Source organism: Balaenoptera ricei, chromosome 13 (assembly GCF_028023285.1).
Source record: "Balaenoptera ricei isolate mBalRic1 chromosome 13, mBalRic1.hap2, whole genome shotgun sequence".
NCBI classification, from domain to species: Eukaryota; Metazoa; Chordata; class Mammalia; order Artiodactyla; family Balaenopteridae; genus Balaenoptera; species Balaenoptera ricei.
This window is the reverse complement of record NC_082651.1, coordinates 54,608,824-54,680,912: the sequence shown is the minus strand read 5'-3', so window position 1 is coordinate 54,680,912 and position 72,089 is coordinate 54,608,824.

Below are 72,089 nucleotides of genomic sequence, written 5' to 3'. Positions count from 1 at the left end.
CACAAGTACTGAAATTGAAATTGTGATTTAAAAACTCCCTACAAACGAAGGTCCAGGAACAGACGGCTTCACAGCCAAATTCTATCAAACATTTAGAGAAAAGTTAACACCTATACTTCTGAAACTATTGCAAAAAATTGCAGAGGAAAGAACACTCCCAAATTAATTCTATGAGGCCACCATCACCCTGATAACAAAACGAGACAAAGATATCACAAAAAAAGCAAATTACAGGCCAATATCACTGATGAACATCGGCACAAAAATCCTCAACAAAGTACTAGCAAACAGAATCTAACAATACATTAAAAGGATCATATTCCATGATCAAGCAGGATTTATCCCCAGGATGCAAGGATTTTTCAATAGCTACAAATCAGTCAGTGTGATACACCACAATAACAAATTAAAGAATAAAAACCATATGATCATCTCAATAAAGGCAGAAAAAGCTTTTGACAAAATTCAACACCCATTTATGATAAAAACTCTCCAGAGAACAGGCATAGAGGGAACCCACCTCAACATAATAAAGCCCATATATGACAAACCTACAGCTAATATCATGCTCAATGGTGAAAAGCTGAAAGCATTTCATCTAAGATCAAGAACAAGACAAGGATGTCCACTTTTGCCACTTTTTATCAACACAGTTTTGGAAGTCCTAGCCACAGCAATCCGAGAAGAAAAAGAAATAAAAGGAATCCAAATCGGAAAAGAAGCAGCAAAACTGTCACAGTTTGCAGATGACATGATACTATACATAGAAAATCCTAAAGATGTTGCCAGAAAACTACTAGACTTCATCCATGAATTCAGTAAAGTTGCAGGATACAAAATTAAAACACAGAAATATGTTGCATTTCCATAAACTAACAACAAAAGATCAGAAAGAGAAATTAACAATCAATCCCATTTACCATCACATCAAAAAGAATAAAGTTCCTAGGAATAAACCTACCTAAGGAGGCAAAAGACCTGTACTCTGAAAACTTTAAGATGCTGATGAAAGAAATCAAAGATGCCACAAACAGATGGAAACATATACCATGTTCTTGGATTGGAAGAATCAATATTTTTAAAATGACTATACTACCCAAGGCAGTCTACAGATTCAATGTAATCCCTAGCAAATTACCAATGACATTTTTCACAGAAATTGAATAAAAAGTTTTAAAATTTGTATGGAGACACATAAGATCCTAAACAGCCAAAGCAATCTTGAGAGAGAAAAACAGAGCTGGAGGGGCCAGGCTCCCTGACTTCAGACTATACTACAAAGCTACAGCAATCAAAACAGTATGGTACTGGTACAAGGACAGAAATATCAATCAATGGAACAGGACAGAAAGCCCAGAAATAAACCCACCCACCTATGGTCAATTAATCTATGACAAAGGAGGCAAGAATATACAATGGAGAAAAGACAGTCTTTTCAACAAGTGGGGCTGGTAAAACTGGACAGCTACATGTAAAAAAAAAAAGAAATTAGAACATTCTTTAACATCATATACAAAACTAAACTCAAAATGGATTAAAGACCTAAATGTAAGACCAGATATTATAAAACTCTTAGAGGAAAACATAGGCAGAACTCTTTGACATAAATCGCAGCAATACCTTTTTTGATCCACTTCCTAGAGTAATAAAAATAAAAATAAATTAACAATGGGACCCAATGAAAATTAAAAGCTTTTGCACAGCAAAGGAAACCATAAATAAAATGAAAAGAAAGCCCAAAGGATGGGAGAATATATTTGCAAAGGATGGGACTGACAAGGGATTAATCTCCAAAATATACAAACAGCTCATGCAGCTCAGTATCAAAAAAACACACAGCCCAATCAAAACATGGGCAGAAGACCTAAACAGACATTTCTCTAAAGAAGAAATAGAGATAGCCAAGAGGCACATGAAAAGATGCTCAACATCACTAATTATTATGAGAAATGCAAATCAAAACTGCAATGAGATGTCACCTCACACTAGTTAGAATGGCCATCATCAAAAAGTCTACAAACAAAAAACACTGGCGAGGGTGTGGAGAAAAGGGAACCTTCCTACACTGTTGGCAGGAATGTGAATTGGTACAGCCACTATGGAGAACAGTATGGAGGTTCCTTAAAAAACTAAAATAGAGCTACTATATGATCCAACAATCCCACTCCTGGGCATATATCTGGAGAAAATGATAATTCAAAAAGATACATGCACCGCAATGTTCATTGCATCTCTATTTACAATAGCCAAGACATGGAAACAACCTAAATGTCCATCGACAGATGAATGGATAAAAATAAGTGGTCAATTTTACAATGGAATATTACTTAGCCATAAAAAAGAACTGAAATAATGCCAGTTGCAACAACATGGATGGACCTAGAGATTATCATAGTAAGTGAAGTAAGTCACACAGAGAAAGACAAATATCATATGATATCACTTGTATGTGGAATCAAAAAAAATGATAGAAATGAACTTATTTACAAAACAGAAACAGACTCACAGAATTAGAAAACAAACTTATGGTTACCAAAGGGGAAGGGTGCAGGGGAGGGATAAAGTAAGAGTTTGGGATTAACATACACACCCTGCTATATTTAAAATAGATAACCAACAAGGACCTAATGTATAGCACAGGGAACTCTACTCAATATTCTGTAATAAGCTAAATGGGAAAAGAATTTGAAGAAGAATAGATATATATATGTATAACTGAATCATTTTGCTGTACACCTGAAACTAACACAACACTGTAAATCAATTATATTCCAATATTAAATAAAATTTTTTAAAAAACCAGATAAAGCTCAAAACCTCATGGGGCTTACATTCTAGTTGAGAAAAGCAAGTAAGTGAGAGAATAAACAGTTATATAAAATAATTTAATATGGTGATAAAGTGAAAATAAAATAAAATTAGAAACTCCTACTAAAACGTTCATTTGTAAATAAGAGAAAATTGTTACCTCTGGGAGATTTTCAAGTCTACCTTACATGGTCCCAAGATGACTAGAAATATCATGGTCAAAATAGAAAAAATAAAAGGGAAACTCCACTCAAAAGAATACAGAAGAATATGAGATCAGGGACCTTGGAAATTCATATATCCATGACAATGAGGAGAGGATGTGTGTGGTTCTGCAGTCCCAAAAATCTGTGGCTGTGAACTTTCTCCTTGCTAGTGCTGCTTGTATTTTTGGCAGTTTCCTCAGGATCTATGGCCTTAAATGATGCATGGAGAAGGGGGAAAATGGGATTACTCCTTTGTGCCATACCTGAATTTAATGTCTCGCAGCAATGCCCCAGATTGTTACTTTGGGCCTTGCAAAAGTAATATCTCTCTATGAGGGGTGGGCAAAAATGGAGGCAAGAAAGACCTGGGTGCCTGAAAATAGAGCCATCATATTTAGCCTAAGAAAAAGAAGTGGCAGCCAGAAGTAATTATGACCATTACAGCATGTATCATTTGTTGAGTACCCACTATGTCTTACGTATTGAAGACGTGTTTGTATATTTTACCCAATTAAATTCAACAATGTAGTGTAACCTGATTTCCAAGAAAAGTCACATTCAAACTAATAAAATCCAGTAGTCAAAAGTAGTTTTAAAATAGTTCTGTTCATTACTTGCATTTGAAATAAACTCCTTAAAATTAAAAAAAAAAGTATGCTTTATATTTTTCCTACCAATAAACTATAGTCTTCAGAAGACTTCTTTAAATAAAATATTTAAATCAATACCCCCCCAAGCAAAAAAAAAAAAAAAAAAAAAAGAAAAAAGAAAGAAAGAAACAAAAAGCCAGCTACCTGGCCTGTCTCAAAAAAGTGAAAGAGGATGCAGGCTTGGACTGAGCCATTACTAAGAAACAACTAGGACTGATTGGAAGTACACCTGAATTCAGTTGAAATGAACACTACTATTATTAGAGTTATTGCCTAACACTGTGACTCAAATGAATCCAGGAGATTTGAAGCCTTCTAAATTAGTCTTTTGCTTTTCTATGTTCAAATAAGCTTTCTCCCTCCTTCAGGGTATTTTTATTTTACCTTTATATTATTTTGATCTTTCATTGCTAGAAAATTTTATAACACTGTGACTGGTATATTGAGGTCATCTTGTTTCTGAAGTTGCAGTCAATCATAAATGTTCCTCAAATGAAGTTCTCTCTACTATGGATGAATCTTTCCTACGTGATCAGTCTCACTAACTTGCAGGAAACAGATGAATGACAGACCGTTCTGAGGGATGGAGACTGGAACTGAGATAAACGGAAGCAGATATGAAAACATTTAAAAAATAAATAAATAATGTAAAACATTATCCAACTGCAGCTTCCAGTCACTGTATGTAGCGATCCAACCCATTCATTTCAATGATATTCCCAAGGGAAGTTATACGATGTAAAAGCACAGATTTGTTTCAGAATGAGAAAAATCAGTATAACAATTCTCTCTACTTTCATATTTACAGTCAATTACATGAAATATTCAAGCAGGAAATTACCCCAGTATCTAAATCATCCATAAATAATTCAAACTGTCATCTTTTGGCCGATCCACTAAAAGCACTGTTTTTATTTGTGAAACAATTGAGAATTTTAATATAGTAGCATGTATGTATATGGGGACTACACCCACAGTGTTTTATTATAAAGCCTGTCATGCTTCCATGTTCCCGAATGATGTTCCTGATCTACAGTTTCAGAAACTGACATTCTATTAAGAGCTAGTAATTAGTAGGCCAGAGGGGATGCCTTACTTTGCATAAAGATGTCTAATAGAGTTTCAAATGTTAGATGGCATTTACAGTAATAATTTTATGATACTGTTCAAAAGACAGAAAACAGTTTATTTTGAACATTAGGCTAACTGATTAATGACTACTTATGAAAATGACTCGAGTGCCTAATATCCACCTGTCACTCTATTTGGTGCTTTAGATGAGAAAAGTGAGATAAAATACAGTCCTTACCACAAGGTAGCTGCACTACACTTAAAGAGAGATGTATACATATTTTTTAAATGAGCTTTACATAAAACCATATGATGTTCAGCAGCTTCCTTGTAAATTATATTATAATTAAATGTCATATTTCAAAAATTCATTTCTTTTATTAAACTACTTGTGATCAAACCTTCCATTTTATAATTTTTCGATCTTTTTGACTATCACCTAAAGTGGGAGAAAGAACAAGAACATAAATTCAGTTGTCCTCATGTCAAATATCTGGCAGAACCTAAAGAAGCTATCTATATAGTTATAAGGTTCTAGTTGGAAGGAATATAGATAGCCAGGTAAGTGAAGCTTCCTCATGCCATATTAGGTTATGGTTAATTGGACCAAAAATCATGGATATGCTGGTTTTGTAACCATGGAGAGACATACAAAAATAAGCTTTGTAATTTGTAATGATAAATTTATCTATTAAATATTTACTGAGAGTGTACTATGTACTGGCCTGTGTTCTAAATACTTAGAATACAGAGATGAATTAAATATACAGCTCACAATGAAAGATACAAACATGTATGTTAGTAAAAAAAATAAGTATTAGAGTAAATATATTCTAATATTTTGGATGATATTTTGGGAGTCACATGAAAGTACAACTAATCCTTTAAGGGTGCAGATGGGCAGGAAATTAGAGGAGATTTCATTGAGGTAGTGATATTTGAGGTGGGTTCTAAAGGTTAATTTAGAAACTGCATTCTAGGATAAGTCCCCTCTCACTACTCCTATTCTTCCCATTGTGCTGAAAGTCCTGGCCAATGATTTAAGACCAAAAAAAAGTATATTGGGAAGGAAGAAATAAAATTATCTTTTTGCTATATGTAGAAAATCCCAAAGAATCAACAACAACAAAAATTATTGGAACTAATAAGCAATTATAGCAAGGTTGCAGAATATAAGGTTAATATACAAAAGTCAATTGTGTTCCCTTATACTGGCAGTGAACAACTGAAATTTGACATCAAAAAATATCATATACATTAGTACCAAAAAAATGAATAAATACTTGGGTATAAAGCTAACAAAATATGTACAAGATACATATGAGGAAAACTATAAAACTCTAATGAAAAAAATCAAAGAAAAAAGATCTAACTACATGGACAGGTATTCAGATATTCTATGTTCATGGATAGGAAGACTCAATATTGTTAAATATCATTTCTCCCCATCTTAATCTATAAATTCAATGCAATCTAAATCAAATTTCAGCAAGTGACTTATTCTAAAGTTTATACGGAAAGGCAAAAGACCCAGATTAGCCAATATAATATTGAAGAAGAATAAAGTCAGAGGACTGACACTATATGACTTCAACACTTACTATAAAGCTACAGTGATCAAAACAGTGTGGTATTGACAAAAAAAACAGACAAATAGAGCAATGGAACAGAATAAATAGGCCAGAAATATACCCACATAAATATAGACAATTGATCTTTGATAAAGGAGCACAGGCTATTCAACACAGAAAGAATAAGTCTTTTCAAAAAATGGTGCTGGAGGGACCTTCAAGACGGTGGAGGAGTAAGACGTGGAGATCACCTTCCTCCCCACAAATACATCAAAAATACATCTACACGTGGAACAGCTCCTACAGAACACCTACTGAATGCTGGCAGAAGACCTCAGACTTCCCAAAAGGTAAGAAAATCCCCACATACCTGGGTAGGGCAAAAGAAAAAAGAAAAACAGAGACAAAAGAATAGGGATGGGGCCTGCACCCTTGGGAGGGAGCTGTGAAGGAGGAAAAGTTTCCACACACTAGGAAGCCCCATCACCGACAGAGAAGGTGGTGGTGGGGGAGAAGCTTCGGAGCCACAGAGGAGAGTGCAGCAACAGAAGTACAGAGGTGCAGAGGGCAAAGCAGAGAGATTCTTGCACAGAGGATTGGTGCCAACCAGCACTCACCAGCCTGAGAGGCTTGTCTGCTCACCTGCTGGGGTGGGTGGGGGCTGGGAGCTGAGGCTCGGGCTTCGGAAGTCAGATCCCAGGGAGAGGACTGGGGGTGGCTGCATGAACACAGCCTGAAGGGGGCTAGTGCGCCACAGCTAGCCGGGAGGGAGTCCGGGAAAAAGTGTGAACCTTCCTAAGAGGCAAGAGACCATTGTTTCGGGGGGCACAAGGAGAGGAGATTCAGAGAACCGCCTAAACGAGATCCAAAGACGGGCACAAGCCGCAGCTATCAGCGTGGACACCAGAGATGGGCATGAAAAGCTAAGGCGGCTGCTGCAGCCACCAAGAATCCTGTGTGGAAGCACAGGTCACTATCCAAACCTCCCCTCCGGGGAGCCTGTGCATCCTGCCACTGCCACGGTACAGTGATCCAGCGACAACTTCCCCAGGAGAACACACACTGCGCCTCAGGCTGTTGCAACGTCATGCCAGCCTCTGCGGCCTCAGGCTCGCCCCACATACCATACCCCTCCCTTCCACTGGCCTGAGTGAGCCAGAGCCCCCTAATCAGCTGCTCCTTTAACCCCTGCCTGTCTGGGTAAAGAACAGATGCGAGAGGGCGACCTACATGCAGAGACGGGGCCAAATGCAAAGCTAAACCCCAGGAGCTGTGCTAATGAAGAAGAGAACGGGAAATTTCTCCAGGCAGCCTCAGGAGAAGAAGATTAAATCTCAACAGTAAACTTGAGGTATCCTGAATCTGTGGAATACTTGAATAGACAACGAATCATCCCAAAATTGAGGCAGTGGACTTTGGGAGCAACTGTAGACTTGGGGTTTGCTATATGCGACTGATTAGTTTCTGATTTATATGCTTATCTTAGTTTACTTTACAGCACTTGTTATAATTGGTGGAAGTGTTCATTGGTTCAGTTGCTCTCTTTTTTTTTTAAATAACTTAAAAAAATTTTATTTTAATAATATTTTTTAAAAATTTTAATTTAATAACTTTCATTTTATTTTATTCTTTTTCTTTTCTCCCTTTTCTTCTGAGCTGTGTGGCTGACAGGGTCTTGGTGCTCTGGCTTGGTGTCAGGCCTGAGCCTTGGAGGTGGGAGAGCAGAGTTGAGGCACTGGACCACCAGAGACCTCCCAACCCCATGTAATATCAATTGGCAAGAGCTCTCCCAGAGATCTCCATCGCAACGCTAAGACCCAGTTCCACTCAACGACCAGAAAGCTCCACTGCTGGACACCCCATGCCAAACAACTAGCAAGACAGGAACACAACTCCATCCATTAGCACAGAGGCTGCCTAAAATCATAGTAAGTTCACAGACACCCCAAAACACACAACCGGCCATGGCCCTGCCCATCAGAAAGATCCAGCCTTATCCACCAGAACACAGGCACCAGTCCCCTCCACCGGGAAGCCTACATAATACACTAGACCAACCTTACCCACTGAGGGCAGACACCAAAAACAACGGGAACTAGGAACCTGCAGCTTGTAAAAAGGAGACCCCAAACACAGTAAGTTAAGCAAAATGAGAAGATAGAGAAACACACAGCAGATGAAGGTGCAAGGTAAAAGCCCACCAGACCAAACAAATGAAGAGGAAATAGGCAGTCTGCCTGAAAAAGAATTCAGAGTAATGATAGTAAAGAATATCCAAAATGTTGGAAACAGAATGGAGAAAATACAAGAAACTTTTAACAAGGACCTAGAAAAACTAAAGAGCAAACAAACAATGATGAACAACACAATAAATGGATTTTTAAAATCTCTACAATGAATCAATAGCAGAATAACTGAGGCAGAAGAAAGGATAAGTGCCCTGGAAGATAAAACAGTGGAAATAACTACTGCAGAACAGAATAAAGAAAAAAGAATGAAAAGAATGGAGGATAGTCTCAGAGACCTCTGGGACACATAAAACGCACCAACATTCGAATTATAGGGTCCCAGAAGAAGAAGAGAAAAAGAAAGGGACTGAGAAAATATTTGAAGATATTATAGTTGAAAACTTCCCTAATATGGGAAAGGAAATAGTCAATCAATACGAGGAAGCCAGAGACTCCCATACAGGATAAATCTAAGGAGGAACACGTCAAGACACATACTAATCAAACAATCAAAAATTAAATACAAAGAAAATATATTAAAAGCAGCAAGGGAAAAGCAACAAATAACATACAAGCCAATCCCCATAAGGTTAACAGCTGATCTTTCAGCAGAAACTCTGCAAGCCAGAAGGGAGTGGCAGGACATATTTAAAGTGATGAAAGGGAAAAACCTTCAACCAAGATTACTCTACCCAGCAAGGATCGCATTCAGATTCGACGGAGAAATTAAAAACTTTACAGACAAGCAAAAGCTAGGAGAATTCAGCACCCCCAAACCATCTTTACAGCAAATGCTAAAGGAACTTCTCTAGGCAGGAAACGCAAGAGAAGGAAAAGACCTACAATAACAAACCAAAAACAATTCAGAAAATGGTAATAGGAACATACATATTGATAATTACCTTAAATGTAAATAGATTAAATGCTCCAACCAACAGACATAGACTGGCTGAATGGATACAAAAACAAGACCTGTATATATGCTGCATACAAGAGACGCACTTCAGACCTAGGGACACAGACTGAAAGTGAGGGGATGGAAAAAGATATTCCATGTAAATGGAAATCAAAAGAAAACTGGAGTAGCAATTCTTATATAAGAAAAAATAGACTTTAAAATAAAGACTATTACAAGAGATAAAGAAGGACACTACATAATGATCTAGGGATCAATCCAAAAAAGAAGATATAACAATTGTAAATATTTATGCACCCAACATAGCAACACCTCAATACATAAGGCAAATGCTAACAGACACAAACGGTGAAATCGACAGTAAGTCAATAATAGTAGGGCACTTTAACACCCCACTTTCACCAATGGACAGATCATTCAAAATGAAAATAAGTAACAAAAAAGAAGCTTTAAATGATACATTAAACAAGATGGACTTAATTGATATTTATAGGACATTCCATCCAAAAACAACAGATTATACTTTCTTCTCAAGTGCTCATGGAACATTCTCCAGGATAGATCATATCTTGGGTCACAAATTAAGCCTTGGTAAAGTTAAGAAAATTGAAATCATATCAAGTATCTTTTCCAACCACAACACTATGAGACTAGATATCAATTACAGGAAAAAAATCTGTAAAAAATACAAACACATGGAGGCTAAACAATACACTATTTAATAACGAAGAGATCACTGAAGAAATCAAAGAGGAAATCAAAAAATACCTAGAAACAAATGACAATGAAAACACGATGACCCAAAACCTATGGGATGCAGCAAAAGCAGTTCTAAGAGGGAAGTTTATAGCAATACAATCCTACCTAAAGAAACAAGTAAAATCTCAAATAAACAACCTAACCTTACACCTAGGGCAATTAGAGAAAGAAGAATAAAAAACCCTCAAAGTTAGCAGAAGGAAAGAAATCATAACGATCAGAAATAAATGAAAAAGAAATGAAGGAAATGATAGCATAGATCAATAAAACTAAAAGCTGGTTCTTTGAGAAGATAAACAAAATTGATAAACCATTAGCCACATTCATCAAGAAAAACAGGGAGAAGACTGAAATCAACAGAATTAGAAATGAAAAAGGAGAAATAACAACTGGCACTGCAGAAATACAAAGGATCATGAGAGATTACTACAAGCAACTATATGCCAATAAAATGGACAACCTGGAAGAAATGGACAAATTCTTACAAAAGCACAACCTTCAAAAGACTGAACCAGGAAGAAAGAGAAAATATAAACAGACCAATCACCAGCACTGAAATTGAAACTGTGATTAAAAATTTTCCAACAAACAAAAGCCCAGGACCACATGGATTTCCTGGCGAATTCTATCAAACAATTAGAGAAGAGCTAACAGCTATACTTCTCAAACTCTTCCAAAATATAGCAGAGGGAGGAACACTCCCAAACTCATTCTACAAGGCCACCATCACCCTGATACCAAAACCATACAAAGATGTCACAGAAAACGAAAACTACAGGCCAATATCACTGATGAATATAGATGCCAAAATCCTCAACAAAATACTAGCAAACAGAATCCAACAGCACATTAAAAGGATCATACACCATGATCAAGTGGGATTTATCCCAGGAATGCAAGGATTCGTCAATATACACAAATCAATGTGATACACCATATTAACAAATTGAAGGATAAAGACCATATGATAATCTCAATAGATGCAAAAAAAGTTTTCGACAGAATTCAACACCCATTTATGATACAAGCTCTCCAGAAAGTAGGCATAGAGGGAACTCACCTCAACATAATAAAGGCCATATATGACAAACCCACAGGCAACATTGCTCTCAATGGTGAAAAATTGAAAGCATTTCCACTAAGATCAGGAACAAGATAAGGTTGCCCACTCTCACCACTATTATTTAACATAATTTTGGAAGTTTTAGCACAGCAATCAGAGAAGTAAAAGAAAAAAAAGGCATCCAACTAGGAAACGAAGAAGTAAAACTGTCACCATCTGCAGATGACATAATATTATACATAGAGAATTCTAAAGATGCTACCAGAAGAATACTAGAGCTAATCAATGAATTTGGTAAAGTTGCAGGATACAAAATTAATGCACAGAAATCTCTTGCATTCCTGTACACTAATGATGAAAAATCTGAAAGAGAAATTAAGGAAAAACTCCCATTTATCACTGCAAAAAAAAGAATAAAATACCTCGTAATAAACCTACCTAAGGAGACAAAAGACCTGTATGCAGAAGACTATAAGACACTGATGAAAGAAATTAAACATGATATAACCAGATGGAGAGACATACCATGCTCTTGCATTGGAAGAATCAACATTGTGAAAATGACTATACTACCCAAAGCAATCTACAGATTCAATGCAATCCCTATCAAACTACCAATGGCCATTTTTACAGAACGAGAAAAAAAAAAATTCACAATTTGTATGGAAACACAAAAGACCCTGAATAGCCAAAGCAATCTTGAGAAAGAAAAACGGAGCTGGAGGAATCAGGCTCCCGGACTTCGGATTATACTACAAAGCTACAGTACTCAAGACAGTATGGTACTGGCACAAAAACAGTAATATAGATCAATGGAACAGGATAGAAAGCCCAGAGATAAACCCACGCACATATGGTCACCTTATCTTTGACAAAGGAGGGAAGAATATACAATGGAGAAAGGACAGTCTCTTCAATAAGTGGTGCTGGGAAAACTGGACAGCTATATGTAAAAGAATGAAATTAGAACACTCCCTAACACCATACACAAAAATAAACTCACAATGGATTAAAGACCTAAATGTTAGGCCGGATACTATAAAACTCCTAGAGGAAAACATAGGCAGAACACTCTATGACATAATTCACAGCAAGATCCATTTTGACCCACCTCCTAGAAAAATGGAAATAAAAACAAAAATAAACAAATGGGACCTAATGAAACTTAAAAGCTTTTGCACAGTAAAGGAAACCATAAACATGACAAAAAGACTACCCTCAGAATGGGAGAAATTATCTGCAAATGAAGAAACTGACATAGAATTAATCTCCAAAACATATAAACAGCTCATGCAGCTCAATGTCAAAAAAGCAAACTCAATCCAAAAATGGGCCAAAGAGCCCTGAACCAAGTTGGCAGAGTAGAAGGACGTGCTCTCACTCCCTCTTGTGAGAACACCAGAATCACAAGTAGCTGCTGGACAATCATCGATAGGAAGACACTGGAACTCACCAAAAAAGATACCCCACATCCAAGGACAAAGGAGAAGCCACATGAGATGGTAGGAGGGGCACAATCACAGTAAAATCAAGTCCCATAACTGCTGGGTGGGTGATTCACAGACTGGAGAACACTTATACAGCAGAAGTCCACCCACTGGAGTGAAGGTTTTGAGCCCCACGTCAGGCTCAAAACCTGGGTCCAGCAACGGGAGGAGGAATTCCTAGAGAATCAGACTTTGAAGGCTAGTGGGATTTGATTGCAGGACTTGGACAGGACTGGGGGAAACAGAGACCCCACTCTTGCAGGGAACACACAAAGTAGTGTGCGCATCATGACCCACTGGAAGGAGCAGTGACCCCACAGGAGACTGAACACCTACCTGCTAGTGTTGGAGGGTCTCCTGCAGAGGCAGGAGGTAGCTGTGCCTCACCGTGGGGACAAGGACACTGGCAGCAGAAGTTCTGGGAAGTACTCCTTGGCGTGAGCCCTCCCAGAGTCTGCCATTAGCCCCACCAAAGAGCCCAGGTAGGCTCCAGTGTTGGGTTGCCTCAGGCCAAACAACCAACAGGGAGGGAACCCAGCCCCACCCATCAGCAGACAAGTGGATTAAAGGTTTACTGAGCTCTGCCGAGCAGAGAAACAGTCAGCTCTACCCACCACCAGTTCCTCCCATCAGGAAACTTGCACAAGCCTCTTAGATAGCCTCATCCACCAGAGGGCAGACAGCAGAAGCAAGAACTACAATCCTGCAGCCTGTGGACCAAAAACCACAGTCACAGAAAGATAGACAAGATGAAAAGGCAGAGGGCTATGTACCAGATGAAGGAACAAGATAAAACCCCAGAAAAACAACTACATGAAGTGGAGATAGGCAACCTTCCAGAAAAAGAATTCAGAATAATGATAGTGAAGATGATCCAGGACCTCAGAAAAAGAATGGAGGCAAAGATCGAGAAGACACAAGAAATGTTTAACAAAGACCTGGAAGAATTAAAGAACAAACAAACAGAGATGAACAATACAATAACTGAAATGAAAACTACACTAGAAGGAATCAATAGCAGAATAACTGAGGCAGAAGAATGGATAAGTGACCTGGAAGACAGAAAGGTGGAATTCACTGCTGTGGAATAGAATAAAGAAAAAAGAATGAATGGAAATGAAGACAGCCTAAGAGACCTCTGGGACAACATTAAACGCAACAACATTCACATTATAGGGGTCCCAGAAGGAGAAGAGAGAGAGAAAGGACCCGAGAAATTATTTGAAGAAATTATAGTCGAAAACTTCCCTAACGTGGGAAAGGAAATAGCCACTCAAGTCCAGGAAATGCAGACAGTTCCATACAGGATAAACCCAAGGAGAAACACGCCAAGACACACAGTAATCAAACTGGCAAAAATTAAAGACAAAGAAAAATTATTGAAAGCAGTAAGGGAAAAATGACAAATAACATACAAGGGAACTCCCATAAGGTTAACAGCTGATTTCTCAGCAGAAACTCTACAAGCCAGAAGGGAGTGGCATGATATACTTAAAGTGATGAAAGGGAAGAACCTACAACCAAGATTACTCTATCCGGCAAGGATCTCATTCAGATTTGATGGAGAAATCAAAAGCTTTACAGACAAGCAAAAGCTAAGCGAATTCAGCACCACCAAACCAGCTCTACAACAAATGCTAAAGGAACTTCTCTAAGTGGGAAACACAAGAGAAGAAAAGAACCTACAAAAACAAACCCAAAGGGCTTCCCTGGTGGCGCAGTGGTTGAGAATCTGCCTGCCAATGCAGGGGACACGGGTTCGAGCCCTGGTCTGGGAAGATCCCACATGCCGCGGAGCAACTAGGCCCGTGAGCCACAATTGCTGAGCCTGCGCGTCTGGAGCCTGTGCTCCGCAACAAGAGAGGCCAATAGTGAAAGGTCCGCGCACCGCGATGAAGAGTGGCCCCCACTTGCCACAACTAGAGAAAGCCCTCGCACAGAAATGAAGACCCAACACAGCCATAAATAAATAAATAAAAATTTAAAAAAAAAAAAAAAAAAAAAACAAACCCAAAAGAAAAATGGGCCAAAGACCTAAATAGACATTTCTCCAAAGAAGATATACAGATTGCCAACGAACACATGAAAAGATGCCCAACATCACTAATCATTTGAGAAATGTAAGTCAAAACCACAATGAGGTATCACCTCACACCAGTCAGAATGGCCATCATCAAAAAATCTACAAACAATAAATGCTGGAGATGGTGTGGAGAAAAGGGAACCCTCTTGCACTGTCGGTGGGAATGTAAACTGATACAGCCACTATGGAGAACAGTATGGACGTTCCTTAAAAAACTAAAAATAGAACTACCATACGACCCAGCAATCCCACTACTGGGCATATACCCTGAGAAAACCATAATTCAAAAAGAGTCATGTACCACAATGTTCACTGCAGCACTATTTACAATAGCCAGGACATGGAAGCAACCTAAGTGTCCATCGACAGATGAATGGATAAAGAAGATGTGGCATATATATACAGTGGAATATTACTCAGCCATAAAAAGAAATGAAATTGAGTTATTTGTAGTGAGGTGGATGGACTTAGAGTGTGTCATACAGAGGGAAGTAAGTCAGAAAGAGAAAAACAAATACCGTATGCTCACACATATATATGGAATATAAAAAAATAATGGTTCTGAAGAACCTAGGGGTAGGACAGGACTAAAGACACAGAAGCAGAGAATGGACTTGAGGACACGGGAAGGGGGAAGGGTAAACTGGGAAGAAGTGAGAGAGTGGCATTGACATATACACACTACCAAATGTAATATAGATAGCTAGTGGGAAGCAGCCGCATAGCCCAGGGAGATCAGGTCGGTGCTTTGAGACCACCTAGAGGGGTGGGATGGGGAGGGTGGGAGGGAGATGCCAGACAGAGTGGATATGGGGATATATGTATACGTATAGCAGATTCACTTTGTTATACAGCAGAAACTAACACAACAGTGTAAAGCAATTATACTCCAATAAAAATGTTAAAAAAAAAAAATGGTGCCAGAATAACTGAACATCTGTATGACAAAAAAAAAAAAAAAAGGGAAAAAAAAGAATTAAGCCACTGACCTTAAACTTTTCCCAAAAATTAACTCAAAATGTAACATAGACTTAGAGTAACGCATAAACCCACAAAAACTAGAAAATAACATAGGATAAAAACTAGGTGAACTTGGTTTTGGCAATAGTTTTTAGATATAATACTGAAGGCAAGATCCATGAGAGAAAAAATGATAAATTGGAGTTCGTTAAAATTAAAAACTGTTTCTCTGCAAAGGACACTGTTAAAAGAATGAAAACACAAGTCTTAGCTGGGAAAAATTCTTTGTAAAGCACATCTGGTAGAGGACTTGCTTGTATCCAAAATATTCAAAGGATTCTTAAAAATTAACAGTAGGAAAACAGACAACTCAGTTAAAAATTGGGCAAAAGTTCTAAATGGAAATCTCACCAAAGAAGACATAGCAAATAAGCATACGAAAATATGTTCATCGTGAAATGTCATTAGAGAATTGAAAATTAGTACAACAATGATATAGCACTACACACCTATTAGAATGGCTAAAATCCATAGCCCTAATAACATCAAATGCTCGCAAGGTGTGGAGCCATAGGAACTCTCATTCATTGCTGGTGGGAATGCAAAATGGTACAGCCAATTTGGAAGACAGTTTGGTAGTTTCTTGCAACACTACACATACTCTTACCATACGATCCAGCAATCACACTCCTTGATACCTGCACGTGGATGTTTATAGCTGCTTTATTCATAATTGTGAAAAACCAGAAGCAACCAAGATGTCCTTCAACAAGTGAATGGATAAACAAACTATGATACATCCATACAATGGAATATTAGCCACAGATTAAAAAGAAATATGTCATCAAGCCACAAAAAGACATGGAGGAACCTCAAATGCATATTGCTAAGTGAAAGGAGCCAGTATGAAAGGCTACACACTGTACGATTTCAATAATGTAACATTCCAGAAAAGGCAAAACTACAGAGACAGTAAACAGATTGGTGTTGCCAGTTCAGTTGTAGCAGGGGAAAGGAATGGGTAAGAAAGGGAGAAAAAGGAGGGAGAGATAAGTGGAGCACAGGGAATTTTTAGGGAAGTGAAACTATTCTGTATGATACTAAAATGGTGGATACATAATATTCTGCATTTGTCAAAATTCATAGAATGTGCAACCAAAGAGTGAACTGTAATGTAAATGGACTCCAGTTAATAGCAATGTATCAATATTGGTTAATCAATTGTTAAAAACATACCACACTGATACAAGATATTAATAACAGAAGAAATGATGGGAGCAGGGGAAAAGGGAGTACATGAAAACTGTATTTTCTGTTCAATTGTTCTGTAAATCTAAAACTGCTCTAAAAAAATAAAGTCTAGCCATTTAAAAAGTGTAATTGATACACTAAAGGGAGGAGATAAAATAGAATCATTTAAATAGTCAATCAAAACCAGAAAAGACAGAAAAATAAGGGAGAAAGAAACAAAAACAAATACAATGAATATTTACACACATGGTAGATAATGATCTAACTATATCAATAAATCAATCACTTTATATATAAATGGTCTGAACATACCAATTAAATTATAGATATTATCAGAGTAGATTAAAAAAAAAACAAGATCTAACTGTGTGCAGTCCATAAGAAATACACCTTAAATATACACCCACTCAGATGGGTAAAATGTACAGGGATAGAGAGAAATCTTTACTATGTTAACACTAATCAAAAGCAAGCTGGAGTGATTATATCAATTTCAGACTAAGCAGGAATCAGGGGCATTACATAATGATAAAGGGGCCAATTTTCAAGAGGACATAACAATCCCAGATGCGAATGCACCTTACTAAAGAGTAGCAAAATACATGAAACAAAAACTGAGAAAACTGCAAGTATAAATAGATGAATCCAGCATTATAGTTGGAGGCTTCAACTTATCTCTGCCACTTATAGATAGATCAAGCAAGCAGAAAATCAGTAAGAATATACATGACCTGAATTGTACTATCAATCAACTTGATCTAGTTGACATTTGTAGAATACTCCATCCAACATCAGAAAACACATTCTGTTCAAGCTTACATGGTATGTTCACCAAGAGACCACATTCTGGGCCACAGCAGACATCCCAGCAAATTTTAAAGAATAGAAACCATACAAAGTATGGTTCCAGACCTCAGTGGAATTAAACTAGAAATCAGTAACAGAAAGGTAGCTGGAAAATCACCAAATATTTAGAAACTAAACAACATATTTCTAAATTACCTATGGATCAAAGAAATTATAAGAGAAAATTTTTAAATGTCTGAAATGGCATGACAAGTGCATTGAACTCTAGTGTAACTTGCTGTGTAGGAGTGATAGAAAGTAGGACTGGAAAATGGACAGGATTCAGAATATAAAAAGCTTTCCAGAGCATACTAAGAAGTTTAATCTTTATTCTGTAAGTGAAATTATACACTGATGTCACTGAGATCATACATGCATTTTAGAACAATCTTTACCAGAGGTATAGACAAACCAATAGGTATGGAAAAACCAATATAAAAATAGGGTAGGTAGGGTAACTCTGTTTTTAAGGAACCAGCAATCCCACTGCTGGGCATATATCTGGAGAAAACCATAATTCAAAAAGATGCATGCACCCCAATGTTCACTGCAGCGCTATTTACAATAGCCAGGACATGGAAGCAACCTGAATGTCCATCAACAGAGGAAAGGATGAAGAAGATGTGGCACATATATACAATGGAATATTACTCAGCCATAAAAAGAACAAAATAATGCCATTTGCAGCAACATAGATGGATGTAGAGACTGTCATATTGAGTGAAGTAAGACAGAGAAAGACAGATATCATATGATATCGCTTACATGTGGAATCTAAAAAAAAGGGTACAAATGAACTTATCTACAAAACAGAAATAGAGTTACAGATGTAGAAAACAAACTTATGGTTACCAGGGGATAAATTAGGATATTGGGATTGACATATATACCTACTATATATAAAATAGATAACTAATAAGGACCTACTGTATAGCACAGTGAACTCTACTCAATACTCTGTAATGACCTATATGAGAAAAGAATCTAAAAAAGAGTGGATATATGTATATGTATAACTGATTCACTTTACTGTACACCTGAAACTAACACAACATTGTAAATCAACTCTACTCCAATAAAATTTTTTTAAAAATAGAGCAGGCCAAATATTCCCAACTAAGGCTAAAGCAGCATGACTGGAAAGGAAGAACGCCAAATGATACCCAGGAGGTGAAAGGTGAAGTCAATAGAACTTTGTGCTTTCCTACAGGTTGGAGGTAAAAGAAAATGAAAGATTACTTTGAAGTATTTGGTTTGGGCAACTAGATAGATGATGTGCTATATACTGAGAGTAGAAGTGAAAACATTTGTCTGTAATACGGAGATGTTACTTTTTAACAATTTAAGTGCAAATGGTTATTTTATTGATCAGCTGGTAATCAACTTATAGTAAGGATTCGAAAAGCCTTATTTCGAAATTTATTATTTTATAAACTACAAGAGAGTAAAACTGTGTAATTTTTATAAGCATGTTTTTCTTCATTCAAAAGCTTTATTGAGATATAATTCACATACCATAACATTTACCTAACTAAAGTTTACCATTCAGTGTTTTCTAGTACATTCACAGAGTTGTGCAACCACCACTGCTATCTAGTTTTAGAACCTGTCATCACCCCAAAAGAAAGCATATACCCATTAGCAGTCATTCCCCATTTCTCTCTCTCCCTAGCCCTAGGCAAGCACTAACCTACTTTCCATCTCTTTTCTAGCCATTTCATGTAAATGTAATTATATGATATATGGTTTTTTATGATTGGCTTCTTTCACTTAGTATGTTTTCAGGTTCATCTGTGTTGTAGCATGCATCAGTACATAATTCACTTTTATTGCCAAATAGTTTTTGATTGTATAGATATACCACATTTGCTTATTCTTCAGTTGATAGACGTTTGGATTGTGTCCAACTTTGGCTATTATGGGTAATGTTAACATGAACATTCTTCCACAAAATTTTGTTTGCACATATGTTTTCATTTCTCTTGAGTCTATACCTAGGAGTAGACTAACCTAGTTTAAATATGGGCAAAGGATTTGAATAGAAGTACACAAATGGCTAAAAAGCACCTGAAAAGATGCTCAATATAATTAGTCATTAGGGAAATGCAACTTCCAACTACAATGAGATACTTCTCACATCCACTATATCTCTATCTATCTACATATATATATATATAATCTCTACATTAATTACATTAATTCTTTTCTCACTATATGAATGCTTATTATAGCAAGTTTCTATCCCTTGAAATTATATTGAATATCTATCATAAGAAAACAATACCCAATTCTGCAACAGTCGCTTTATTACAACTAGAACATTTTTGTTCCTACTTGTAAAAAAAAAAACTCTACAGAATATATAAAAACATGTAATTTCACTTTTTAACATTTTATTTTTATGTAAATTAACAATGCTAAAGGTATCTTTTTTATATAAATCTCAAAAGGTACACCTATGGAAATAAGAATCTGATCCAAGAACATTTGGAACATACAAGTCGCATGTGTCTAACTGTTCTTGTGATGTTCACAGTGAGTCTCCAAATGTCAGAGGCCATGAAATACCAACCATTTGAACAACTCTTGAAACTTATATACAAACTTTGGGGCTGTGGAGAAAAGATTATTTTAGCTTACTTTTTCCTTAACTTCTAAATCATATAATCATATGACCAGAAAAAAATAATTCTGAAGTTCATATAGAAAAACCATATGCTAGAAAACTGATGCCACTGGACCAGGAATTAGTAATTCTGTACTATTATGCCTACTTTGCCTCTTTCTATCTGAGAGAGCTTGGGCAAGTCACTTAGCCAATCTGACTTTCAGTGTCCTTATATGAAAAAATAAAGGCATTGTGCTGAATTACCTGTAATATCACTGTCTATTCTAAATAATACGATTCCATCTATAGTCTTGTATTTGAGTATTCAAAGGACTCTGAATATACATGCATCAAAATAAAGAAAGGCTCTTCTCTTTTAAAGGACTATTTTCCATAAGATTCAGAGTACTAGGTTTCTATTTTAGATGACTTTCTGAAATAGGTAGTGGGAGGAATGACCAACAGAACAAATAAGAGCAATAAAGATTTATATCATGTATCAGGCCATTTGGTTTTCATTACTATTCATTATTATTACTTTATTTCACAAAAACCTGAAAGTTCAGTCAGAGGTAGAAGCTGTCCAATTTACTTGATTAGACAATAAATGATTTTATGTCTGATAATTTTTAAGATCAGCACAAATGTCACCAACTACAGCAAGCTCACTTCTGATAAGCAGAGTAGAATCTTAATTTGTGCAAGCTGCTGGAAAGCTGAAAGAGCCAATTAAGAAATCATCTCAATCTAGTAGTTGTATGGTATATTAAAATACATGGTACTTGGCATCAAATGAGAGCATCAGTGAATAATAAAGCCTTGGATTATCCAAAGATGGGAAATATGTTTGCTAAATAAGGACTATTCTTTATGAATTTAAGCAATGAACAACACAAGAAAATATAAAACAAAATGACAATAGAATGAAGTGGTTTAAGCTAAAGTTTAGTAATTAACCCTGTGTCTCATAAAGCAGAGCATTTTATAGATGCTAGTCACCAGTAATGCATCATGTCAAGTCATAAAAAAGCATTAAACTAATTCATCTCTGGCATTTGGCCCTCTTAATTGAACATTTCATTCATTCATATGCCAATTAAGTGGCTTTAACTACCTCTCTGGGTATTATTCATCCTTTAATAATGATACAAGAATAGCAGAGTCAGGCAGATTCTTACATATAGGAATGAATATATACACATGAAGTGTCTTTCATTAATGAAAGAAAGTAGTAATGTTTGTTACTAATATAGGGTCCACAGTTAATGCTAACTTATATTAAGTTTCGTTTTGGTCAAAGATTTCCCAAATGTCCCTGGAGTGCCTATTCCTTTAGAGGAGAAATTGATTTTCATTCACACTAGTATTTTCAGCACCTAGCATAGAAAAGCAATCCATTTATTGAAACTGCTGTCAGTCAGAAAATAGAAAGTATATCCTGTAGCAGAATAATGCTTCTGAAAAAGAGGTTCCCAACTCATGATTTTTAAAAAAATGTATTTTATTTAAGTATAGTTGATACAATCATCTCATGATTTTTTTTAGGATAACCCCCAGACACATCTATCTGCATGAAAACCCAATCCAAATATCAGTGATGCTGCAGAATTAGTCTTTCACCATTGCTTCTTGGAGACCCATATAAACTTCTCTTTAGAACAGTTGTTCTCAATTGGGAGGAGTTTTGCCCCCAGGGGACATTTGGGAAGAATCAGAGACATTTTTGTTTGCCGCAGTTGTGTGGATGAGTACTACTGGCATCTAGTAGACTGAGCCCAGGGATGTTGCTAAACATACTACAGTGCATAGATCAGACCCCGACAACAAAGAACCCAAGTGCCAGGGTTGAGAAACTGCTCTAGAAGAACCAAGCCGGGGAGACTGGCAGGTGTGAAACTATCTGTGATTTTAGAAAGGAGATGGAGAGGGGTCCAAGGGATGATTTTTTTTTTTGTAAATTTGTACTTTTTCCAAAAGTATAAGCAACCTCCAGACTGCTTGAGTGTACCTGATTATGTGTGAGATTCAGTTGAAGATAAAAGCAGGAGTCTTCAATAATAAACAGAATAGAAACAGATGATCTACGAGGTGCCCCCAGAATCTTGATAACCTAGGATCGAAGTCCTGGAACATTAATATTAACTCTTCTTGACGCTTCCCCTTTAGCAAACTGGATCCTGGTTGTGATTTCTGAGAATGCAAATCAGAAACACCATCTTGCCCCTGAAACATCTGATTATAATTTTGCAAAATTTCTTTGTAGAAAGTTTATAAAAGGTTTACTTTCTTATAAGGAAAGAATAGACAGGCCTTTGAGTCTTTCTCTCTTCTACTATCAAGATCTCATTTGATTTTTGTTTTGTTTAATTTCGTTTTTTTCTCTAGCTTCCCACTGCTGAATTCTTGGAACCTAACTAACAAAAATATAATCTGTGTTTGGTTCAGTACAGAACGTTTTAGTAATTTTTATTCTTAACTGAAATGAACTCTCAGGTTACCAGGCTTATTCATTTTCTTCATAGATGGTACAAAACTGCTAAAAACCTAAATGTTATATTTACTTTAGTTTTAAACATATACTCACTTTTCATGGTTCAGAATAAAGGACGTGGTTATGAAAATCAACATTGGAAAAGTGACACCTATCTAATAAAACTAACACAAAGTTGAATCTAGGACATCTCATAAGCAGTTTCATTCTTAAGCAACCTCACTTGCTCACTTTATTAATGCTTAATACTATCCATTAGCTCTTTTCATACCCTAATATAGAAATGAGCATCAGGAATAAGAACAGAAGCATCAGTTTCTGTTATTTGCCAAGAATTTGATCAGGCACAAATAAACAGCGCTATGGCAAAATTTTATATAACTTTGGATTATGAAGGTGAGAATGAACTGTTTGTTGTGACTTTCTACCATGGCTGAAGAAGTATAACAATTTTTTTAAAGATCCTACATCCAGAACTAGTACAGAAATTAAACGACCACAAAGCAATATGCAGCAAGTTCTGATCAATCGGCAGCATCCACAGAAGTCATGCTGGGTTAAAAAATGCCTATAACACACATTTTTCGCCTGAGTTCTTAGCAGCAGTGAAAGTCTTGCACATTGTGCTTTTTAGGGCCCTCTCCAGTATACAGATCAGCACATTCTGCAATCTTCAGCCAGCATCCTGCCCTAACAGGTGATTCTCAGCTGTAAATACTATTTCAATCCAATCAGCATTTTCATAGTCCAAAGCCCATATTGCCCACAAATGGGACCAAGTAATGGATCTCTCCTAAACCACCTCATGCCAGCCAGTTCTACAGAAACTGTGAACATGCCATACGAAGGATTTACTTCTTTAAACAGAAATTTTTAACTTGGACTTTTCAGGAGGAGGCAAGCCACATCAGAACATTTCTTCTCTTGGACTCTGACAAAGGCTTCAGGATGCACTTTTTAGGATATGCAACACATCAAGGAATGTTACAAGAAACATAAATTCTTTGTTAAAATATGTTAAAAATGTTAAAATCACATTGCCCCAACCACCAACGTCACCCTTTCCACATGTATTTTCTAGCAATAGAAGTCATTTTATTGTCCACTAGGAGGTTCATGACAGAAACATTAGAACCATCCTTGCACCAGCCTTTCCCTAAACTTTCACTTTCAAGTAGTCTCATAGACATCCATTCAACTTCCTAAGTGGTCTTCAGATTCGCTATGTTCTTCCATCTGCTACTGCAATAAAACTCAGTGGCATCTCACACCCCCTCTTATCTACTCTGATCTATTACCCACACAGTAGCAAATAAAACCTTTTAATAAATAACATGTTTAAAATAGCAGCAAAGTAATAAGAATATCATAATACTTATAGATCTATTATCCATTTTATCATGCATGCTTCAGATAGGCAGATGACAGATAGATGATGACTGATAAAGAAACAGATGATAGATATATGAATGATATGTAGATGATAGACAGATGACAGATAGATGGATGATAGGATAGATAGATTATTGTGAAACATTTAAGGCATACAAAAACATAGAAATCATATAATAAACATCCATGTAACAGACTCTCAGCTTAAGAAATAAAATATTTTGAACAGTTGAAGCCCCTATGCATTTCTCTCCCATCCTCTTCCCTTCTTTTTCCCCAGAGATAACATTGTGTTGAATCTGGTATTCATCAATCCCATGCACATTTTAATCTATGACTACTTGTACATGTATGAATAAACATTACATAGAAGGGTTGTTCCTGTTTTCAAACTTTACCAAAACAGTATAACTTGCACACCATTGTGAAACTTGATTTTTCTGCTTAGTGTTATATTTTTGAGGTATAACTATGTAGCTCTAGTTCATTCATTTGAGCAATGTGTAGTAAGTATTCTACTGTGAAGTAATAGCATTTATCTGTTTTCTTGTTAATGGATAGTTAAGTCATTTTCAGTCTTCCCTGTGACAGCAATATTGCCAAGAACATCCTTTTTAATCCTGAGTTAGCAAAATCTTCTCTAGGATGTATAAATAGCATGAAGGGTATGACCATCACTGACATTGTTGAATCATGCTAAATTCTACTCCAAAGCATCAGTGGGCATTTCCACCAACATAAATGAGAGTTCGTGTAGCTCTGTATCCTCATCAACTAACTGAATTGTCAAAGCAGATTTTAATTTTGCAAACTTTATAGCTGTGAAATGGAATTCCCCAAATAATCAGTGAGATTGAGGATATGTTTATGGGTGTGGGTTAGGCTTCCATTTCTGTCCCCTCTTCCTCTCCTTTATTCATTCACTTGTGTTATTACTTTTTTCTTATTTATATGTAGGAATCCTTTCTTAATTCTAGATCCCAACTTTTGTTAGATGTATTTCAAATATTTTTAGATATTTCAGATATCTGCTCTCAATGTATGGCTTATATTTTAATCTTTATGGTGTCTCTTTTTTTTCTTTTTTGGCTGTGTTGGGTCTTCGTTGCTGCACGTGGGCTTTCTCTAGTTGGGGCAAGTGCAGGCTACTCTTCCTTGCGGTGCGCGGGCTTCTCATTGTGGTGGCTTCTCTTGCTGTGGAGCACGGGCTCTAGGCACATATGCTTCAGTAGTTGTGGCATGCAGGCTCAGTAGTTGTGGCTCATGGGCTCTAGAGTGCAGGATCAGTTGTGGCACACGGGCTTAGCTGCTCCGCGGCATGTGGGATCTTACCAGACCAGGGATCGAACCCGTGTCCCCTGCATTGGCAGGTGGATTCTTAACCACTGTGCCACCAAGGAAGTCCTTTATGGTGTCTCTTCATGACCAGAAACTTTTAACTTTAATATGATCAAGTTATTAATCTTTTCCTTTAAGATTTATGCCGTTTTGTAACTTAACTCATTTCTTAACCCGAGATCATAAACCTAACTGTTTCATCCACCTAATTGTTTATGTAGGGTGAAACAGGAATTCAATTGTTTTCACCAGGAAAACTAATTTCTCCAGAAGGATTTATATACTTGGTTGCTCTCTGCCTATAATTTTAATGACACCTCTGGAACATACTGTTTCCACATAGGTGCTCTATTTCCCTAAAATTTCCCATCTTTCTATTTGCCCAACCTCAAGCAACTACTACACTATATAATTGTAATCATTATGCTGTTAAATAAGTTTGGTAAGGTCTAACTATCTTGCACTTCTTTTTTAAAATTGTCTCAGCTATTCTTGGTCCTTTGTAACTTCACATTAATTTTATGAAGAGCTGTTAAGACACCCAATAAATCCTTTTAAAGTTTGAGTAGACATTGCATAGGAAATATAGAATCTAGTATTAATTTGAGGCAAATCAATGTCTCTTTAAGATAATGAGTGATTCAATTCCAAAACTTTCTCCTTTTATTCATCTTACACACTTCAGTACCATTTTGAAATTATTACCTTTTTAAAAGTGTTACCAAATTCTGTTAGATACATTCCTAAGTACTTTATTATATAATGTGATTATGTGATTTCTTTTTACTGGTGGGTAGTGGCTATGTAGTCTTTTTTCAGTTGATCTTGAATCCAGTAAACTTGCAAAACTCTATTACTAATTCTGTACTTTGTCTATATATGCTTTCCAGTTTTCTATGAAAGCAATATCATTGGCAAATTAGGTTTTTTTTCTTTTCTAATGTTTTAATGTTATGTCTCTATCTTACTGCACTGACTAGGATCTGCAGTATAACACTGAAAGAAGTTATAACTGGCATCCTTTTCCATTTCTGAACGTAATGGGAGACTTCTTTTTTCAACTTGTATGATACTCGCTGAAGAATTTGAATAGGAATTTGAAAGGGGAATTTGAATTCCCTTTTCAGGTTAAAGAAGTTTCCTTCTTTATCAGTTAGAAATACTTTGGATTGAAAGTAAGAATATCTAACACTGCTATTTACAAAAAAGATAGCTAATTATCTCATATAGCAAGAAATTTTAAGGTAGGTAGTTCCAGGTTTGGGCAGCAGCTTATTGATATCAGTATATGGGATTAGAATCTTTGGCCTTTTCTTATGGCATAATTTCAAGCATCACATTCACTTACAACCATGGTCACAGGGAAGAAACAGTGGGTAGCTAGGGTGAGAAAAAAAAAAAAAAAAAGGATTGTATATCTCTTTTATCAGGGAGGAAAGTCATTCCTAGTATCCCCTATCAGAATCCTCTTTACACCTCACTGTCCAGAACTGGGTCATATGACCACCCTTACACAAGAGAGACTAGGAATGTGAATAGTTGGCTTTTTCATCTTGATAGTGAAAAGTGGGTAAGATAAAAGGGTTTAGGAATGAGTATGGGTAGACAAAAAAACAACAGAAGCCACATATTTTATTTGCCTTTCATCTGCTAAGAGATTTTATTTTTTAAGCTATGAAGCAGTATGGAATTACATTTATTTTTGCTGTTTCTATGGAGATAATCATATAGATTTTTAGATTTGGTCTATTAATCATATATTATTTTGATAGCTTTCCAAATACTGAAGCATTCTTGCTTTCCTCAGATCAACTGCACTTGGTCATGATGTATCTTTTTTTATGTACTGCTGATTTAAATATTGATATATTAGTTTTTTTGGAGACTTTTTGCATTCAAATTCATAGGTGAGATTTTCTATAATTTTTTTCTTAAACTTTTATTGCCTAGTTTTGATCTCAATATTATACTAGACTCATTAGAATGAATTTGCTAATTTCCTTCTTCTGTTCCCTGGAAGAAAATTCACATAAAGATTGTTGATTTGATAGGCTAATTTGCCATCACATGCTTTCCTATTTTTTGGAATTTGGTGCCCATTAGTCTACCGGAGCCAATTTCTTGTGCCACCAATGACAGTGTCTTGTATCAGATACCAGCAAGTTCATAGCTTCAGCTTCATCACTACTTGAGTTTCTATTCTGTTTCTGGATTGCAAAAATACCTAGTTTGATCTGGAGCCCAACTATATATCTGGGGGGTTTTGCTACTGTTTTTATACATTATATATCATTGCTATTTGCTTAAAATTGAAAGACTTCATATAAACTTATGTACAGTCTTGATTAAAAAAGCCCAAAAACATTCTTTGAAAATGTGGTCTAGCATAGCCTGCAAGATTTAGCTCTTGCCTATCTTTCTGTCCTATGCTCCTACCCATTTTTCTCTTATTCTTTATGCTTCATTCAAACGGGCCTACATTTTATTCCTAAATCAAATGTCTTTCCATCTTAAGGACTTTTAAAAATATTTTCTAACCTAGCCTGGAATCCACTCCCGTCCACCCATACAGTCATGTCTATCAACACACCATATCATCTAACTAAACATCACTCAACTTCAGGTTTAACACAAATGTCAGTTCTCAGAGAAGCCTGTCTTCCCTACCCCATTCTTGTTTAGTTCCAGTTCCCATTACAGGCCTCACAGCATCATGCGCTTTCCCTTCATATAATTTATCACAATTGTAATTAAATAACTATTTGGTATTGATGTCTACTTCCAAAACTAGGCAGTAAGCATTATGAAATATAGATTCAATTGCTCAGATTAAATAGTTCTAAAGAATTAAGGCTAAAATATATATGGAATAAAAAAATCATGTAGCAAAGAAGGACTGCTAATAGAAAGTGGAGAATATGAATCACCACTTTCAGGCAAAGAAGTAAAAGTGTATTTAAGAACTCAGTCTTCTATACACACTACAATTATATTATTGTAATTCAGAGCCACCACTTATAATTCTTTTCAGACAATACGAGACAGAGGTACATGCTATTTGTTAGTAACAATAAAAAAATCATTAAATTCGTTAAAGATTAAAAATGAATTAGAACAGATTCGTGATTAGACGTAACAGAATCACTCTCATTCATTCACATTATAACACACATTCTTAAGTGGGAGAAAAAGAAGTGGAGACACAGCTTAAGAATGAGATATTTCTACAATGAGATATAACCTCATATCCATCAAGATGGCTACTATCAAAAAAAAAAAAACCAAAAAATAACAAGTGTTGGTGAGGATATGGAGAAATTAGAACTCTTGTGCACTGTTGGTGGGAATGTAAAATGGTGCAGCCACTATTTTTTTTTTTTAACATCTTTATTGGAGCATAATTGCTTACAACAGTGTGTTAGTTTCTGTTATATAACAAAGTGAATCAGCTATACATATATGTATATCCCCATATCTCTTCCCTCTTGCATCTCGCTCCCACCCTCCCTATCCCACCCCTCTAGGTGATCACAAAGCACCGAGCTGATCTCCCTGTGCTATGCGGCTGCTTCCCACTAGTTTTCTATTTTACATTTCTTAGTATATATAAGCCCATGCCACTCTCTCACTTCGTCCCAGCTTACCCTTCCCACTCCCTGTGTCCTCAAGTCCATTCTCTACGTCTGCGTCTTTATTCCCGTCCTGCCCCTAGGTTCTTCAGAACCATTTTTTTTTCTTTTACATTCCACATATATGTGTTAGCATACGGTATTTATTTTTCTCTTTCTGACTTACTTCACTCTGTATGACAGTCTCTAGGTCCATCCACCTCACTACAAATAACTCAACTTCATTGCTTTTTATGGCTGAGTAATATTCCATTTGTATATATATGCCACATCTTCTTTATCCATTCATCTGTCGATGGACACTTAGGTTGCTTCCATGTCCTGGCTATTGTAAATAGAGCCGCAACTCTTTTTGAATTATGGTTTTCTTAGAGTATATGCCCAGTAGTGGCATTGCTGGGTCATATGGTAGCTCTATTTTTAGTTTTTTAAGGAACCTCCATAGTGGCTGCATCAATTTATATTCCCACCAACAGTGCAAGAGGGTTCCCTTTTCTCCACACCCTCTCCAGCATTTATTGTTTGTAGATTCTTTGATGATGGCCATTCTGACCAGTGTGAGGTGATACCTCATTGTAGTTTTGATTTGAAATTCTCTAATGATTAGTGATGTTGAGCATCCTTTCATGTGTTTGTTGGCAATCTATATATCTTCTTTGGAGAATTGTCTATTTAGGTATTCTGCCCACTTTTGGATTGGGTTTTTTTTTTTTTTTTTTTATTGAGCTGCATGAGCTGCTTGTAAATTTTAGAGATTAATCCTTTGTCAGCTGCTTCATTTGCAAATATTTTCTCCCATTGTGAGGGTTGTCTTTTTGTCTTGTTCATGGTCTCCTTTGCTGTGCAAACGCTTTTAAGTTTCATTAGGTCCCATTTGTTTATTTTTGTTTTTATTTCCATTTCTCTAGGAGATAGGTCAAAAAGGATCTTGGTGTGATTTATGTCATAGAGTGTTCTGCCTATGTTTTCCTCTAGGAGTTTTATAGTGTCTGGCCTTACATTTAGGTTTTAATCCATTTTGAGTTTATTTTTGTGTATGGTGTTAGGGAGTGTTCTAATTTCATTCTTTTACATGTAGCTGTCCAGTTTTCCCAGCACCACTTATTGAAGACGCTGTCTTTTCTCCATTGTATATTCTTGCCTCCTTTATCAAAAACAAGGTGACCATATGTGCATGGGTTTATCTCTGAGCTTTCTATCTTGTTCCATTGATCTATGTTTCTCTTTTTGTTCCAGTACCATACTGTCTTGATTACTGTAGCTTTGTAGTATAATCTGAAGTCCGGGAGCCTGATTCCTCCAGCTCCGTTTTTTTTTCCCTCAAGACTGCTTTGGCTATTCGGGGTCTTTTGTGTCTCCATACAAACTGTGAAATTTTTTGTTCTAGTTCTGTAAAAAATGCCATTGGTAGTTTGATAGAGATTGCACTGAATCTGTAGATTGCTTTCGGTAGTATAGTCATTTTCACAATGTTGATTCTTCCAATCCAAGAACATGGTATATCTCTCCAACTCTTTGCATCATTCTTAATTTCTTTCATCAGTGTCTTATAGTTTTATGCATACAGGTGTTTTGTCTCCTTAGGTAGGTTTATTCCTGAGTATTTTATTCTTTTTGTTGCAATGGTAAATGGGAGTGTTTCCTTAATTTCTCTTTCAGATTTTTCATCATTAGTGTATTGGAATGCAAGAGGTTTCTGTGCATTAATTTTGTATCCTGCTACTTTACCAAATTCATTGATTAGCTCTAGTAGTTTTCTGGTAGCATCTTTAGGATTCTCTACGTATAGTATCATGTCATCTGCAAACAGTGACAACTTTACTTCTTTCCCGATTTGGATTCCTTTTATTGCTTTTTCTTCTCTGATTGCTGTGGCTAAAACTTCCAAAAGTATGTTGAATAACATTGGTGTGAGTGGACAACCTTGTCTTGTTCCTGATCTTAGAGGAAATGTTTTCAGTTTTTCACCATTGAGAAAGATGTTGGTTGTTGGTTTGTCATATATGGCCTTTATTATGTTGAGGTAGGCTCCCTGTATGCCTACTTTCTGGAGGGTTTTTTTCATAAATGGGTGTTGAATTTTGTTGAAAGCTTTATCTGCATCTATTGAGAGGATCATATGGTTTTTCTCCTTCAATTTGTTACTATGGTGTATCACATGGATTGACCTGCATATATTGAAGAATCCTTGCATTCCTGAGATAAACCCCACTTGATCATGGTGTATGATCCTTTTAATGTGCTGTTGGATTCTGTTTGCTAGTATTTTGTTGAGGATTTTTGCATCTATGTACATCAGTGATATTGGCCTGTAGCTTTCTTTCTTTGTGACATCTTTCTCTGGTTTTAGTATCAGGGCGATGGTGGCCTCGTAGAAGGAGTTTGGGAGTATTCCTCCCTCTGCTACATTTTGGAAGAGTTTGAGAAGGATGGGTGTTAACTCTTCTCTAAATGTTTGATAGAGTTCGCCTATGAAGCCATCTGGTCCTGGGCTTTTGTTTGTTGGAAGATTTTTAATCACAGTCTCAATTTCAGTGCTTGTGATTGGTCTGTTTATATTTTCTATTTCTTCCTGGTTCAGTCTCGGAAGGTTGTGGTTTTCTAAGAATTTGTCCATTTCTTCCAGCTTGTCCATTTTATTGGCGTATAGTTGCTTGTAGTAATCTCTCATGATCCTTTGTATTTCTGCAGTGTCAGCTGTTACTCCTCCTTTATCATTTCTAATTCTACTGATTTGAGTCTTCTACATTTTTTCTTGATGAGTCTGGCTAATGGTTTATCAATTTTGTTTATCTTCTCAAAGAACCAGCTTTTAGTTTTATTGATCTTTGCTGTTGTTTCCTTCATTTCTTTTTCATATATCTCTGATCTGATCCTTATGAATTTTTTCCTTCTGCTAACTTAGGGGTTTTTTTAATTCTTCTTTCTCTAATTGCTTTAGGTGTAAGATTAGGTTGTTTGTTTGAGATGTTTCTTGTTTCTTGAGGTAGGATTTTATTGCTATAAACTTCCTTCTTAGAACTGCTTTTGCTGCTTCTCATAGGTTTTGGGTCATCGTGTTTTCATTGTCATTTGTCTCTAGGTATTTTTTGCTTTCCTCTTTGATTTCTTCAGTGATCTCTTGGTTATTGAGTAGTGTATTGTTTAGCCTCCATGTGTTTGTATTTTTTACAGATTTTTTCCTGTAATTGATATCTAGTCTCATAGCATTGTGGTCGGAAAAGATACTTGATATGATTTCAATTTTCGTAAATTTGCCAAGCCGTGATTTGTGACCCAAGATATGATCTATCCTGGAGAATGTTCCATGAGCACTTGAGAGAAAGTCTATTCTGTTGTTTTTGGATGGAATGTCCTATAAATATCAATTAATTCCATCTTGTTTAATGTGTCATTTAAAGCTTGTGTTTCCTTATTTATTTTCATTTTGGATGATTTGTCCATTGGTGAAAGTGGGGTGTAAAGGCCCCTACTAGGATTGTGTTACTGTCGATTTCCACTTTTATAGCTGTTAGCATTTGCCTTATGTATTGAGGTGCTCCTATGTTGGGTGTATAAATATTTACAATTGTTATATCTTCTCTTGGACTGATCCCTTTATCGTTATGTAATGTCCTTCTTTGTCTCTTGTAAAAGTCTTTATTTTAAAGTCTATTTTTTCTGATATGAGAATTGCTACCCCAGCTTTCTTTTGATTTCCATTTGCAGTGAGTATCTTTTTCCATCCCCTCACTTTCAGTCTGTATGTGTCCCGAGGTCTGAAGTGGGTCTCTTGTAGACAGCATATATACGGGTCTTGTTTTTGTATCCATTCAGCCAGTCTATGTCATTTGGTTGGAGCATTTAATCAATTAACATTTAAGGTAGTTATTGATATGTATGTTTCTATTACCATTTTCTTAATTGCTTTGGATTTGTTTTTGTAGGTCTTTTCCTTCTCTTGTGCTTCCTGCCTAGGGTAGTTTCTTTAGCATTTGTTGTAGAGCTGGTTTGGTGGTGTTGAATTCTCTTAGCTTTTGCTTCTCTGTAAAGGTTTTAATTTCTTTGTCGAATCTGAATGAGACCCTTGCTGGATAGAGTAATCTTGGTTGAAGGTTTTTCCCTTTCATCACTTTAAATATGTCCTGCCACTCCCTTCTGGCTTGCAGAGTTTCTGCTGAAAGATCAGCTGTTAACCTTATGGGGATTCCCTTGTATGTTAATTGTTTCTTTTCCCTTGCTGCTTTTAATACTTTTTCTTTGTATTTAATTTTTGATAGTTTGATTAATATGTGTGTTGGCGTGTTTCCCCTTGGATTTATCCTGTATGGGACTCTCTGAGCTTCCTGGACTTGATTGACTATTTCCTTACCCATATTAGGGAATTTTTCAACTATAATCTCTTCAAATATTTTCTCAGTCTCTTTTTCTTTTTCTCTTCTTCTGGGACCCCTATAATTCGAATGCTGGTGCATTTAATGTCCCAGAGGTCTCTGAGACTGTCCTCAATTCTTTTCATTCTTTTTTCTTTATTCTGCTCTGCGGTAGTTACTTCCACTATTTTATCTTCCAGGTCACTTATCCGTTCTTCTGCCTCAGTTATTCTACTATTGATTCCTTCTAGAGAGTTTTAATTTCATTTACTGTGTTGTTCATCATTGTTTGTTTACTCTTTAGTTCTAGGTCCTTGTTAAACGTTTCTTGTATTTTCTCCATTCTATTTCCAAGATTTTGGATCATCTTTACTATCATTACTCTGAATTCTTTTTCAGGTAGACTGCCTATTTCCTCTTCATTTGTTTGGTTTGGTGGGTTTTTACCTTGCTCCTTCATCTGCTGTGTGTTTCTCTGTCGTCTCATTTTGCTTAACTTACTGTGTTTGGGGTCTCCTTTTCACAGGCTGCAGGTTCCTAGTTCCCGTTTTTGGTGTCTGCTCCCAGTGGGTGAGGTTATTTCAGTGGGCTGTGTAGGCTTGCTGGTGGAGGGGACTGGTGCCTGTTTTCTGGTGGATGAGGCTGGGTCTTGACTTTCTGGAGGGCAAGGCCGTGTCCGTTGGTGTGTTTTGGGGGTCTGTGACCTTATTATGATTTTAGGCAGCCTCTGTGCTAATGGGTGGGGTTGTGTTCCTGTCTTGCCAGTTGTTTGCATAGGGTGTCCAGCACTGTAGCTTGCTGGTTGTTGAATGGAGCTGGGTCTTAGAGTTGAGATGGAGATCTCTGGGAGAGCTTTCACTGTTTGATATTACATGGAGCTGGGAGGTCTCTTGTGAACCAATGTCCTGAACTCAGCTCTCCCACCTCAGAGGCTCAGGCCTGACACCCGGCCGGAGCACCAAGACCCTGTCAGCCACACGGTTTGTGGTAGAGTAAAAGGTGAGCACCTCGAGATGGCATACTCCACACAGTTCCTCACAGAAAGTGGAGTCACGCTCAACAAAATGGCTGCATTCCCACCTCGGCTCGGTGCCGGCCTGGAAGGTGCCAGGGCTCAGACTGGACCCGAGGCAGAAGGGCGGCGGTGAGGCAAGGTAATTCGCGAGGCCACGCTGGGGTCCTAGAGCCCAGACCATGGCTCTGACCCAGCTGGCCGCCAACCCCATGGGCGCTTGATGTCGGTGCAGCTACTATTAAAACAGTCTGGAGGTTTCCCAAAAAAATTAAAAACAGAATGACCGTATGATCCAGCAATTCTACTTCTGGGCATATATATCCAAAATAATTGAAAGCAGGGTCTTGAAAAGGTTTTGTACACCCATGTTCATAGTAGTATTATTCTCCATAACTAAAGGGTAGAAACAATCCAAGTATTTATCAATGTATGAAAGAATAAACAAAATGTGGTATATCCATATGTTATGGACTAAGTGCTTGTATTGTCCCAAAACTCATATGTTGAAACTTTATCATATCAAAAAATAACCTCAGTTTTAAAATAGGTGAAGACCTGAACATTTTTCCAAAGAAGACATACAAATGGCCAGCAGGCACATGAAAAGATGCTCAATATTACTAATCATCAAAGAAGTGCAAATCAAAACCGCAATGAGATAATCACCTCACGCCTGTCAGAATGACTATCAAAAAGACCACAAATACATGCTGGTGAGGAAGTGGAGAAAAGGGAACCCTTGTATACTGGGTATATATCTGAGGAAAATGAAAACACTAATTTGAAAAGATACACTGCACCCCAACGTTCACAGCAGCATTATTTACTATACCAAGATATGGAAGCAACCTAAGTGTCCATCAACAGATGAATGAATATAGAAGATGTATATATATATATCTTCTATATATATAGAAGATATATACACACACACATACATAAACACACACACACACACACACACACACACACACACACACAATGGAATATTACTCAGCCATAAAAAAGGATGAAATTCTGACATTTGCAACAACATGGATGGACCTAGAGAGTATTACGCTTAGTGAAATAAGTCAGACAGAGAAAGGCAAATACTGCATATTATCATTTATATGCGGAATCTAAAAAATATATGAATGCATATAACAAAACAGAAACAGATCACAGATACAGAGAACAAACTAGTGGCTGCCAGTGGGGAGAGGGGAGGGGGGAAGGGTAAAATAGGTGTATGGGATTAAGAGATATAAACTACTATGTATAAAATAGATAAGCTACAAGGATATATTGTACAGCAGAGAAATATAGCCATTATTCAGTAATAACCTTAAATGGGGTATTATCTATAAAAGTACTGAATCACTATGCTGTACATCTGAAATTAATATAATTTTGTAAAGCAAATATATTTCAATAGGAAAAATAAAAACCAGGATGCTACTAGGAGGTGGAGTCTTTGGGAGGCAATAGGATTCGAAGAGATCATGAGGGTAGAGGCCTCATGAATGGGATTAATGAACTTATAAGAGTCACAAGAGAGCTTGGTTTTTCTCTGCTCTCTGCCATGTGAGGATACATTGAGAAGTCAGCAGTCTGCAACCCAGAAGAGGGTCCTCACTGGAACCTGACCATGCTTACAACCTGATCTCAGACCGCCAGCCTCCATAACTGTGAGTAATAAATTTCTGTTATTTATTAGCCATCCAGTCAATGGTATTTTTGATACAGTAGCCCAAATTGACTAAACAGAAATTAGTATCGAGAAGTAGATATGCTGCTGTAACAAATACCTAAAAATGTAGAAGTGGTTTTGGAACTGGTAAAGGTAGAAGCTGAAAAAGTTTTGAGGTCCATGCTAGAAAAAGCCTACATTGCCATGAATGAATCATTAAGGGAGGTTCTGGTGAGAACTCAGAAATAAAAGCTATAGAGAAAGATTTAATCTTCTTAGAGGATACTTAAGTAATCCTGAACAGAATGTTGGTAGAAATATAGATGATGAAGGCCATTCTGATGTGGTTTCGGACAGAAATGAGAAGCATGTTGTTGGAAACTGGTAATCCTTGTTATAAAGTGGCAAAGACCTTGGCTGAATTGTGTTTATGTTCTAGTGTTTTGTGGAAGGCAGAACTTACAAAGTTGGATATCAAGCTGAAACTATTTCTAAGAAAAGAGTTGAAGGTGCAGCTTGGGTTCTCTTGACTACTTAAAATGTGAGAAGAGAGAAATGACTTAAAGATGGAATTGTTGAGCAAAAAGCGAAGCAGAATTTAAAGATTTGGAAAATTCTCAGCTTATCCGTATTGCAAAAAAATGAGAACACCAAGGATGTGGCCAGGCAACCCTTTGATAAGATTAGTATGAATCAGCCATTTCAAGAGAAGCCAGGAATTATTCTTTAAGACAATTGAATAATGACCCCAAAGGTGAATCGAACATCATCAAGGTTGCTACTCCCATCACAGGCCCAGTGTGGAGGGGGCCTGGGGGGGATGAGGGGTTGGGAAGAATGGTTTCAAAGGAGGGGGTCACCAGGCAGTCCAGGATGCCCCTGCCCAGTGCCTCAGAGGTTGGGCCATCACGGAGAAATTAGCATGGGCTGTATGCAGCACAGCTATGGGGGGCATGGCTATCTCTATCTAGATTTCAAAGGATGGGGTCAGCCACCAGAGCCACAGGCTTGGAATCCCAGACTAGGAGAGCCACGGGCACATGACCCAACCCTAGAGAGCCATAAAGCCCAGGCAGAGAGTTGCTGTGGGGGCAGGGCCCCTACAGAAAGCCACTTAAGACTGTCCCACAGAGTCATGGGGGTGATACTGCCCCACAGTGGGACTGGAAGGCTGAGCATCAAGCCAAAGATGATTGTTCTTGAGCCGTTAGGTTTAATGCTCTTTGCCCTGTTATGTTTTAGACGTACTTGGGACTCATTACCCCTTTCTTCTTTCCTATTTCTTGCTTTTGGAATGGGAATGCCAACCCTATGCCCACCCCACAGTTGTATTTTGGAAGCACATTACATATTTGGTTTCACAGATTCACAGCTGAGGAGGAACTGGCCTCAGGATGAGGCACGCCTTGAGTCTCACCCGTATCTGATTTAGATGCTATTTAAATGAAACTTTGGATTTTAGAATTTAGAGCTTATGGTGGAATGAGTTGAGACTTTGGGAGTTGTTGAGATGGTATTTTTTATGGGAGAAGGACATACATTTTGGGAGCCAGGAACTAAATGTTATGGATTGCATGCTTTTGTTCTCCAAAATTCATATGTTACTGTCCAATGGGATGGTATTAAGAGATAGAGCCATTGGGAGGTAATTAGGATTAGATGAGGTCATGAGGGTAGAACGAATATGAAGAAACCAATACTGAGAGAGAATCAAGAGTCAAATGTCAAGGAAATCATGATGTTGTCTAAATCCAGATTCTAGTTATCCCACAGCTACTGACGACACTGTTCTTGAGATGTGGCTATGTGACTCAAAAGCCTTTTTTTTTTTTTTTTTTTCCGGCTTTAGTCTACTTTGTCTCAATTGAGCCTATAATATCACTTGAATTAGAAGGAGAGCTAAGAATTATGACTTCCTTTCCCCTGACTAGTGACAGGGCTGGAATTGTTGCTGTGACGGCAGACAAACAACTTCAGAAGGGGCAACTAGGGAGTCTCCTCCCAACATCTATATCTGATGTGGCACATTGCTACACTCTCTTAAGAATTATTAAAATTATTAACGGGAAGTAATAAAAGCACTTTATGTCCAAGATTCAGTTTATTTTTCAAATCTTTCATACTTATTCCCCTAAAATACTCACAATAACCCTGTAAACAGTTAAAACAGATTAGAAAACCAAGACAAAAGGGTCTGACTTGAAACCCATTTCTCCCCTCCATCCATCCATCCAGACACGTTTTTTCACAGAATATTGCTTCTGATTACTGTTCTCATAGAGATTCAGAACACTGACTTCTTAGTAAATATTCTTTAGGTTCACACAGAGGTTATTTCATTTCTTGTACAACTCAAATATCAATAGCTTACTTTTAAATCAAGCACACTTCTATTCTCTTCACTTCTCTAGACTTATATACTTTGGTATCTCCAAAACTCTGATACATTAAAGGCAGTTTTGAATAGTGATATGACTTTTGTTCTCCCCCAAGGTTGGAAATAAAGGCTTAAATAAATTTAACCCGATAGATACTTGAAATTTAGATAATGAAACAACTTTTAAACTTCTCACAGAAACTAATCCCTTGGCTGCATTTATACCAGAGGCAATTAATTTGGCTGAAACAAATATTCTTTGATGACCATAAAGGATAAAGGATAAAGCAGAGTAATTTTGATATGACAGAATTATTATTGACTAGGGAATATTATGCAAAATTGGTATAACCAAGCAAGATCAAAAAGGCTCTCTGATTATAAAACATCAAAGGTTTCAGGCAAGTCCTTCCTCGGAGACAGGCCTGAAATATTGGGAGAACCCATTTATACCATTACTTTAAGGAATGATTTTAATGATGGTCCCCTTGAGATGATATACTAAGGTAAAACTTCAGAATTACACTGAACCAACTCCGTGAACTGCTTAGTTAGTTACAGAAATGGTTCACACTAAGCATCTGTCACTCAAGCTTGTATACATTATTTTTAAATGCATGGTATTGAAAAAAGTATATGATTTTATAGTTAGCTCCAATTTGGCCAATTACTATACATTTGACCTCAGGTTATCCTCAACATTTCTGAACATTTTTCCCCTTTGTGATTATCTTTTCTATGATATTTAAAGAGACAGTAATATGGAGAAACTATCCAAATTTATAATCATAAACTTATAAACCATAAATTTCTATACCAATGTTAGTTACTGATATCTAGAGTATATTTTTCTAAAGTAACAGATAGGAACAACTTTCCAAACCGTCTTTACTCAAATAAAACAAGTTGAAACAGTATTCTAGAACTTTACTTTCAACCACAGTCAATAATTCCTTTAAACACATACACAACACACAGAGAATATGCAAACTACACTTAATGTTCAAAGTATCAAAATCCCTGTTTACCATTTTAGTATCTCCCTGTATAGCTGCAGAAAATTATATTTTTGCTAAATGCTTAATTTTAGGTCAATATACATCTCCCACACAATTCTCCTAGTCTTATGTGAGGCTGCCATATTTGAGAGTCAGTAATGCTGGGGAAGTACCTAAAGAGAAGACAGAAGCACTGTACATTTGGTATTTATTAATGTGTGATACTGAAGGTAACCGTAGCTAAATGGAAACTCTGTACCTAAATGGTAACTGCTAACTAACTCCACCAACACTGAGTCTTGGCAAGGAGGGAGGGCACTGATGAAGTAGGTCAAATAGGATTTAATGCTCCTGTTTCTTATACCAAGTTCTATTTCCAATTATTGAGAAAGAAAAATAGATACAGATTAAAATGGGTCAAGGTGTGGAGTATCATGTAGGTTTTATATATATATATATATACACACACATATATATATACACGTGTGTGTGTATATATATATAATAAAATGTACATACTGCATTAAGATATTGATATTTTAGTTTGGATTCTCAATAGTAAGTATTCAATGTTATAATTTATTAAAATCCTAAACAGAATATTGTTAACAAAAAAATGGCGTAGTAAGAAAATCTAAAAGTCTGTCCTGCCATAAGATCAATAAAAACACTGGCAAAATCTATCAGAATGAACTTTTTTTGGCATTCTGGAAAATAACCAGAAGCTTGCAGCAACTAAGATAATGCTTAATCAAGAAAAACTGGTGGGATTTTGTAAAAACAGAGACCCCAGTGGTGTTCTTACTTATTGGTCCCATTACCCAATTCTGGATTCAGATGTGAACTTGACTTAAGAGCTCACAGTCCCAATACAGAGAGCATTACTAGAAGGACTAGAAGATACTTCATTCACAAAGAGATGTGGGTGATCAGTTGACCTGTCTGGTGACTCCTTGGATCAAAGTGTTTGCCTTCATCTTTGCCTAATTCAGAACTTTTGCAGTGCTGAGGTGGCTATCTGAGGAGGGGTGTTTGCCAAATACACAAGCAAAGACATTAGTCATGGCTGCCTAAGGGCAATGGATGACAGTTGGGGCAAATAACAGACTAACCAAAAACCTTGGGAAGAAAGACTAAAGAATGAGATGCTTTGAGGAATAAAGGTTTTGAAAAGCTCCAACATAATACTAGGAATCTAGAAGACCATGTATGCACGTTCAGAAAAGACATGAGAAGGCCCTAAATTCTCCCCTCTGACTGATCTCCAGGAAGGCTAAGGCAAAGCTGTAAACTGCCTGGCTGAGTACTGAAGATATCCCCCAAAATGACACACAAGCCCATCTGAAAACTGAGAGACTTTACTTTAATTCCAGCCATTTAAGGAAATCTCTGTCCAATCATCAGCTGATCACTAAGGCAACAGAACAGAGAATTCAGTGGACAAACATAATAAAGAACACAGGCTTTACAAAATTAGTTCAGAAAAGCCACCAAACATACAACAATGAGCGGCAACAAAAAGCCAAGGAGAGGCAGGTGAATGTGATTTACAAATTTGCATAATAATAATATTAAAAATGTCAACTTTTCAATGAAAATTACAAGGCAATAAGAAAACAAGAAAGTATGACCCATACCAAACCAAAAAAGAAATTAATAGGAACTCTCCCTGAGGAAGCTTAGACACTGGAATTACTAGACAAAAATTTTAAATAGCTGTTTTAAATATGTTCAAAAACTAAATGAAATCATGCCCAATGAATAAAAAGAAACCATGAGAATGACTCACCAAATTGATAATATCAACAAAAGGAAATAATTATAAAAGGGAATCAAAAGTTACACAATAACAATGAACAATCTGAAAGGAAATTAAGAAAACAATTCCATTTACAATTGCGTCAAAAAAAAAAAAAAAACTTAGTAATAACCTAACCAAGATGGTGGAAAACTCTTACAGTGAAAATTACAGAACACTGCTGAAACAAATTAAAGAAGACACAAATAATGGAAGGGCAGGCTGTGTTCATGTATCGGAAACTTAATATTGTTAAGGTGTCCATACTACCCAAAGTGACCTACAGATTCAATGAAATCCCAATCAAAATCCCAACATATTTTTTGCAGAAAATGTATCCTATATTCATAGATGACATGATCTTATATATAGAAAACCCTAAAGAATTCACAAATTAATTATTATAGCTAATAAAAGAGTCATCAAAATTGTAGGATACAAGATCAACATAAAAAGCAGTTGTACTGCTATATGCTAGCAGTGAGCAGTCTTAAAATGTAAACAAGAAAACAATTTTATTTACTAAGGCATCAAAAGAAATAAAATACTTAAAAAAATAAACTTAACCAAGAGGTGTAAGACTTAGACACTATAAACTACAAAACATTGTTGAAAGAATTAAAATAATGAAAAGATACCCCATGTTCATGGATTGAAGACTTAATATTGTTAAGATGGCAATAATCACCAAATTTATGCACAGATTCAATGCATTCCCTATTAAATGTCTGACTTCCTTTTTTTGCAGAAATGGACAAGCCAATTCTAAAACTCCTATGGATTGCAAGGAACCCAGAGTGGCCAAAACAATCTTGAAAATGAAAAACAAAGTTGGGGGGCTTCCCTCATGGCTCAGTGGTTGAGAATCTGCCTGTCAATGCAGGGGACACGGGTTCAAGCCCTGGTCCGGGAAGATCCCACATGCCACAGAGAAACTAAGCCCGTGCGCCACAACTGCTGAGCCTGCGCTCTAGAGCCTGTGAGCCACAACTTACTGAAGCCTGTGTGCCTAGAGCCCGTGCTCCGCAACAAGAGAAGTCCCCACTCACTGCAACTAGAGAAGGCCTGCGCACAGCAACGAAGATCCAACACAGCCAAAAATAAATAAATAAATAAATAACAAAACAAAAAAAACAAAGTTGGGGTACTCACACTTCCCAATTTTAACACTTTCTACGAATATACTGGTGTCAAAACAATATAGTACTGGCATAAGAATAGACATATAGATCAATAAAATATAATTGAGAGTCCAGACATAAATCCATATAATTGATTTACAACAAGGGGGTTAAGTTCATTCAAATAGAAAAAAAAAAAAAAAAGGTGTTTTTTTGTTTTGTTTTTTTTTTTGTTTTTTTCCCAAAATGGATCTGGGATAACTGGATATCCACCTGCAAAAGAATGAATTATATCCCTGCATCACACAAAATACTAAAATTCACTCAAAATAAATGTAAGAGTTAAAACTATAAAAGTCTTAAAAGAAAACAGAGGTATAAATATTATGACCTTGGATTAGATAATAGTTTCTTAAACATGACATCAAAAGCATATGCAACCAAAACAAAAAACAGATAAATTGTACTTCACCAAAATTTAAAACTTCTGTGAACCAAAGGACACTATCAAGTCAGTGAAAACACAATCCACAATATGGAATAAAATATTTGCAAATAATATATCTGATAAGAGTCTAGCACCCAGAATACCTAGAGAACTCTTACAACTCAACAACAAAAAGACAGACAACCCAATTTAAAAATGGGCAGAGTTTTTAATAGACAATTCTCCAAAGAATACATAAGAATGGCCAACATGAAAAGATGCTCAATATCTTTATTCATTAGGGACATGAAAATCAAACCACATTAAGTTACCACTTCACACCCACTAGGATGGCTATTAATAAATAACAACAACAACAACAACAAAACAGAAAATAAAAAATATTTGCAATGATGTGAATGAACTGTAAAGCTCATACATTGCTGGTGGGAATATAAAATTGTGGAGCTGCTATGGAAAACAATTCGGCAGTTCCTTGATAAGTTAAACATAGGGTTAACATTACTCCAGCAATTCCATTGCTAGGTATACACCTAAGAGAAATGAAAGCACATAACCATGCAAAAATCTGTACATGAGTGATATATCAGCATTATTCATAATAGCCACAATGTGACAATAACCCAGATGTCCATCAACCAGTGAATGAATAAAGATGTGATATATCTATACAATGAAATATTGATATTATTCAGTCCTGAGAAGGACTGAAGTACTGATACATGCTACAACATGGATGAATCTTGAAAACATTATGCTGAATGACAGAAGCCAGACATAAAATACCATATATTGTATGATTTCATCTATTTGAAATATTCAGATTAAACAAATTCACTGATACAGGAAGTAGATTAGTGCTTGCTAGTGGCTTGGGAGGAAGGAAAGAATGGGGAGTGACTGCTAATAAATAAATGGTTACATTTTGGGGTGATACAAATGTTCTATAATTAGTGGTGATGGTTGTGCAACTTCGTGAAAATACCAAAAATCACTGAATTGTATACTTTAAAATTATTAAAATAATAAATTCTATATCATGTGAATGTTGTCTCATTTTTTTTAGTCCTAATATTCATGATATTTAAAAAGTAAACATTAAGTTAAACAGATAAGTCTAATATTAATGAGAGTGAAATACATATGTTCTAGACCTTCTTTATAGTATAGTTATACAGGTAGCACATTCTGGATTAGAGATTTTGCTAAATACTTCTTATATATCTTTTCATGATCGTTCTTACAGAAACTTAATATATTAATCAATTGTTATATTATTTCTTTAATTTTACCCTGCCTTATTCCCCAGGGGATTTAAGAAGGTCATAAGGAGTAGGAGACCTTCTTGTATTAGATACAGTTACACATCAGACTCTCATTGGCAGAGAAGAGTTAATGTTGAATGTTACAGAAACTAAGAATTGTAGCATTAACATAATTCAGACACAATTAAGAGTATAATAAGTAGCATTGTATTAGATGACTTCTGTAGTCACAAAACTTTTTTATATAAAGAAGTCACAAAATTTCTGGAAAAAGACTCCATGTGATGAGAATTAATCTGAAGACATAAATACAGGCATAGCTCAGAGATATTGTGTTTTTGGTTCCAGACCACTGCAATAAAGCAAATATGGCAATAAAGCAAATATGGCAATAAAGCAAATATGGCAATAAAGCAAGTCACAAGAACTTTTTGGTTCCCTAGTGCCTATAAAAGTTATGTTTACACTCTACTGTGGTCTATTGTGTGCAACAGCACTACGCCTAAAAAAGAAATGTACATACGTTAATGAAAAAATACTTTATTGCCAAAAAATGCTAACCATCATCTGACAGCCCAGGGTCGCCACAAACCTTCAATTAACCTTCAATTTGTAAAAACCACAATATCTGTGAATTGTAATAAAGTGAAGCGAGTGCAATAAAATGAGTTATACTTGCTTAATTAAGTGTAATCAATCACATAAATTGAAATTTTCTACTGCTAATAATGCCAAAGAACACATTTTCAAATGGATATTTCCCAAGGTCATTACAATTCATATTATAGACATTGAACATCTTCTTGGGAGTATCCTAAGAATATAATCTTTATCTTCTAAAGAAATCATATGAGCAACTCAGTATATGTTACCAGGTCCCTCTTTTTCCATAGTGAAGCTTATCCAAAGGTACTGTTGGCCTAGTTTCAATTACTTTATACACTCAAGCAGAAGTTAAAACAGATGCTAATGTACATATAACTAGCCTTTGTAAAAGATCTTATGGCTTCTCTCTTTTGTCAGACTTCTTGCTCATTGCCTAATTCCCCAAACACATCAGGTGACTGGTTGCTAGGCAACCAAGTGATACCATCCAGAGAATTCTCCTATACATCTCAACAGATGCCATTTCATTTGGATACAAAGGGGTTCAAAGCTTCAGAATTCGTTTATGTGACCCAATAAGTCAATGTTATTTGGTGGCAAATTTCTGATGAGTAAACCATAAAAGTGGATTACATTGAAATGTTCATATTGAGACACATTATTATCAACATTTTATGATTGTATGGTACATGCTAATAATGAAAAATTTTGGAAAACATGTAAATGAAATGTAGCTAATTTTAAAATAGCACTTTCTTCATTCCTGACACAAAAGCTAATACCATGTAGGTTCTGCTTTACTGGTTTAGAATCAATTAATTGATAAATTAAGAAAATTGATAAATATTGTGTTCTGTAAGGCATAATACAGTTAAACATTGTATCAGCTTTAGATACCTCAAAATGACTATTACATTTTTGTAAAATTGTGGTTTTTCCCGACTGCTTTTAAATTATCAAATTCAGCTGCTACCTCTAATTTGCTTTTACTCTTCAGGTAATCTGGGTTTACTTCTGTAAAGAGTTAATCAACTCTTCTATAATTTTTTGACATAACAGGTCTCTATAGATATCAACTGATGTTCAGATCAAAGAGAATTCAATAAAAAATGTCTTTTGGTAGTCTTTTCATAACTTATTTATAGCAACCCGTTGCAAAGATTGTTAGGATCTGCTGATGTGTTGCAGATTCTTTTACCATATCAAATAAGAAACCATAAAATATTATATTAAATGATGGTATCCTAGTGAAAGATGGCAAGCTCAAATATTTAATTTTTCTCCCTCTGGCTTTAGGATTCATTTCAAATCTGCAAGGAATTTGTGTGTTTGAAACAATCAGTTGTCTCAAACATAGGTTTCATTCAACTCAACCAGAAGTTACTGAAGTAGATGACTGAAGCTTGGGAGTTTCCTAGAATAGATTAAATAAGTAGTGACCCATTGTGAAGAGCCGACCTTCGATCAAAAACAAATGAATTAACCAGATCTGGAAAACTTGTTCTGGTACCAAGCAAGAGAAAACCTGGATATTAAAAGGAAAGTAGAAATGATTTTCTGGCTGAACAAAGTTCAGGTTAATAATTATATATTTATTATGAAAAATGACTATGATAACTAACACTTGCATAATAAGGGTAATTTGCAATGCTCTTTGACATAAATTTATCTACTCAAAACAACCACATGATATAGGTATATTTTTCTATTTTAGGAAAGAAGAAACTAAAGTTCAGAGAGGCAAAGACCTCAGGATTAGAACCATAGCCATGTGACTCACAAATCAGTGGTTCTGTATCTACACTTATATACTAACAGGCAAGGACATGCACTCTAGAAATTCTTATGGATAAGGTTCTTCTTTTTATTTAAAACCTCTGAAACAATGTGGCATTTTCAATGTTTAATATAATCTGGGTACTAGAGATATTAAATTATATATTACAGCAGATATTGGAGTCAATCAAGCAATCATCACCATAACTAAAATATACTAAGATATTTTGGGAAGTATCAAACTGGTCACATCAAGGGCTTCTTGCTTCTCTGTAAACAGATTCGCAAAGAGAAAATCAAATCAGTGATGCTCAAAATAAACTCCAACAGTCAAGCAGTTTCAGAAAGTAATAAACTTGACTGTATACTTTTTGCCTGGGAATTTGTGCCACCCCTATTCAAACCTTGCGTTGCAAACAAAAGTTACTTTATGAAGCTGAGACTTACTCCTTCCCTGCCTTATGCCCCCATATATATTACAGATTTTATGAAGCCTGCACATAAAACCATCTGAAAGGATAGATCTACCTTGAAATTAAAGTATTCATGGAATTTATACGTCTCTATTTGAAGGCTACCTATATTTTAAAATTGCTGATTCTTTGGGAAATCTAGAGTTAAAATTATTCCTACTGAGGTGGTTCTTTCAATAAATCAACCACTGGAAGCACTTTCAAACAAAACTTTTCTTTTCCTCTTTCTATACGAAACCTAACGTAAGCTACAACTAAAGTAGTGATGATCTACATTGAAATGGGGAGTAAAAAACTGCTCAACTGATTTTCTAAAAAGCATTTTCTTACAGTCAAAGAAAATCATCATCACATGACTTCACTTTTATACAGTCATACGGCCGCATCATACATCTTCAGTCCTATTCATTCAGACTGAATGCAGTTACTTCAGAATTTTGTGAATATCCAAGGTATCATGGAGAAGAACTTTAAAATAAGGTAAAAAATGAAGGTATAGTGCAAGATCATATATTAAAAAGCTGTCTTTTATGGGTCACAGCCAGATATTTATTATTACCATATGGCTATTTGATTGGCACACATTTGCTAGATATTGAGAATATTTTAGTCCAATTCATTTGGCAAAAATTCAACAAAAGCCATCATTTTAAGCCTGATGCATAAGTGGTTAGGCTAATGGGTTTATATATGCAAGCAGGGGTTCGGTTTGTGTATGTATTCTGAAAAAAGCAAAACTTTAATCAGTACCTTTTTAAAAATGTGTACAGGAAAAATACATTGAGTAAACTTGCATAATTCTGGACTTTGCTATCAAATTGGACTTGCAAGGGGATTGTTTAAAGAAGGAGATACAAGAGAAGAGATAGAAGGTGGTCTTGGAGTACTCTTGAGTATCAAGATAAACCCAAAGACTTTGTCTTTACCATTCTTTTGGCAATTAATCATGCCCTGCCCACAATATTTCTAGGTTGTTACACAGAACTGCAATTTAATTCATATGCTTTTTAACTGTTCATATTTTTTGCTTGTGAAACTTAGGGAGGAAGTAGGCTACAGTGGTAAGGAGAACAAACTCCAGCATAAGACTGGTTAATCCCAACTCTATTATTTAATAACTGTGTGATTTTGGATAAGTCTATTAAAGTCTTTAGGATTTTATTTTGTGGTTAAATAGAGATAATAACTATATCTACTACAAAGGGTTTTTTGTAATGATTAAATTTTAATAATAGATATAAATTCCTTGGAACAGTGTTAGACACATACATCAACATAAAATATTGTTGTTGATAATCTCAAAATTAGGAGCAGTAATAATGGCATTGCCTTGACATCAAGCTGTAAGCATATAGGAAGCAGCGACTCTTTCTAAATCAGTCTCCCTCAAATGTACTCCACATAGTAGGAACTCAAAAATGTTGATTTACTGAGTCCGGGAATACTGCTATTGTAACTCTTCAGAAGCAAGAATTACAAGCCCAGTCCATTCAATATGGGGCAAAAAGATATCTGCTTACATAATATAATTTGTATACACCCAATAGCAATCCACTCTGTAACCAATTTTGGATCTTGGAATGACCAAATCAAGAGGTCAAATAGCCCCTGTAAGCAACAGACAATTTGGGGGTATTTTATCTCATTTTTTTCAAGATTTCTTGCTTAAGGATTTCATCACTGACAATGTTTCAGCACATGTTCAGATAAATTTATAGTAGATAAAATTTCAACACTCAATACAATGTATAGAATTACATTTTATACACAGAAGGCATTTTTCTGCAGTTAAGGATTGATAGCCAGTTCAAATTTCTACCAATTTTTTGAAGTAAAAGAATAAATCATGTGTATATAAAGTTCAGAAATATTTAAATCCACATACATCTACAGACTACATGTGGCACAATGCTAGAAAATCCAGACAAAGAATTTATTGATGAGTTTCATGCCTTGAAAGTGAAGAAACGACATAATATTTGGTATGTTTTGTACATCTGGATAATTTGAATGAATTTTAAAAGCTGATCTTTGTCTTTATTCAATTTTAATGCATTATGGAATCATAAGTCTGGAAAGTTCCATGGGACATTACTGAACCTAACTCAGTCCTTTCTATTTCATTCTATGTAGTCAGCCATTCTAGTATGAAACCTTCCATGTGTCCAGGGTTGGACAAAGGGTTGAAGAAGCAGATTAATAAGATGTCAGCCATGCCTGAATTCAAGGAACTCAAAATCTAGTGGAGAAAATAGACATACGAATTTAAAATGATAACACCCTGGTTAAGTACCAAAAGGAGCACCACATAGGATGGGATATGTGGTGTGTTGTCACTAGAGAGGAAAGAATGGCAGTTAGCTATCAGTGAAGGCTTTGGAAGTGAGGAGAAATTTAAACTGTGTTCACACCAACAAACTGGGGGTATAAGAGTTTTCCTGTCAAAAAATATGTACAAAAGCAAAAAGATGTAAATAATTTGGAAGAACTGCAAGTAGTGTGGCACTGATGAGTGCATTTGATGAAATAATCAGAAATGAGACTTGTTACTCAGAAGGATACAATGAAGGGATTCATGGACTTCCCAATGACAATGAATAATGTGTCTTAAATATGAGATCATACTTGCATTTTGGAATTATACTTCTGGAATCATGGTAGGGGATGACTTTGAGAAAAGGAATCTAGTTAGGGAAATATTGCATTAGCTCAGGCAAGGTATAAAGAGATAGGAGCAACAGGAACTGAGAGGATGATAAAAAATACGATAGGCATTCAAGAGGTAGACTCTATAGTAGTTAACGACTGGAGAAAAATAGGGAAATTGAAGACAACTCCAGTTTTATAATTTGAGTAACTTGGGGCCTGGTGATCATATTTATCAACAGTAAATACAAAGAATAAAACAAGTTGGGGAGAGAAGCTAAAAATTGAAATAAAACTGATATATCAATATAATAATAATAAGACCAAAAACTTTACATTAATACTAACAACTAGTATTACTGCAAACCTGCCACATGCCAAGCATTGCACAAACTCTTTATATATTATATTTCATTTAATCATGGGCAAGATACAGTAGGAGTGTAAACTAGAGAGTGATTGACTCTTTTGGGAAAACCTTACTACCTAGTGTTAACTTTATGGGCCTTGGTCAAGCATGTGGGTAGCAACTGGGTTCAGGGGATCATAGTTGTGTGGGGGCATCCCACTCAAAGCAGTGGAGAGCAAAAGGAGGCAATGGTATGATTTAGCCAAAGTCCTAAATAATACCAAGGGTCGGGATAAGGAAATCAAGATCAATCTCAAGTCAAAAATACAGGAGCATGACTGAAAATAAGAGCTAAAGCCAATGAGGAGTAGATCAGAGAATTCAGTAATAGTCCTTTGTCGGCTCTTAGCCACAGGATGTGAGGGTGGTAGAAGCATACCTAGAGGGGGTCACAGGTAAGTCAACAGAGAGTTGTGAAGTTTGGGTACTTTCTGGAAATTTATTATTTGTTTAAGTCCTCTAGGGTCTAAGAACACATTTTGTATTATTTTTACTATTTTAAATTTGTAAGATTTATTTTATGGCCCAGAATATGGTAAATTTGATGATTATTCCTTGTGCATTTGCAAACAAAATGTATATTCTGCTGTGTGTATGTGTGTGAGTGTGGGTGGGTATGTGTGTGTGTTTGGAGGGGAGTGTTCTATAAATGTCAATTCGATCAACATGGTTGATATTATTCAGGTCATCTACATGCATGCTCATTTTCTGTCTCGTATTGGTTAATGAGAGGATTGTTGAAGTCTTCAACTAAAATTGTATATTTGCTTTTGTCTCCTAAATTCTGTCAGTTTTTGCTCTTTTTTTGGTGCATACTTATTTTTAATTGATAGACCTTCATGGAGAACTGACCCCTTTGTGTCATGAAACGCCCCTCTTTATTTCTGGTGCTATTTCTTGTTCTGAAGTCTTATTTATCTGGTATTAGTACAACTACTCTAGCTTTCTTTTTTATTATTTGCATGGTATACATTTTTCAATCTTAATATTTTATCCTTTTTATTTTTTCTATGTTTAAAGTGGGCTTCTTGTAAAGAGCATAGAATTGGGTCTTTTCGTTATATGCAGCCTGACAATATATCTTACTTGATGGGTTTAGAGCATTTATGTTATTATCGATAGGCTGTACTAAAATCTACAACTTTCTAGCTGTTTTTATTTATTCCATCTGTTCTTTTTTATTTCCTTTTTTGCCTTCTTTTATATTAATTGAGCATTCTTATGATTCTGTCTCCCCTCTTACTTTATCAATTATACATTTTTATTATTTTTCAGTTTGTATAATTGACAAAATACTCTGCAGGATCTGCACCATCTTCTTTCACTGACTGCTCCAGCCACTTTGACCTCCTAGTTGTTTTTTGCATATGGCAGGCAGGATCCTCTCTCAAGATCTTTCTACTTCATGTTTCCTCTGCTAAGATGTTCTTCCCCAGATCTACACGTTCTACACTCTAACCTCCTTTGTACAAATATCATCTTCTCAATGAAGCCTTTCCAGACTACCTTATTTTATAGTGAACTCATTAGTCCCTACCATCATCTGCTATATTACATATTTACCTATTTTTTAAATCTCTTCTCCACTCACCAGAATCTAACTTCCATGGAAGTAGATATTTTTGTCTATTTCAATCAATACTGTAACTCCAGTGCCTAGAAAAGAGCCTGTTGTCAAACAGATTCTTAATAAATAATTGTTGAATTAATGAATATTTATAAATTGAAAAAAAGGAACCAGTGAACTATGAGAGATTAATAGCAAAGAAGAGATCAAATGATAAAAAAAAATGTAATAAGAAACTAGAGGTAGACAGCAGGAGCAGATGGGTTACAGAGCACCAGAAAACAACCAGTCTTGACCCTCTCCCTTTGTAGCTGGAGTACATAGAAGTAGATAAACTTATGGGTGGTGGGGTAGAAAATTGAGAGAATGCTGAGATTTGGGCAGAGTATGTGAGTGGTAAAGGGCATGGATTCAAAAGGACCACATCCAAAGAGCCATGATCACCACTGTGTTCTCTAGAGTTACATAAATTCCACTAAATGAGAGATAAGCACAAGTTTAAAAAACACTATCCATGAAGCATTAAAATAAAACTCTGGAATGACTGGCAACTTTCTTTTCATATTATCTGTAACCTGAAAAATAAAAGCAACTTATTTTTGTGTTGCTTAAGTCTTTAAGTAAAGTTAAAGATTTTCAAGGTTTTCAACCTTAAATGCTGTCTTAAACAGCAAATTTAGTTGCATTCTGTATATAGGTTTATCTACTTAAGTTTATGAAATATCTGCTTTGCATTACATATCCACCATCTTCAAATAGAAAATATAAATTTAGCTATGAATTGGAGGAACAATGACAATTTAACTTTGTTTCTGAATTCTCCATTTTTCATTAAAGGTTGGATTTGGTCAAGGCTGGAACTGACATATCAGAATACCTCAAAATCAATAATTCTGTTTTTTTCCACTTTCAGATCATTTTGGAGTTGTCTTATTGGTGCAGCTGCAGAATTTCTGGTTTTCTGTGCTCTCTATGCAATCCTTTTGGCAGGTGGACAGAGAGATAACAGCACTTCCACTCTTAGGAGTCATATTATTAATATTCCCTGGCAACTATGAATGACTTCATCTTTCAGCCATGCCTGATTTTGCCACAGATATACAGGCCTTGCCTTTGCACAGAATAAATTCATATGTGATTTACTGAGAAAAATATTAGTAAATCTGTTACATTTAATGTTTTTTCAAGAGGATATCAAGGAATCTGAGACCATCGGCCTTTTGCTTATTAAATGCATATAAAATGAATGTGTTTGCTCTTGAAGTTAAACAATAATGCTATAAAATAACCTGTGTAAATCACATTTCTCTTTACTATACCTGCTAACCAGAAAATCAACAGCATGGATTTCCTGACACCTAAATTGGATAGATACATATTTACAAACCCTAAATCAAGCAGGTATGTAGTCTAAAGTAAAGCACACAGGCTCAGCATAAGAAGGAATAAACCAATCAACAGGAAATGATGAAAATATTTTGGTGGTAGCAAAGAACACAGACCCAGGAACATAATACATTCCATGAGAATAGAATTTGGTGTCTGACAATAGACAAACTCAGTAAAGTTTTGGCATTATAAGCCTCTAGCTGTGTGACTTAACAAGCTACTAAACCAGCCTAAGACTTGGTTCCCTCACCCTGTACATGAAGGTAAGGGGACCAACTCAACATGACTGCTATGTGGATTAAATGAGATAAATATATATAATAATTGGCCAACATCTATCTCGCACACAGTATGTGCATACTCAACAATTGTCAGTTGCCTTTTTGCATTCTTAAGTCTCAAAAACTTGGTTCAGAGACCATCAAACATTTTCTGAACAGATATTTTGCACTATGAATTAAAACAAGACTTTCCTTGCATTATCTAGGTAATAAAGTTCCAGATAAAACTTATAATGATGTGGGACATATTATTATGATTTTATAGATAAGACACTAAGTCCAGAGAAGTCCAGTAAGTCATAGGAGGACACAGTGGTAATAAATAGCAAAGCTAGGATTTCTGACCTCAAAATCAAAGGCTTAAGTTCAATACAATCTCAGGAATAGACCAAACATACCTTTTAGACTTAATTAATTTACATATGGCCTTCCTACTCCCTAACAAATGAAAAGATGAGTGAGAAAGTTCAGGATCTTACTCCTCTTCACAACCAATACCACCTGTGCCTCCATTATGTAAAATTAACCAGTCTATAAGGTAAATCTGAATATGTCCCAAGATACATAGACCAGCCCTTCAGGGACCATTAATTTCCCTATCAGCTACCATCGCTATCTTCCTGAATATGTGACCAAAATTTAAAAGGAATGGCCATACTCCTACTGTTAGGGAGTTTTTAAAATGTTTTTTCTTTTAAAACATCTAACAAAAATGAGATATAGTATGCAAATGTTTGTGTCTCTAACCCTTAGAGGTTTCTGCTTTTTAAACCAAGAGTGGAGGCTATCTGGTTACTTTTCAGTAGGGAATATCACAGGATAAAGACTTCACTGCAACAAAACATTCAGTCTCACATCACCAAAAATGCTTAAGACAAACATTGATTGAAAAGTGTGAATATTCCAGAAAAACACCTTAGTTGTTTAGTGGCTAATGACAGTAACTACGATTTATGTTAAAACTATTACATGCCAGACACTGAAAAGTAACTTGAAAAGATGAAAAGAACAAAACTACTAAAATGGAGAACTGGGAATTGAAACCAATGCTATATGACTCCAAAGCTGATGCTCTCCACAACGCAATGTTGCCTGCACTCTTTACTCATCTAATAAACTCTTCTCAACCACTCCTGACTCTGCCACAACTAACACCTGCATAGATGGTTGCTTTGTTTGGTTTTGTTTATAAATAATGGCTATGATGATATTGCTATCACATACTGTCTCGTTTCATCCGAAGGTGCCCCAATTCTCCATTTTAAGATAAAGCAATAAAGTATTTCTTTCTGGATCCTCCTCCACCAGACTGAAAGCACACTGCCATGAATTCATTAACTCTCAGAAACTAAATATAAAAAGACACAAAATTCTGTAACTTTTGCACACATATCATTCCCCACATAATCAAATTGGAACTATGTCTGTGATGAAGCATCAATAATATTCACCAATTATCCACCCCTAGAAGAAATCATAAAATTAAGTAAATGCATTCTAATCCAGGAAGGAAATTTACCAGAGAATAAAGCAATTATCTGACTTGGCATTTGACCAGAATCGTCAAGTTAACTAGAATTCAATAAGGAATTTTACCCTTGCAAAATAACCTTGACTTTGTAATCATCTTGGTCTATCTTTGAGAGTTTCTGTGAAAATGCACTTGAAATTTTTAAAAAGAGACCTGAGGTTTCTAATGTTCTGCAAGTGCATTAAAAATAACCAAAACTAACCGCCATTGGCATTTTTCAGTCAAGGGCTTGTCATCCAGAATCTTCAATGAGGTTGGAAATATTTTTTTAGCTCAGGGTAATCTTCAAAAATGAAGTAAGAGAAAGAAAATAAACTAGCAACAAGAAAGTAAAGCTCTCTAATATTTTGGTTGAAATATGGGTTTAATCTTTAAGTCAGATGAATAGAAAGCCTTATAAATAATTATCACTGAAACAAAATAAGTTGCTTCACCATTTTTGATTATAAATTTGATGCACATCAATTTATTTGACCATGAGCTATCCCTATTGGTCATTAAATCAAACTAAAACATTGAATTAATTATGCTGTGGTCCAGATATTTTGGAGATATTTATTCAGTCAGTCTATCATTAGGCACTTATGGAGCCCCTATTTTATACAAATACTATTCTGGGGACACAGAGTCAAATATGTTATAGAGCCTGCCCTTAAAGAACTCACAGGGCTTCCCTGGTGGTGCAGTGGTTGAGAGTCTGCCTGCCAATGCAGGGGACACGGGTTCGAGCCCTGGTCTGGGAAGATCCCACATGCCGCGGAGCAACTGGGCCCGTGAGCCACAACTACTGAGCCTGCGCGTCTGGAGCCTGTGCTCCGCAGCAAGAGAGGCCGCGATAGTGAGAGGCCCGCACACCGCGATGAAGAGTGGCCACCACTTGCCGCAACTAGAGAAAGCCCTCGCACAGAAACGAAGACCCAACACAGCCAAATAAATAAATAAATTAAATAAATTTATATAAAAAAAAAAGAAAGAACTCACAGTCCAAGGAGACACATACATATGAATATAGCTCAATTCTTCACTCTAACCTAACTAGTTGTATCTTATAAACACAATAATAAAGTACATGAATTCTAAGACATATTTATTACCACTCACAAAACAATGTTCCTTTAGTTTGCAGAGAGCACACATAGAAACAAAACCACTCACATTCTTTCATTGTTTTGGTCTCAAGAACTTAAACAATGTATTTTAAGTGTGTAAAATGATAGAAGCCTATTTTAGAGCTAACACTCTATTTTCTACTTCAAGGATCAAGCATTACATTTACATGTGGCCAATCCTGTTGGCATGGTTCAAGTCCCTTTTCTGGGGACAAAAGGCCATTCACAAATACAGATAACCTATGCCTAACATATTTAGTTCTAGCTTCCACCTGTAGTTAGTGGCAAAGAAATAAAACATATTGAGATTCTGTTCAAACAAATGTGATAAATTTTATACCACTGTATGTATGGATTCACACGAAATCTGCAAAAATGAAAGGATCAGGGGCTATACATTGTACTATATGTATGGATATGTTTAGTCAGAAAGAAATGAATAAGCTCTACTGAGCAGTTAGAATTATGAGTTTATGTATCAGTATTTTTTTATGTTTAATGGAAAGTGGGTAAGAAAAGATGTTTGATATAGGGTTTGTTTAAAAATTCTGCATTGTTTCTAAACTTTCTCTTTTTCTTCCTTTTCCATCAGATCTACCAGTCATTTAACCAAGAATTCCTCGATTTCTTCAAAAATGAGTCTTTGTTGACCATGTTCTTTCTGAAAAAAATAAGGGGAGGGACAGCCAAAATAGGAGACATAGGTCCTCTTGAATGAGCCCAGGTACTTTCAGTCAGATGGACAGATGGCTACACATCATGGTTTGAAAACACTGGTTACTGGGAAATCTGGAGGAGTCAACTACAATACTCAACATGAAAACCCAGATAATATTGTTGCTATGGACTGAACTGTATCCCTCCAAATTAATAAGTTGAAGCCCTAACCCACAATATAATGGCATCTGAAGATGGGTCCTCTGAGAGGTATTAGGTTTAAGTGAGGTCACAAGAGAGGGGCCTTCATTGTGGAATTAGTCTTCTTATAACAAGAGATACTGGAGAGTTTGCTCTCTCTGCCCTGTGAGGACACAGAGAGAAGGAGGCCTTCCACAAGCCAGGAAAAGAGTCCTCATCAGAATCTGACCATGTGATACCCTGACGTAGACTCCAAAACTGTGACAAAATATATTTCTTTTGTTTAAGCCACCCAGTCTATAGTATTTTATTATGGCAGCCCAAGTAGATGAAGATAGTTGTCTAAATTTTTTAGCATTGAATTTGGAAGAAAATAATAATTATGCTATAAATTGCTCACCATAAATCTTTAAATTTATGTTTTTGAATTGGGAGGTTATTTAAAAAGAAGAATATAGGTATGTATCCAATCCATTCATCTACTTTCTGAATATTCAGCTTCCTGGATATCAACAAGAATAAAATTTTCTATATGTGCAATCAAATAAAAATGGACATCTTTACCCATACCTAGGAAAACAGAGAAGTGAATCTGAGACTATATCACAAGGTATAAAGAATTTCAGTTACAGGGATATACTCATGATTACTTCAGAGATAAATAACCCTCCCATACTCCTGAATATCTACAGAAGAACTGAATTTCCTATAGAAATTCTATAGAATCTTATGCTTCTTTCTACTCATGATACTGGAAAGCGTCTAATGGATGTGCTTACATCCATTTGTCTGATTGCCTAAGATCCATTCCTGTATTAAACCATCAGACAGTAAAGCACATTTACCACATTACCAGAATCCTTCAAAGAACTGCTAAGGCACAACTTAATGTTCTTTGTCTCTGCTGAAGGTCGATACAGGAACCATTAGTTGGGCAATGTTTCTTTAGGTTTGAAGATTTTATTCCTAGATGTTATCTGTATAAAGATGCAAGAAATAAATTTCCACTTTTTTTTGCAAGAAAAATAAATTGTCCTCACATCTTCCTTTTGTCAAAAAATACAAATAAATCTCTGCATTTCTACTTTTTTTTCTTTTCCTTAACATCTGAAAGTTTAAAACCAATTCTCATCACTGTTATCTCATTTCTGCTTTTAACCCAGGATATGCAATCTATTTAATTAGGATGCAAAAAAATCTACTCTTGAGATATATAATGCAACATACCTCTTAATGATATGAGTAAGCATTTCCTTAAGACATGTGATACGGTAGCTGAAATGCAGTAATTTCCTTTACCCAGGGACTCAACCTTATATTTTACTACAGCTTTTCACTGATGCCTTTTGGAAATAATCAAAAATCAAATGCAACTATTTATTCCCATATGGTATTTCAAACGCTGTGTTACCTGAGAAGTGACTTGCAGCTAATGGGCAGATACTGAGTTAAGTTGAGGAAAAATGCAAAATGCACTACATATTCAGCACAATCCAAATAATAAGGCCATGTCACTAAATTTATGATGGAAGGCATGTTGTATAGGGCCTCACAAGTCAGGCAATGTAATTACTAAAAATGATTTGAATAAGAAATCCTCCACATTAGTCACATACTAGAAAATTAGAAAAATACTCTGATCACTGCAGACCTATTTCTCTCTACTCCTCCTACTCCTGCCTCTTCCTACCAATGCTATGCTGTGCTGGTGAGGTGTAGCCTGTTCATTTGGAACTTCTCCACTAAAAGGAACTGTTTGGAAGATCACAAATGGTTCTCATTGAATTTCAACTCAAGATTAGGAATGAGGTAAGATAACACATATTCTTTACTCATGACAGCTAATGTGAACATTGGTTTGGAAGTGAAGGGTTCAAGTGATACAAAATACATTAGCTACAAGTTACATTTTGTCAGATAACCACATAAGCATCTTTCAAATCTCGGCATATCTGACTTATTCACGCTGATAGAAGTAGCAGTTGTATGAGCTATCATGATAGGGAACACATAAAGTGGAGACTAAAACATACAATCTCGTTATGTTCTGTTGGCCAAACAATTCATGGCACCAAATGTCAAAGCCCCAACAGCTAGACCAGCCCCCCAAGTCAACTCAGGGTAACTAGTTCTTTCTGTTGTCCTAATCTAACCACATTAAAATGTCCTTTTATTTATACATTTGAGACCATTTAAATATTACCTAGGGTAGCTATAACAAATGAATGGAAACTGATAAACATGGCAGACTGAACATACTTATTTATCTTCAGCCTCCAAGAATACTACCAAAATGTACATAAATTAATAAAAACAGATAAAAGACAAGGGCAAAGCAAATGAAAGAGTTAATTAGAGCATACAAGATGCATCAATAAAGATGTAGAAGATGAAAATAAGATTCATGAGTGGTAACTGTTCTAGTAAGGAAGACATCTGAAACCAATTCCAGCCAGACAATCTCTAGAAGCTCAGTAATTGGAGTAAGAAGGTATGCAGGAAGAAGGAGAAGATGGGTCTGAAAAAGGGAGAATTTGTTGGAAGTCTTTATAAAGAGAATTTAGATCCTCAGATCTGCTCCCCTATCATACCATCTGGAGTAAAGTTTCTGGAAAATTTGAACTTAAGAACCTGTGGATTTGAGGCTGTACAAATGAGGGCAGGGATATAATGCCATTTTGAAAACAGAAAAATTAATTCAATTACACATCCTTAAAGGAGGTTTGCATTCCACTTCTCATGCTCCACTCCCAGAATGCTAATAGTCAAGTTTAAATCCCTCCCCTGGGCAGTGGGTTAGAACAGTCTTCCACAGGGAGTTTGATCAGAACTAGAAAACACAATATACATACATGAAATCATTATGTCATACACATTAAACTCATGCAATGTTATATGTCAATTATATCTCAATAAAACTGGAAAAAAAAACATATCCACAGATATTAACTTTGGACTTTTCCCTATGAAATGGCGAAGTCCCTACCAAACAGTGCTATACGAAGATGATGAGCTCTGTACAGAGCTTCTAATCACCCATTAAGCACCCCACTCTTAAAGAGAAATAGACTATCAAAGCATTACAAGATATCTGAGGAATATCCCTTAATGAAAATAGAAAAGAAAATAACAGGAAAAAGGCACCTTGGAGAAGCAGAAGAAAATACTAAAACTTTATCATTAATGGTCTCAGAGAGAAGTTATTGAAATCAGGATGTAAAAAGAGATTGCTATAAAACAGAAACAGAGAACAAGCAAGAAAATATAAGTGGACAGCAGAAATAAAAAATTCAAGAGAGGGGTTTGAAGATAAAATTGAAAAAATTATCAGAAGCACAGAACCAAAAAGAAAATAACTGAAAAATAAAAGAGAGGAAAAGAAAAAGAGAAAATTATAGGATCAATCCAAGTATTCCAGCATTCAATGAATTAGAGAATTAATATCCAGAATCAAAACATAAAAAAAGTAGAGGGGAGTAAATTATCAAAGAAATATACTGTAAATCAACTATACTTCAATAAAATTTTTCTAATTTTTTAAATGAGAAAAAATAAATTTTTTAAAAAGGAAATATAAGAAAATTGTCCAAAAGAAATTGAGTTTCCAAATTGAAAACCTCCTCCAAGTGTCCAGCACAATTGAATGAAAAAGATCCAAACCAAGATGACTGTCATGAAATTTAAAAACAGTAAAGATAAAGGAAAGATGCTAAAAGCAACTAGAGGGGGAAAAAAAATGACCACAAAGAATCAGGAATCAAAATAATATGTGACTTCTCAGTAGCAACACTGAAAGCCGGAAGACATTGAGGGAATGGTTTCAATATTTTAATCTAAGAAAACATGATTTCTAACATAAAATTTTCTATAAAATCAAACCAAATTTTATACAAGAACCCTTTCTATCTTCTCCCCACCTCCTCCTCCTGTTTCCTGCTTTGAGTGCAGATGTGATGGCTGTGATCCAGCAGACACTTTTTGACCATCAGGACCGTGCATGAGCATGGTGTAACAGAAAGAAAGCAGTCAGGATCCCTAATGACTTTTGGAGCCACCATAACTGCACAGAACTAGCTCTCTACTACTTTTATATTAGCAAAAAGTTAATTTATTGCTGTGAAAGCCACTGTTGTTTTGTGTCTTTTATAAGCAGCCAAGTACAATTTATAACCAATACATATGAATCCAGGGCTTTATCAGATTAGCGAGGCAAAGGAAATTCTTAGTATGACAAGGAGAAGGTGCAAGATGACAGTAATATATCTGACTGAAAGCAACCAGTCCATCCTGGAGCAGGATAGAGGTACGTCCCAGAGAAAACTGAACTGACAGGTTAACAGATGTCTTTGACATATTAAGAGGTGTCTTATAATTCTGTCAGTGAATTTACATATATAACGAAGCAAAGACACACACATAATGCAGTTATTAACTCCAATATAAACAAAATTTATACGAAAAGACAGTAAAATAATTGTATGACATGTAATTTCAGCGGTGAACAATACATAATAACATGGATCATCATTTATAAGATGAAATTAGTGGTTTTCAATCAGAGGCAATTTTGTCCTCCAGGAGATATCTGGCAATGTCTGGAGATATTTTTGGTTACCACAACTAGGATGTGTTCCTGGCATCTAGTGGGTAGATGTCAGGGATGCTGCTAAACACCCCTATAATGCACGTGACAGCCCCTCACAATAAAGATTATCCAGCTGAAATGTCAACAGTGCTGAGACTGAGAAATCACAGGCAACAGTCATATATTAGAAACTAAGAACAATGACTTAAACAAAAATTATAATTTTGAGAAATATAGGAGGAGAAAGGTAGGTGTTTAATGTGTGTGTGTGTGTGTGTGTGTGTGTGTGCATGTATAAGAGAGAGACTTAGTGTAACAAAGCTAAAGCCTTTCTTAACATGAAATTGATTTATAATATCTAAAATTTGAAGATCAAAAAATATATGTTTGGGCTTCCCTGGTGGTGCAGTGGTTGAGAGTCCGCCTGCCAATGCAAGGGACACGGGTTCGAGCCCTGGTCTGGGAAGATCCCACATGCCGCGGAGCAACTATGCCCATGAGCCACAACTACTGAGCCTGCGCGTCTGGAGCCTGTGCTCCACAACGAAAGAGGCCGCGATAATGAGAGGCCTGCGCACTGCGATGAAGAGTGGCCCCCACTTGCCGCAACTAGAAAAAGCCCTCGCACAGAAACGAAGACCCAACACAGCCAAAAATAAATAAATAAATAATTAATTAATTTTAAAAAAAAAGATATGTATATTTAAAAAAATATATGTTTAAATATATTACTTACAAATATACAGGCAAATATATGTTCCAGTAACTAAAAATGATAAAAGTGGCTGCTTCTGTACAGTTGTTTAGAGGATGGGGAGGAACAGGGCAGGGTATACTTTTCTTTCAGTTATAAGCTGCTTAATACTATTTGAATTTTTTAAATGTATTCATTAAATTTATACTTGTAATAAATTAATATAACGCAAAAAATGGAAAACACAGCAATATGAATTATGGAGCCAGACTTCTTGCCCTGAAGCAATGTGAATGCTATCATTATCTGTCTTGGTTAAAACAGCTTTCTGGGTATGAAGATCATCTTTCCTTTTCTTCTATCTTCCTTGGCTTGATCATTAAATAAGTCACTCAGCTCAGCCATCATGTTTATTTTGTTCAATGTGTCTATTTAGTGCCCTCCACTAAACAGAGTATTGGTCAATAAATAGTTTTCTAAATGTTGTTAAATTGAGACAAAGCTTTAGTATTTTTTTCTGTATAAGGTGTATATATAAGAACAGTTTTGGGACTTCCCTGGTGGCGCAGTGGTTAAGAATCCACCTGCAAATGCAGGAGACACAGGTTCGAGCCCTGGTCCAGGAAGATCCCACATGCTGTGGAGCAACTAAGCCTGTGTGCCACAACTACTGAGCCTGTGCTCTGGAGCCCACGAGGCACAACTACTGAGCCTGTATGCCACAACTACTGAAGCCCGCGTGCCTAGAGCCCGTGCTCCGCAACAAGAGGAGCCACTGCAATGAGAAGACCGCGCACTGCAACGAAGAGTAGCCCCCCCACCACAACTAGAGATAGCCCCCGTGCAGCAACGAAGACCCAACGAAGCCAAAAATAAATATAAAATAATAAATAAATTAAAAAAAAAAAGAACAGTTTGAAGACATCAAACAATAATATGGAAATTATATGAACAAACAATTCACAAATAAATGCACTGTCCATAAATATATGAAAGCTTATCTAAATTATTTTGCAACCATACACAATAAAACAAAAATTATTTGCATTGTCATAGAGACCGGTAACGAGTAAAAACAAAATAACAACAGTGAATTGAGGAATTAATCACTTTCATATACTGCAGGGTAAAATACATATACCCTTTGTGGAGAGTTATTTGACTATATCTATCAAAAGCTTTAACGTGTATTTATTTTAAAATCCGTAATTCCACTTCACAGAACATGCTTTAAAGTAATAAATGGACAAGATTCTAAAGATTTATGTACAGACATATTTGTCTTGGGATTATTTATGGAAGCAAAAACATCTTAAATGTCTAAGAATGTGACATAAATTATAAATGAATATATTAAGGTATATTCATATACCAATGCAATGCAACCTTAGATATGTACTGACGTGGATAGATGTTCACAGTATATTAAATGGGGGATAAATTTTAAAAGTGTGTATATAGATATTTATATATACACATTTAAATATATATAAAATCACATACATATAAGTCTGAAAATATATATACAAAAGTATCAATACTATAGCAATTTTTCTCTCGATATATGACTGTAGGCAATTATCATTCTCCCCATTCTTTCATAAATTTTCTGATTTATATTGTGTAACAAAAAATGTATTTGTGTATAGTCTTTCAAAATGCAATTTGTTTTGAAGAATGTATATGACCCACGGAGCCCACCACCAAATTTCCAGGTTGAGGGACGCTTGGCTTGTAACTAAACTGCAGCACAGAGATCACGGATAAAATCTGAACCCAAAGAAAGCCTCCTCCAGCTGCCCTGTACCTCCCCAGCTCTCTGATTTCCTCTCTGCGTCTTCAGGACCTCTGCAATAGTTCTGCAGAATTTTGCAACACTGTAATAACTTACACATTCAATAACAAAATTATGAGGGATGTTCTGATACAAGGGTAGTAAACAGTACTCAATAAATAATATTTTCATTTATTAAAGGGGTTTCTGCTACGAAATCATTACATATCTAAATGTTCACAAAAAAGGTCTCTCTCTTTGACTTTGTAATTCTATTTTATAAATTTATCTTAAGAAACTATGTAAGTGAACAAATATTCAAGAATATATTCACACTAGACCCACCCCTAAAATTTACAAGACCCAAAGCAAGAGTACAAATGAAGCCCACAAACCATATGTCTAAATATTTAAAAGTTATAAACCAAGCTAACATACTGCTAAATAAAAATGTTTTCTTCTTCTTTGACAAATCTACCTTCATGACTTTTTTAAATGGAAAAATACTGATAAAACTATGGTTTTTATGTGACTGAAATTATCAAAATATCAAAGATGATTGAATTTAATAAATATTGTATGTGTCTGGGCATTCTCTTGCTGAGCTTGCAATGTTTGGACGTGTAACAGACAAAGGCGTACCTAATTCACAGAGTATATTCCAAAGTATTTTTGCCTTTATTTCATCAAAATCACAATTTTTTTTTAATGTGGGCCATTTTTGAAGTCTTTATTGAATTTGTTACAATATTGCTTCTGTTTTATGTTTTGGTTTTTTGGCCCTGAGGCATGTGGGATCTTAGCTCCCCGATCAGGGATCGAACCCACACGCTCTGCATTGTACGGCGAAGTCTTAACCACTGGACCACCAGGGAAGTCCCACAAATTGTTTTTATAAGTAATATTATAGTGTTATTTTTGTTCTACTGACTGGAATGATCTAGGAATTAAAATGTAAAATGTTATTGTACTCAAAGCATCCAAATTTTGAATATATTTCATCAAAAAACATAAAGTAAAAATAAATAATTTAAAAATCATTATAATAATGTGGTTTGTTTAACATTACAAACTGATTCTCAGCTGCCGTGCAAATGCTACAAATTCTGTACTATTTTTGAGTGGCTCCCGAACCAGGAATTGGAACACAGAGGAACAGAGAATAGAAGCTCAGAACTGCTGGGAAGGATACTTTGTCATGCAAGAATCTACAACATTCTTCCATGGTGAGAGGAAGAATTTGACAAGTTAATTAATATATATATATATTTTTTTTATCCTTTTACCTAAGCACTTTTGGTGCTCAGATCATTCCTGCACTTTGAAGGTATAGGTGATTTTGACATTAACCTGATGCACAAATTTCATGGCATTCAGACATTGTCACTTTTTGTTTCAAAGACATGGTGCAAGAGATGAAAAGGAGCATTTCCCTGAAGACCAAACGGTATGTCAAAAAAGATGTTTAGGTTCATTGCATGCGTTAAAAGAGCACTGAGTTCCAGATCTCTGATAACAGTACTGCCCATGTGTTCTTTAATAAACATGTGAGTCTGTGTGCTTGTTATGTGTGTGTCCTTTTACAATGCAGGTCTGAGAGCAGGGGCCACTCTTTCCCAGTCCTAAGAGTGGTACTGATAAGGATGCCACACCTTCAACTCCTTACTTCCTTCTCACCACACTTACTTTCAATCTAACTGAATTTGGCTTGTACTTAATGAACCTACTAAAACTGCGATCTTGGAATTCATCAGTAGCATCCTAAGCAATGAATCCAAAAGAATACTACCAAGACATAATCCCTCTGTATCACCCCCATAGACTCCTCCCAGCTCCTTGAAACACTTCTTTTCCTAGACTTTCACTGCAGTACTCTATTTTTTCTACTCTTTCTATGATTACCTTTTATGTTTCCTTTACTGAAACAGGTTGCTAATACTAGTTTATATCTATAGAGGTCAATAAACTTAATTTTATGTATGCATGTAGGGATGGATGGACCAATGGATCAATAGATCAATGGACTGATGGATCAATGGATCAATGGATGGGTAGTTGGATGAAACATGATATGACTTTGAACTGAGACAGTAGGTTTTGTTCTTTGGTTGACTGGTTGACTGTAGGGTGTGTTTATGTATGTGTGCATGCATGTGTGTACAAGTGCTTCTGTTTGATTATTTTTATTGTAATTCAGAATTCTGGCCTTATATTTCCAGAAACTAGAGTATATAACAACTAGGGATTGAAATTCAGGAGCAAAATAAGTAAAAAAAGAAAAAAATAAATCTGCAACCCTTGACTATCTGATTAAATACTAGAATCACATGCCTCTATTATTTCTCTGTTATGTAGAATGCTGGGTGCAATTTTAAAAATAATATTCATTTAATAGAAAACACACACAAACATATATACATACATATTCATTATATATGTATATATACATTTAATGTCAACACTGTAATATTTTTACATCATAAAAGCATTTCCCAAACTATTTTCTATGTATTCCACAAGGTTGATTCATTAGCTATTTGACAAATATTTCATGGGCTGAGTCCAGCACTATTCAAAGTATTAGGGATACAAAAGAGGAAAAAATAGTCTTTTATTTATTTCCTCCATAGGTCTCAAATTTGTTTGTATGACAAATTTTGTTGAGATTATTACTAGAAATTTCATATTTTACAACTTCAGTGTAATTTTTTGTTCTTTTTAACGTTTATTACTGATAAAGCTATTGATTTATAATATTTATTTTGAAAACAGCCACTTTACCAAATGTTCTTAGCTTTAATATTTTTCCCATTGATTTGCTTTGCTTTGCTTGGGAGACATTAACGGATATTAATATCCTCTTTAAACATCATTTGTAGATACTAAAAGCTTGCAGTCAAATATACTCTCAGTTTACTGAGAAATATATTGTTCCTTATCTTTTCACTATTTTCCAGCAAATGAAACTATTCCTAAAGCAATAGTTAAAAACTGGATATATTAGTTACTTCTTTCTCAGATATCTTTGGGTGGGAATTCAATACAAAACAGCTTTTACTTCACTTTTTAGCATGCATTTTTTTTAAAGTTTTCTAATTTTCTCTCTGTCCCTGCCTATGCACTACTTAAGAGTGCATATAAAGTACATTAATATTTTCTTATTCATAATAAGTGAGAAAGAACGTTTTAAGAATTGTCTTTTGGAGTCATCAGGGAAGTGCGGCCACAGAGGGAAGGTCATGTGAAGACACATTAAGAGAGCAGCCGTCTGCACACCAAAGAGAGAGGCCTCAGGAGGAACTATGCTGCTGACACCTTCATCTTGGACTTGCAGCCTCCAGAAGACCCGTCAAAACTGAATGCTGGGACTTCCCTGGTGGCGCAGTGGTTAAGAATCCGCCTGTCAATGCAGGGGACACGGGTTTGAGCCCTGGTCGGGGAGGATGCCACATGCCGTGGAGCAACTAAGCCCACGCGCCACAACTACTGAAGCCCGTGCACCTAGAGCCCGTGATCCGCAACAAGAGAAGCCACTGCAATGAGAAGCCCACGCACCGCAACGAAGAGTAGCCCCCACTCGCCACAACTAGAGAAAACCTGCACACAGCAACGAAGACCCAACTCAGCCAAAAATAAATAAAATAAATTTTTAAAAAATTTAAAAAAAATGAATGTTGTATGTAAAGTATAAACTAACAGAATATTTATTTTTTTTGCATTTATATATTTTTTTGAATTTTGTTTTATTTATTTATTATACAGCAGGCTCTATTAGTCATCAATTTTATACACATCAGTGTATACATGTCAATCCCAATCTCCCAATTCATCCTACCCCCCACCCTCCCCCTGCTTTCCCCCCTTGGTGTCCATACGTTTGTTCTCTACATCTGTATCTCTATTTCTGCCTCACAAACCGGTTCATCTGTACCATTTTTCTAGATTCCACATATATGCTAAACTAACAGAATAAATAAATAAAGCAACTATACTCCAATAAAAATAAAAAATGCCAGCAATGTCTGACATGTAATAAGCACACAATAAATATTCCTTAAAAAAAAAAAGAATTATCTTTTTCCTAGGCAAAGGAATTATATAATTACACACTGAACTTATAAAAGTTCAGATAACTTAATTAAGATGCCAAACATTACATTATTACAAAGTGTTTTATTTTAAACCTATAGTTTTTCATTACTTGGTTTTACATTTAAGGTTTTTCTAGAGCTTATTAAAAGACTTTAGTATTCTATTATAAGCATCAAGAGAATACAATTTATACTATTAAAATACTATTATATTTATGATTCATTATAGAATTTCCTGCTACTAAGCCCCAGTTTTATAAGATTACAGTAAAACATGTAAATAGACACATACAACTTATTTACTGATGAAAATGAAATTCTGTATTCACCATCTCTCTCCTACTTTCTTCTTATACTACCTCTAACTAAACAGATTTGGTAATTAAGAGGGAGAGACATGATTTAAAAAGAGATATTTTTTCAGAGAAATCTGCTTTACCTACCTTATCTCTGATTTTTTATCAATATTCTTCCTGTACCCTCGGGTTTCTTATTTTCTTATAAGAATTGCATTCTGCCCTCAAAGCCAGCAGCAACAACCTAGGAATTTTTTTAGGAAGAGTAGAAACTTTGTTAGGTCAGTCAGTCAAATATCTGAAGACAGTTGACTCCTCCCCACCCCCCATTCCTGCCCACCCCATACAAGCACATCTACTTCCAATTCTAGGTCCCAAACACTTTATTAAAGAACCTACTGCAGTAACCAATTTGTCTATAAAATGACATATGTCAATGTGTTGAGGTATTAACTAGTAGGAAGAAAAATTCTGATTTCATTGAGATTTTGTCTAAAACTCACAGGCATTACCAGATTAAAGAAATATAATATATTTTAAAATTTATTTATTTTTATTTTTATTTATTTTTGGCTGCATTGGATCTTTGTTGCTGAGTGTGGACTTTCTCTAGTTGCAGCGAGCAGGGGCTACTCTTTGTTGCGGTGCACAGGCTTCTCATTGCGGTGGCTTCTCTTGCTGCCGAGCACAGGCTCTAGGCGCGCGGGCTTCGGTAGTTGTGGCTTGCAGGCTCTAGAGCGCAGGCTCAGTAGTTGTGGCGCACGGGCTTAGATGCTCCACGGCATGTGGGATCTTCCCGGTCCAGGCCTCGAACCCGTGTCCCCTGCATTGGCAGGCGGATTCTTTTTTTTTTTTTTTTTTTTTTTTTTTTTTTTTTTTATCAGGAAAAGAAAAACTTTTATTTATTCAGTTGAACTTAATAACCATTTCTTTGGTGCTTCTGTCAGTGCTTATTTTATTCAGTTTATAGAGAGATTCCATCTCCAGTAGTTCCATAGTCAGCAATCAGATAATCTTATATTACCTATACACATACTTGTAACAACTCTCTTACATGTATTAAGCCTATCTTATGACAACACAGTATAAAATTAAAAATGGCATATAGAGAATATTAATGCTGTTATGAAATGATAGCACAATGTTTCAAAACGTCATCCATAATTTTGTTCGTATCTTCCCCTGTTCACTGTGCTCTCTACCTCTATCTAGTACCATCATCCTCATAATTCCTTTTCAGCTCCTCTAGAACAAAAGAGCAAGTGATCACAATCTCCCTCTCATCTCTCTCCCCACACAAACCCCCAAAGGAAAGAATAGTAGTCTATTCTTCCCGCATAAGGAAGGGTCAGGAACTGAACCTTGTCGCAGAGACCTTATGAGACATGTTTATAGAGATGAGTACGAGTTAGCCAGGTTGATGGGAAGGGAAATGCTATGACTATGACCCTTAATAATCCCTGGGTACACATGTGCTGTGATCCTTTTATGAATTGCCTGCAGGAAACTGGCTGGTCTTTAGACAACAAGACAACTCTGAGCTTGGCTGCTAGAAATTGCAACATCAGTTTGCTTGGTAAGTGGGTGTTAGAGTTGAGTGCATGGCAGAAAAAAATACATGGCTGCTGTTGTGTACGTGCAGCTAAGACACGACACTAATATTTTTTGACTGAGAATTAGGACCATTTCCCTAGGTACAAAGATAGCAACAACAATGTAGATGGCATGTCACTCTAAGTACTTGAACCTATGATCTTTTGTCTGCCCTGCCTGGCACTCAGGATCCTCTCCTGTGGGAACAGAGCCCTGATTTTCCTCTGAAGAATCCCCTTCTGCCTCATATGTTTTGGGGGATATAACCCCGCATGCTCTAGGCCTGAGAATGTGGCCCAAGGCTTCCTACTGACAGCATCTCATACTCTGGGACAGTGAAGTGTTTTCTAGGTTAGTACTGTCTTAGAGCTACTTGGAAAGAGGAAGTTTCTTTTTCCTGATGAGTTTGGCAGGCGGATTCTTAACCACTGTGGCACCAGGGAAGCCCAAGAAATATAATATTAACTAAATCAATTACTCAATTTCCTTTCTAGGACAACAAATAATTGACTTGACCTTTGCTTTGCTAAATTGACTGAATCTCTGTCTCCAGGACACTAAAAGAGCTCGTTGCAGTCAAAACTTCAGATTGAAGTTTGGGGCTAAAATATTTAAATGAACCATATAGTCTATACTCCTTTTGTTTTTCTCCTTGTCATTGTCTGAGAAAAGATCTCAGACTAACAATTTGCATTTAGTTATCTAGGGTACAGTTTAAGAGACTTGAAAATTTCAAAACAATATTCACCTACGTCTGTTTGGTCACATTTGAGTCACACCTTCGAAAAAAGTCAAAATTCACATCAAAAAAAATTTGTTTAATTTACTCTTCTTACATTCCACAGACCTCTCTTTTTAGCATTCTTTGACAAAGCTTTAAATCTGTCTCAGGTTCATATACATTCTTCCAAATACAAAATAAGTATAAATACTTATACCTAATGAGTTTAATTCATTAAAAAAAACACTCATTCACCAAATAAAATTAGCTCATTCTATTCTAGATACATAAAGACAACAGTAAACTGCATTCTCAATAATTATAATATGAATAACTAACATTAGTTGAGCTTCTTACACTCAGCTCATCAAAGCAACACTAGGAAGTGGGCCTATTTGTTACCTTCATTTTACAGTAAGGGAACTAAGGCACCAAGAATTAAATAATTTTCCTGTATTAGTTTTCTTAGGCTACTATAACAAAACACCTAAGATTGGGTGGCTTAAACAGCAGAAATTTATTTTCTTACAGTTCTGGAAGCTAGAAGTCCAAGATCAAGGTTCCAGCTGCTTCAGTTTCAGGTAGGGCTTTCTTTTTGACTTGCTGATAGCTGCCTTCTTGCTGAATCCTAGACAGGTGGAGAGGGAAAAGGGAACTCTCAGCTGTCTCTTCTTATATAGACCCTAAGCCTATTGGACCAGGGCCTCACCCATATGACCTCATTTAAACTTAATTACTTCTTTAGAGGTCCCATCTTCAAACACAGCCACACTGGGAGTTAGGACTTCAGCATATGAATTTTGAGGGGACAAGAACATTCAGTCCTTAACATCCCCTAAGGTCCCACGGTTAATAAGTTGTAGAACCATGGCTGAAAACCCAGCGGTCAGACTCCAGAGCCTGAGCTCTTAACCATATTACCCGGTTTATACTGAGCTCCTTACAACTAAGCTTACACTGTGCATTAAATAGATTAAAATTAATCATAGGTATTTTTCCCCATAGGAAATATATATACATACTTACATATATATGTATATTGATACGAGAGGAGTAGAAAAGAAAGCAGCCCCTATACTGGGCCCTGCTCAGCTTCTTGTTCCATAAAGTTAAGGAAGAAATTGAGGAAAAAACAATTGTTTGGAAAAATCCAGGCGTCGTTTCTTTGTATGTTACAACGAGTGCAAAGTTTGCAGTGACGTGTGAAGGCCCCTCACACCCTCAGTCGGCCTCATAACCATAGTCGGCCTGGGACTGTGTCCTGGAACCCTGGGCCGGAGAAAGCAC